Here is a 72,089-nt window from a genome sequence, read left to right on the forward strand (position 1 = left end):
CTCTCAAACGTTATAACGCCATTTGACAACGTTCCTTCACCTATGATCCTGCCTCCTTGATTACCCGCAAAACCCACATAACCACCATTAATGTTATTCACATCATACAGCAATGCGGTCTTCCCTGTCATATGCCTTGACGCTCCACTATCCATTATCCACCTGGATACAAGTTTTGGAAGATCCTGCACATAACAAATCATCATTTAAACAACTTCAAGAAAGATGCTGATTCATGCTTTACGATCCTTCTTTCCATTAGCATATCCAGTTTTCATACTTTTCCAGCTTGGAAAGGCGAATGCCATCAACCAATCTTCAAACTTTGTTGCCCACCTGCTGTAATCTTCTATAGCCATCAGTTTAGGAGGTTTGTTAAACGTTCCAAATGCACTTTCGGACTCCCAAGCTTCTTTCTTTTTCTCTTTTGGTTGATTCTCGTTCGTATTGTTCGATGTCGAATCGTTGTTTCCTGAACTTCCCGTGAATGCGTACATGTCGCTAAATGGATTCAAGAACATATCATCCATCGTGAACGTACCTGCAAAATCAGACAACACTTAGAAAATTTTGATTATTGAAAAATAACAGAACCACAAAAGCGATCCTGTCTATACTGATGACAGAAAAGCGAATCAAGAGATGTTCAAATACGCAGACCAGACAATATCAAATGTATCCTCTCGAGCGGTCCACAATTATGTCAGAAAAGCGATCCAATTGTGTCCGTTCGAGCGGACTGGACTATGATCGTTCGAGCGATTCAGGTGTTGTCCGTTCTAGCGGTTCAGGTGTTGTCCGTTCGAGCGGTTCAGTCAATTTTGTATAAGCGGTTCAGGGGGAGAAATATTGTCAGAAAATACAAAAACATTACAAAAACATGATAAAATTCGAAAATTTGAGTTTTGTGTAAAAAGAGGAAATGATAGTACATCAGTAGACAGTTACGGTATGCTAAAGAATTGTAATGATAAAATAGCGTTAAACAGTCTCACTGATGATATGTCGATAGGTTTTTATACACTTAGTAAACTTTTTCGGGATATAAATCTAAATTCAAACTTACTTATTTCGTGGGGAACACTACTTGGATATATAGGTAACCCCTGAAATCTCGTTTGAAAGGTCTCGTATTCTGATATACTAGGTTTTTAAACTCTATGATGTCTGGGGTATTATTCCGGGACTTCTGCTGAACGGAAGTTCTGACCTAGTCCTTGGATAATACTTTCACCGAATGCTTGAAACATAGCATAAACCCTTAGCATGCAGATGAAACAATAAAATTGATAGTCGCTGCTGTTGTAACTAAAAGATCCTCTAAAGGGGATATACTAAAAAGTCGAAACTGATATCTCTCTGCGCATACGGAAGTATCGACCTGAGATCCCTCAGTCCTCGCATACCTAATTTATGTACAGATATCATTGTAGTATGATCACCTGTAAGACTGAATATTGAGATTCTGGATACGGGAGTATATTCAAGAGGTGGGACACATGAATGAGTTTAAGTCTTAAAACATATAATTCGTATCCTGAATCAGTTGAAATTTGTATGAAAATTTAAGTGGATCAGTATATTGACAATCTAAGTGAATTGTTTAATTCTTAATGTGTAACTAAGCTCAACGGTACTTGTGACTTGTCAAAAACTGATATGATCCTCTGACGCATACTCAAACAAAAATATTGTCTGTAAATATGTTTGTATATATTTCTTTACTGCTTTATATTTTCAGAAAATACAAAAAGATTTTGATTTCTGCTTTATTTTTGATAAACCGATGTCTGAGTTGCTGAGTTTCAAAATCTGAGTAAGCTGATTGTGTTTCTGAAAAATAAAACAAGTTCATTAATTTGATACTTGAATTAAAATCAAAAATTTCAAAAACAGTTTGTGATATCTCCAAGGTCATTAGTTTGGACTTGGAAGATTAACTGTGAGGGAGTTGGATTCTTTAACACTGCCAAATCTATAAAGTTTGTTGATAGGGGGAGTTGATTAGAGAATTTGATTGATAATTTCAAAATGATTGTTACTTATAAATGTCTGAGTGTTGCAGATGTTATACCAGACTACGATCCCGAAAGCCGAGTCTAAGGGGGAGTCTGAAGACGAGCTCAACGCAAACAGAAGCGTACAAAGAGCCAGATATCATTCATGGAAGAGCTTGTAACCGGAAAGCAAGGTGTCGATCCCAAAGCACGGAAGCTTGATGAAAGGGGGAGCCTGACGAAGAAAAGAGTTAACAGAAAGAGGAAGCTGAAGCTGAAAACAGATCCACCGGGATTCTGTTGAGCAAGGGGTGTAGCTGAGGATGTTAAAGCTTCAAGAAGACTCAGAGAGAGAGAGAAAAGACGCTACGAGTTGACTACAGATTGACTACAGCAATATCCAAGGGGGAGTCTGTTAGTGCATTATCTGTCTATCACCTCCGTCAATCTAGTCCGTAGCTGAAAACCGAAGAAAACGAGAGTTACATTGTTATTTTAGTGATAGTTAGTAAAAAAGGCAAGGTGGCATAATTGTAATTAATGAGATTCCTCATTAAATGCCTTGGCCTATAAATCGAACTCTAGGGCTTCTAGTTTAGAACTTTTGAGACTTTTGCCATTTTCACAACTTGGAGAGCTAGAAGCTAGAGAGAGAAAGCTAGAGAGAGAAAGTTAGTTATTCGTGATTCAGGTGCTGTACATTTTCAGATTCGTTAATAGAATCACGTTTATATTACATCACGTGTGTTAGCTCGCGTTCGTGTATGGATTCCGCACGTCACACGTTCGATTACGCAATCGTTTCAGAGTCAAACCGGTCCTAACAAGTGGTATCAGAGCAGGAGCTCGATTGCACTGATCTTTCACACGTTTTCGCACAGGATTTCATCAGAATCAGATCCGATTTCATCTTCTTCTTCATCTTTTTCATATTTCTTGCGGTTTTAACTGTTTTTCATTGAATTGAACAGGTTTTCATGGTCCGTTTCAGCTGATTTTTGGATATGTTGTGCGCCTATACCTGATCTAAAACCCTACCAAGTTTCAGATCGAAACTCCAAACCGTTTAGGAAAAATCGAGATTTTTTCGTTCGAATTCGCGTCAAAGTTGCAGGTGTGGACCGCTTATTTGAACAGATTTGAACCGCTTTTTGGTCAAAGGTTCAGGATCGCTCATAAAATCAATTATGGTCCGCTCATTGTGTAACATGTTGGATCGCTCATAGGATAAAGTCTGGTCCGCTCATAATACTTTTCTGGACCGCTCCATATTAGTTGTTTGGTCCGCTTATTCAAACAGTTGAGAACCGCTTTTGTGAACAACTCATGGATCGCTCATTAGTCATCTTCTTCACGTGAGTTTCTGAAAAAGAAAGGGATTGTCTGCTACATAAAAAATCACTGCAGGTTGTTGTTGTGCTGCCCAAGATTAAACGACATCACCACTACCATTAAAGGCCCAATTCGAGCTTTCCAGTTGCCGTCCCATTACACCATCCATTTAATGATTTGTTAAACATAAGTGGCCAAATTAGTGATCATTGCAGGTTGAGGTTGTTGTCGTTATTTGCATGTGATAGTGTAGCCGGCTATTGTGTGATTTGTACCACCATCCCATTAACCAATCAAAACATAGGTCCAATCAGCAAGTGGTTATGAGTTGGTCACATGAAGATATTGGCCTAAGATTCACGATTAAACAAAAGGCCCAAAGAGATTTTTTATGATATATTAGTTGTCGGCCGTTATAAGTGTGAGGTTCAATCAAAATTGTTTGTGATAATATCTTGTTGCACGTAATCTGATTGAGTGTTGTTTGTATCGAAAAACAAAAGTTGAATACTGAATTAATTGTTGGAATGTGTGTGCCCATGTGCACCGTCCAACATTTATGATTAGCCCATGAGAGGTGCCGCCCATTAAAGAGATCTAATCACGAGCCTTATTACACCGCCCAAGATATAGGCCCAATCCCAACTTTCACCGTCCCACTAACTTGTGATTGGTGAGTTATTGTTGTGCAGCCCTTGAGACCCAATCAACACCCACTTGTATAAAAACGGTCCAATCATTGTTTAGGCCCTATGATATAAATGGATTTGTGATAAAAGTGTGGCAGTCCATGATTTGATTAGTGTAAGGCCCAATCTTTGTGGTGTTAAGTGTTTGTGAGGCTGGTGGTGGTTAAGTGTTTGTAGCCCAAATTGAAAGCTTATCAGTTCAAAAGAGGAGGTCCAGTTCATTTGAACCTTGTCAAGTTATTTGGACTTAAGTTCAACTCGCACAGTTTGATCATTCAAAGGTTCAGCTCGTACAAATTCAAATTTGTTCCAAGTCGTGTGGTTTTGCCGGTTCATAGCTTTTTCGCACGGTTTGAAAATTTGAATCCCAGTTCGCATCAAGTTCCGTTCACCCGGTGTGTCAATTTTCAGTTTGCTCAGTCTGTCAACCTTCAATCTCGCACAGAATATTCACCAGTTAGAGTATTTTGTTTCGATTGTTTGATAGTATTTGAACTGATATTTGTTTGATTTGTATTCGTGATTCAGGTAATTGAAGAGCATCATGGCTGAGATTAAAGATGAAAACAAAGAAAAAGACACTTCTGAAATTCGTGAAGAAAAAATCGAGATTAAAGAGAGAACTCGAGAAGAGATCTTGAGTGAGAAAACTTACAGAGAAAGAAACGTTGTTTACAACAGAATGGATAAGATGCAGGAAGAGTATGAAAATGCTGTTAGCAGTCGAAGATGGGATAAGAAAAGAGAATGTTACTACAACAGAGAAGGAGAACCTGTTGTTCCAAAGAAAGACATAATTTTTGATGATGTTCTTCTTGTTGTCCCGTTGAGAGCCGAATATTACAGAAGGGTGATGAAGGGTGATGCATATGTTAAACAGTATGAAAAAGATATCAGATATGCTATGCGGTCATGTCTAAGAAAAAGGGATGAAGAGAGAATGAAGAAGAGTGTTGAAGAGATCGTGAACAATCTAAAGAAGGTTGTTGAAGAGGTTGAAACAGAAGCTGTTACTGAAGAAGTTGTGAAACAGCAAATTGAAGAAGAAGTGAAGACAGAAGAAAAGAATGAGAAAGATGGTGATAATGGTTATGAAGTCAGTACTAAAGTGGAGCAAGATGATGATGAGATGAAGCAGACAGAAGCTGCTGAAAACATCGAAGTGCCAATCACTGAGGTACATTCTGATTCTGAAGTCTTAAAACAAATTGAACAGTGCAAGAAATGCATGGAACCGTGCAGAGCTTGTACTGAAAAAGATGAGCAATTCAAAACAAGAGAACTTGAATTCACAAAAATCGAAAACATTTTCAAAGAAAAATGCAAAGAGATGTTAGAAAAAGAAAAGGTTTTTAACGAAAATGATGAAAAAATTTCAGAAAAATGTTCAAAGTTAGAAAAAGAAAATGAAGTTTTGAAAGAAGATGTTTTGAAAATGAAAAATGAATGCGAACGAAATGAAATTGCTTGTCAAGAAATGAAAAATGAATATGACTCAATGAAATTATCATATCATGTTATGAAAGAGTCGTATGATAAAGTAAAAAACGAAATGAAATATGCTCAATCTAGAATGAATTATCTTTCTGAAACAACCAAAGAGCTTAAACGAATGTATGCTATAAAACAAGATGTTGTTAATTCTTATATTGAAGATGTTGCTAAGCTAAAGCGACAGATTGCTGATTTAGAACAGGATAACAACAAGTTAAAAAGTTACCATGTGTCGTCATATGTGCTTGAACGAATTTTCAATATAAAACCGGGAGATGGTGAGTCTGAGCAAAACAAGAAAGGCATTGGCTCAGAGTTTCATCAAGTTCCGCCACCGGAAAAGTTTGCATTTTATGATGAGGAAAAGGTCGAAAAAGCTTTCAACATGGTAGATCAATTGCCAGACAACATTGACATAACCTATTCCAAATCTGATGATTCTCATGATTCAGATGTGGTAGGTAAAGTCGTTGAAAGTGTGTTGAAAGAAGAGTCGGTTGATACAGGTAAATCTGAATCACAGGATGAAGATGAAGGAAATCTTCATGATGCATATCTGAAAAACACAAACTCCGAGAAAAATTTGAATGATGATTCAAAGGGATTGGTTTATACCATGATTGGATCGGACAAATTATTCTTAGATGTTGTATTCCCGATTCAGAATGTGATTTCAGAAAAAGTTGACAAAGTTTTCAAAATGGTTGAGATTGAGAAGTCTGAGATTTCAAAGTTTGTCGGTAAGAGTCATAAAGGTTCGTATAACAAACCTGGTTTCAAAAAGAAAAATATGAAGGCTGGGTTGGGTTATAAGAAGAAACAACATTGGAACAAAAATGAGACAACAAATTATCAGGCTAAAATGAGTTTTGTTCAAGGAAACAGTTTGGTTGAAGAAAAAGAACTTAAAATTGGACGACAGTCTAATGCTGAGTTTGAGGCTCAAAAGAAAACGCAACAACCACAGGTCAAAGATGTGTCCATGAGAACATGTTTCAAATGTGATCAAAAAGGACATCTTGCACGCAAGTGTCCAAATCCAAAACCTATGGATGTTGATCAAAAGAAGATTGATGCTGAAAAACAAAAATCTGAGAATGTGAGACAAAGGTCAACCAGATTTGATTCAAAACAAACTTGGAGGTACAACACAAATAAGTTAGCATCGAATCAAAATTGGAAATCAAACCCGAATAGGTTTGATCCAAGACAGACCTGGAATTCTCATACACCCAGATTCAGAACAACACAAAGTTGGAAAACTTCAGTTGATATGACAAAACCCCAACAGTTTTGGAAACCATAAGTTGTTGTTCAAAACCAAAGTGTTCAAAACGATTCACATTTTTACAAACGTGGTACACCGAAAGGTTAAACATGGAGTGTTAAGAAACATGTTGATTCGGTAAAAGATGAAAACGTTGAAGTTAAAATTGAGAAAGTTTTTGTGAAAAATGACAATGAATTTCCAGCATTGAATGAAAATTATTGTGTTGAAATGCCTAAGGTTCAACAGACCTGGGCTAAATTGTTCAAGTAATTCAATTAGTTGAATGTGCAGGTGCTCAAGGAAACTGAAGATTGTGAGATTGAAAGTTGGAGCAGCCTGGCACATGAAGAGGAAGCATAGGCTGCTGGACCCTGTGTTGGTTGAAACAGGGAGTTTATGTGTTTTCTGTACATAAATAAACAATATTTTAAAAACCTAAAAATTTGAAAAATTAAAAACCAAAAATATGTTTTTAGTTTGTTAAACTTGAAAAACCAAAAATATGTTTGTTTTTAATTTTTGTCAAAAATAGAAAATTCCAAAAATATGTGTTGATGGAATACGCCGAAACCCTCACGGCTGAACAAACATGATTACATTCATCAGATTGAAAAACGGTTTTCAAACTGTAAAAATCAATGTGTTGTAAATCATGGGGGTAATTTCTTCTTTTAGTGTAATTCAGTGCATGATTAGCAGAAAATGGATGGCGAGACAAAGCTATCTACATCGGTTATCAAATTTCTTTTAATGGTTTTGCATTTTAGAGGGAGAAATATTGTCAGAAAATACAAAAACATTACAAAAACATGATAAAATTCGAAAATTTGAGTTTTGTGTAAAAAGAGGAAATAATAGTACATCAGTAGACAGTTACGGTATGCTAAAGAATTGTAATGATAAAATAGCGTTAAACAGTCTCACTGATGATATGTCGATAGGTTTTTATACACTTAGTAAACTTTTTCGGGATATAAATCTAAATTCAAACTTACTTATTTCGTGGGGAACACTACTTGGATATATAGGTAACCCCTGAAATCTCGTTTGAAAGGTCTCGTATTCTGATATACTAGGTTTTTATACTCTATGATGTCTGGGGTATTATTCCGGGACTTCTGCTGAACGGAAGTTCTGACCTAGTCCTTGGATAATACTTTCACCGAATGCTTGAAACATAGCATAAACCCTCGGCATGCAGATGAAACAATAAAATTGATAGTCGCTGCTGTTGTAACTAAAAGATCCTCTAAAGGGGACATACTAAAAAGTCGAAACTGATATCTCTCTGCGCATACGGAAGTATCGACCTGAGATCCCTCAGTCCTCGCATACCTAATTTATGTACAGATATCATTGTAGTATGATCACCTGTAAGACTGAATATTGAGATTCTGGATACGGGAGTATATTCAAGAGGTGGGACACATGAATGAGTTTAAGTCTTAAAACATATAATTCGTATCCTGAATCAGTTGAAATTTGTATGAAAATTTAAGTGGATCAGTATATTGACAATCTAAGTGAATTGTTTAATTCTTAATGTGTAACTAAGCTCAACGGTACTTGTGACTTGTCAAAAACTGATATGATCCTCTGACGCATACTCAAACAAAAATATTGTCTGTAAATATGTTTGTATATATTTCTTTACTGCTTTATATTTTCAGAAAATACAAAAAGATTTTGATTTCTGCTTTATTTTTGATAAACCGATGTCTGAGTTGCTGAGTTTCAAAATCTGAGTAAGCTGATTGTGTTTCTGAAAAATAAAACAAGTTCATTAATTTGATACTTGAATTAAAATCAAAAATTTCAAAAACAGTTTGTGATATCTCCAAGGTCATTAGTTTGGACTTGGAAGATTAACTGTGAGGGAGTTGGATTCTTTAACACTGCCAAATCTATAAAGTTTGTTGATAGGGGGAGTTGATTAGAGAATTTGATTGATAATTTCAAAATGATTGTTACTTATAAATGTCTGAGTGTTGCAGATGTTATACCAGACTACGATCCCGAAAGCCGAGTCTAAGGGGGAGTCTGAAGACGAGCTCAACGTAAACAGAAGCGTACAAAGAGCCAGATATCATTCATGGAAGAGCTTGTAACCGGAAAGCAAGGTGTCGATCCCAAAGCACGGAAGCTTGATGAAAGGGGGAGCCTGACGAAGAAAAGAGTTAACATAAAGAGGAAGCTGAAGCTGAAAACAGATCCACCGGGATTCTGTTTGAGCAAGGGGTGTAGCTGAGGATGTTAAAGCTTCAAGAAGACTCAGAGAGAGAGAGAAAAGACGCTACGAGTTGACTACAGATTGACTACAGCAATATCCAAGGGGGAGTCTGTTAGTGCATTATCTGTCTATCGCCTCCGTCAATCTAGTCCGTAGCTGAAAACCGAAGAAAACGAGAGTTACATTGTTATTTTAGTGATAGTTAGTAAAAAAGGCAAGGTGACATAATTGTAATTAATGAGATTCCTCATTAAATGCCTTGGCCTATAAATAGAACTCTAGGGCTTCTAGTTTAGAACTTTTGAGACTTTTGCCATTTTCACAACTTGGAGAGCTAGAAGCTAGAGAGAAAAAGCTAGAGAGAGAAAGTTAGTTATTCGTGATTCAGGTGTTGTACATTTTCAGATTCGTTAATAGAATCACGTTTATATTACATCACGTGTGTTAGCTCGCGTTCGTGTACGGATTCCGCACGTCACACGTTCGATTACGCAATCGTTTCGGAGTCAAACCGGTCCTAACATACCATGTAGGGGACAATACGCGACAGAACATGGAATTTCTGCACGTACTCAGCTATCTTTGGACCTTCCATCTTCAAGTTCCAGAACTCAGTTTCCTTCTTCAGGCTTTCTGCTCTCGAACAGTACTTCTTATGCATTAGTTCTTTCAGTTCATCCCATGTCAAAGCATACGCAGCAGCCTCGCCCAAGGTCTGAACCTGGAGGTTCCACCATGACAGAGTGCCATCTTGGAACAGTCCGGAAACGTACGTGACCTGATGCTCTGGGGCGCATTTGCTCACACGTAAAACGGAATCCGTCTTCTCAATCCATCGTACGAAGGTTACGGCACCCCCAATGCCGTCGAAATTCAGGGGCTTGCAGCCCAAGAACTGCTTGTAGGTGCAGCCTGCGACATAAGCAACATCATTTGCGTAAGGCATTAGCAAAGCACTCGTAGAAATGTCCAAATGTTTTGTAATGTGTCTTAAGTGACTAATCATTACCGTTGGGTGGGTTATTTCCTAAGATGCATCCGTTGCGCTCGGAGCGAAGGGCCTCGTACTGTGCGATGGCCTGTAAGATGCGCTCTTGTATTTCCGCCTCTGTTGTCGGCAGAGGGTTGTTGGTATCGGTGTTTCCTTGAATCGACATTGTCTAGGAGAAAGATCGGATAGGTCAGGTCTCATGAAGGACATAAGCACAAAAGCATCTACTTAACGAATGAGACCCAGGAGGTGTATTACATATATGTATATACACAGTTGTTATAACAATCAATCACATATCGTCACAATTATAGCACAACTTGTAGATAGGAACGTAGCAAGTAAGCATGTAGTATTATAGTTATAGCACAAATATGCAGATCAACAACGTGCTTAGTGAGAACATAGCGACTGAGTTTTCATTATTTACCAACCACAATCACATTGTCTACGAAGTGCATCACATCAAATAGGACACAGGATTACCCTACCCTTGCCCAATAAGTCTGTCAGTGTATCAAAATCACGTGGTCAAAAGTGGTCTTTAAAAAGTATCCGTAATCTCAGCTCATTTGTAGTGTCTTTACCCAGGAGTAATGTAATCCGCATAAATCCAGAAACTAACTATTCTGGTGACTGAGGTGGAGAAGGGAAGAAAAGCAAACTGCTAACATGTGCGAGCTCCTCCTGGAGCTTGTATACACGTCGAAGTAATTAACTGGTCTGCTGCTTGATAGTAAGGAAACGAGCGTCAACACCAATGAAAGGTGCAAGAGCAGCAGGTGAGAGTGCAGAAGGAGACAGTGATGAACGTGGAGGATCAAAGTATACTGGCGTAGACATGGTGGAGGGCGTGGTGTCAGCTCAAGCTCCAAAATTATGCGACTCATATCCTCAAACTGTAGCTGATGTGACAGGAGCAATTCATCTCGTGTGTAGCCTTCATAACATGAGGGATGGTAGGGGTCTGAAATTAGCATAGTATATGGTAGGAACCATCGGGATGGCTCGTCCATCGGTGAAGTATTGGCAGGTGCAAATGATGTAGTCTATGTGGTCGTAGAAAATGCTGCTGTAGCAAGGATCGTCACGCGGGTGCTACCTGGAGTACCTTTCCGGGGTGCGGGTAGGTCTTGAAAGAAAGCGATAGTTATGTTGGGGTAATTGGCGTCAGTCCCATAGGGGAAAAGGAGCAACATCAGCGGGTGCAGGTGCAGTAGCAATTGTCTCCATAGAAGGAAGGTCAACCAGTGCAGGTACTGGGTCAGATACAAAAAGGGGGCAATGTCTTGTAAACCAAAAGAGACATGGTCAGGATCAGGAATCGGCTCAAAATCAATAGGCGCATCATCAGGCTGACCCAAAAGGAACAGAAGCTAGCTCAGGGGCTGGCTCTGGGTTGTGTGGAAGTGTGGGATCTCGAACAGGTGATAGTGCAGCAGTCATAGTGGTGTTGTCATCTGGATCAGTAGCAAAATGCGGTAACCTGACCGTCTGTAAAGCTGAAAATGTCGCAGACTCAAAGGAGTCTGAAATCGAGTGTATACTAGAATCAGAGGATAGCTTGATAACAAGGATCTCAAAAAGTAAAATTAGTAACACCGTTCTCATCTAACTTTCCATCATCATGGGCGTAATTAGGTGGATCATCAACAAGCAAATCAACGTCATCATCAAACAAATCATCAAAGAGGCAGATCCTCGGGAGGAATGACTACGAGAGATATGTCGTCGAGGATCGGAATCATGATAGGCTCTCTATCGGAATGGCCAGTGATGGGGTGGTCATAGACCGAAACAAGAGTGACAAAAAGGATTCTTGTCAGGGCAGCCATCAGCAAGGGTAAACCCTCTCCAAAGTCGGGTAGCGCGAACGGTTGGAAGTCGTCCTCGTCCTTGGTCAGCATGTCAGGGTCACTCTCAGTGTCTGACGTAAACATCTCCGGCGCAGGTGCAATCTCATTATTTGTGGCAGTAGCCGTAGGGTCGTCAACGCCTGACAAGTCGCTTTTCTGAAGAAAGTGACATGTGTGCCGGTACATAATAATCATAGCATGTATATCCACAGTAATCACTAATACTTAGTGTATTGCAAGCAAAGATAATTCGTCATGTATTCATGTATTCACATTATTTTTCATGAAACTTTCTACCCTTCCTAGTCTCCTAGACTAAACTACCCAGTCTCTTAGACTGAACTCCCTAGTCTCTCAGACCAAACTCCCCAGTTTCTTGGACTGAACTCCCTAGTCTCTCAAACCAAACTCCCTAGTCTCTTAGACTGAACTCCCTAGTCTCTCTGACTAAACCTCCCCAGTTTCCCAAACTGAACTACCCAGTCTCTAAGACTGAACCTCCCCAGTCTCTAAGACTGAATTATGAACATAAACTTTAAAATACGTTTTGTGCCTTTTGTTTGTAAAAATGTTTGTTCCCTGGATCTGGACGTTTTGTGTATGCAATGAAAACATGTTATAAAACGTTTTCGTGAGAGCCCTAATGATCGTAGTCTAGACTCGAGAAAGAATCCTAGTTCGCTACGATCGAAGCTCTGATACCAAGCTATCACACCCTAACTTTTGCAGAAGCGTGATTATGGTGTGACTTTCTTAATATCATTGCATTCAATCATAACAACAGTTATATGATAAAACCATTAGTTTGTCATCCATTGAATAAGTTTAAAACATAACAACATTGTTTAAAAACGTAGACTTCAAATTTAAGTTTTACAATCATACCAAAATGTTTATGAGTTCACAAAGGACTCATCGAAAGATATTAAATAGCACCAAAGATTGGGAGACGTGTCTCGTCCAGGAATAAGACACACCGACCAAACCCAAAGACCATGGATGACATCTTTATTTCAAACGCAACATAAAAACTTTCAACACCTGCCAGATCCACTTATTAGTTCCCTGAAATACATGTAGTTTGAAAAACATCATCAAAAGTTGAGCGAGTTCATGTGTTTAGTATGTGTGCACGAATCATTCTGGAAAACCTTTGTATGTATGTATGTACTTGTAAACTGGTATGAAGCAATAAGGAAAACAGATCAATTAATGTGTAGCTAATACATTAATATAAGTGACATGGTATAGGAAGCACTCAAACCTGTATGCGTATTTCATACCGGCCCCTCCGGCGGAACGACATAGTCACCACATGCGGCCAACTCGCAGGCCCATGGGTGGGGCTCGCAACACCCAATAGATCTATCACTCATGTCCCTCGGTTCTATGACGAGGATTAATGGCCTTAAGTTTTATACCCACCTTTCACATGATCAAGCAGTAAACCCTCCTTAGGCTATTCATACCATGTATAAAACGTTTGTAATAATCGTAACATGTATTTCACCCCCGAAGTATAAAACTGAAAACAGTTAAAAGAAAAAGGGGGGCATGAACTCACAGTTTTGCATTCCTTGTATCCGATGTAACTCAAAGCTTCCTCTAGAATGTACGGCTACCTACATGCGTACTACGGTCCGTTAGACGAGCGGGTTGTGCCTTGCCTTAGTATTGATTAGTGCCCTTGAGTTACGTTTTAAAGTGTCTTTGATAGTATTCCAAGTATATAATCATTTGTTAAAATAATAAATATCTTAACTTTAAAATATGTTTAATTTTGGAATAATCGCTAAACAATATTTTGTAAGAATACTTCTCAAGTATTTATATTCGTATTTCCTTCCCAATGATAGGGGTATCTCATACATGTATTTTCGTATTCTTGTATTTGTACAACTTGCCATGTATTGGCGTCGTATTCCGGTGTATTATTCCAAATAAAAATATGCCAATATATTCCCAATATATATTTCCAAAACAATATATTTTCAAGTCTTACTTAGAAAATATATAAACTTATTTTGTCCAAAATACTGTATTTCAAGAAAATATATATTTTTCCCAAAAATCATATATCTTCCAAATGTACTAAGAAAATATATTTTTACTTCCAAAATAATATATTTTCTCCTTGTCGAAAATGTGATACACTTTGTAATAACAATAAAAAAAAATCATATTTTCATTTCTTTCGTATCCAAAATAATAATTACCAAAAATACGTTTAGAACTGTAATTTCCGGAATATTTTGTAAGTTACATTTTATCGTTCGGTTCCTCAATATTTGGTGTGTAACTTGTATAATTATTCCATGAGATTCTTGGTAATAATTTGGATTGTAATTTCTTGGTATTTTGTCAAGTTATATTATTTCATCGCTAGAATAATATAACTACTACACAAAGCATACAAGTACTCACACACATCATGTCTTTAATGTAAATATATATTCTAAATATATATTTATCCATTCTTATTTATAAAAACCAACCTCCAATACTGGTATTTTTGTAACAAAAATTATGGCAAAGTTTATGTAGAAAACCCACGGTTAAAATACACTTATAAATACTTGTTTGAAAATATTTTTCTAAGTGTTTATATTTTTGGAAAATTTTGCCATAGTTTCCCCTAAAAATGGAGGTGTCCATGCTTTTAAAGCATATCATTTTCTTTTTAAAATCACAACAATCAACAATTCCATCAACACTTACCTAGTGCCAAAATTATGTAATTTTCCTAACATCATGAACTTGAACTTTCATAAAAACTTGTAGTAACTTGGTAGTGTGTTTAGTGAGTTTAGTTACCCTTTGAAATATATTTACTTCTTTGAAAAAATTCATTTTTAATGAAGTTGGGTGTTTACAACTTCCAAACACATTTTCTAAAAATGCTTCTTTATGTAATCTTTTTGTTACACAAGTGTTTCTACACTTGTTTAACCATTAAAAATAGTATTTATTTATGTAAGAACCAAGATCCACTAAAACTCATATTTCAAGCTTGGTTCTTTTGGAAAACCATTCCTAAATTTTAGATCTATATGATTGTTAACTCAATTTGATTATTATTTTTTTTCAAGAAAACAATATATCTTTTCAAGTTCATGTCTTTCATGAGGATGATTTATAATTCTCTAACATTTTCATCCTCTCATCTTGCTAGATTATGCTTTCAATCATGATCTAGCAAGATCATATAATGATCTACATCATTTACACAAACAATCATTCATCAAATATCACAACAACGCTAAATAACATGATTCCTTTAAGTTTCTTATAATTTCAAGCTTATGTTAAAGTTTCATCTTCATGTTCATTAACGTTCTTTAGTGTTCTTCATAATAATCAACATGAATCTTCTTTTAACCACTAATATAAGATGAACAATGGAGTGTATGAAGTTCTTACCACTAGCTCAAGGCTAGGGATGATTCAAGAGAAGAAAACAAGTGGATAAAAGCACTAGAGAAAGGTCCTTCAACTTTCAAGAGCACCAAGCTTCCTTGTATAGCTTCTTACACCTTTGTATGCCTTGAGAATGGATGGAATGAAGTAAAAATGATGGTGAGGGTGCTTGGTGTTCTTGGCCGTGAACAAGAGGGAGAGAGGAAGAAGGTTTTGTGTTGTGGAGTTGTGATGAATATGAGAAAGATGAACTAGTGGTTATATATATAATCCTTCCAACAACATTTAACCCATTGTGTAATATGTTTCTATAGTACACTACAAGATCAAGGAAGATATCAAACAAATCAAATACAATCTAGCAAGATCCCGTAAAATTCCACAAATAGGCCATGTGGGCCGTGAGCAAGGTGGGGGGGGGGTCTAGTATAGGTTAAACTAATTAGTTAGATGGTTAGTTTAATTTCAAGCATTAATTACATATCTTGGTTATTAGATATTTTTAGGAGGTGTTATGATGTTCGGGGATCATGAGTAGCTTAGAAACATTAAAACATTGCTTCTAGTGTAATTTTGATGTTCCGGGTAATGTCCGGTTGTTCGGTTTGATACCGGTTCGTTAAAGTGTTAAACTATTCTGTTTAGTGTTTATTAAGTACCCTTTTGTGACACTTTTAATTCCCGACACTTACGAAAGCCTTCAGGACCATTTTGCCATATTTTTGCACATTACCAGCTTGTTAAAAAGCTAAATTTTGCTGAAATATGCAGAATTCTGCACTTTTAATGGGTTTTAGGCACTTTCTGGCACTTAAACTATTACCTAGTGAAGCAGTTTTATGGTCCTTACTTCCTACACACCATACTAGTGTAGTACCTTATCTCTGGCCCATACTGGGTCTCAAAACATTGTTTGTCTATGTACTAAACATCGTCAGCATTTTATGAGTTACCCGCTAACTGTGCTAACCATGCTTTGTGCATCGTCTATGTCACTAAGGTTTGTATGTAAAAATGATGTGATAGTATGAAATGTGATGCACATGTAAGTATGATACAGTAATCAGAAAGCAATTAATTGTAATTCAGCACAGTTATTAAGCACTAATCATCATTTAATAATTGTACGGATGCATGCAAATTTGACAGTTGTCACAAAACATACCTGTTTTACAAAAACATAAGTGGATTACGAAACATGCATGAGCTACAGACTACTGACGGGGTTGGTCCTAGTTACAATGGGACTGGGTGTCCTGCATACAAATAAGGGGACCGCGGTTTGTCTTGCTTACAAACAACAGGACAATGTGTCCTGCATATAACCCACGGATCCTGCATGCAACTTTAAGGTCTCAACTTAAGGACTAGATTGTCCTACATACAACTCACAGGCTCATGCGAGGATGTTGTCAATGTCATACTTGGACATTGACGGTCAGACAAGTTTTACAAACACAAAGTTTTACATATACAAAGTTTTACAAACATAAAACTTTACAAATACAAAGTTTTACAAACATAAAAGTTTACAAATACAAAGTTTTACCAACATAAAACGTTACAAAAACAAAGTTTTCATATAACATGCTAAAGAAAATGATTTTTATTTCGTTTTCTCAACAATACTTTAAACCGGTTATCAAAAAGATTTATTTCAAATCTTTTTCAAACAAACTATGAACTCGCCAACTTTATGTTGATTTTTTGCATGCTTCTTTCTCAGTTACATTTTCAAATTATGGCACAGTTGGAATATGAGAACCATAGAGATTCGAGTACTTAGTGGGCGTTCACTTCCTACTTCCTAGAAGTCTTAGCATCAAATACTTCTACTGTGAAACGAAGATACCAGCCAGTCACACCAACTCTGATTTCAGCGGGTGTGACACTGAACCTACACGCTGTCAAATTCACCCGTTACTCACTCACGACCCAAGGGTAAAAAGGTCATTTCGCCTACTTTTTACATCATTTTCCCCAATCTTTCACTCATCTAAACCCTATCCCCTCCCCTACCCCACCCCCAATGGCCGGAGAACATAACACCATCGCCGCAGCCGGTGGAAGACCCGCCGTCAACGTTCAGATCAACCACCGCCACATGCCGGACTTCCTCCAAAGCATGAATCTGAAACACGTGAAATTAGGTTATCATTATCGAATCTATCATGTACGATCCCTATGTTTAATCCCTGTTATGATAATAATATTAATCGAAGCCTCTCAAGCAAACCCTAACGACCTCCTCAGTTATGGATCCACTTCCAAACGTAAATTCCTCTTATTGTTCTTCAATTCCATCTCAATTACCTCATTCATCTTCTTCAGATCCCCTTCTGTAACCTCATCCCCATCATGATGGATAAACAAAACAAAGGTGAAGCCAAGAAAAAAGGATCTGCTAGCCGAGGATCAGGTTCAAACCCAAGGGGATGCGTCTCGGAAACGAGGCGCGGCGGTTCTAGCGGTCCGAGTGCACTGTTTTAAACCCACACGGATATTAAATACACTCTCAAACTCAACTTTTTTTTTACCCCCAAGCTTTAAAACCGACTTTTTACAACACCCAACCCCAACCTAATTTTTCTCCACAATTATTTTCACTCCCATAGGGTCCAACAATGGTCTCACCCGACGTGTACAAATATTCCAAGGAATCACAAAACTCATTCGACTCGTTTGCATTTTGGAGCCCACCAATACAATCACCAAGAGAGAATGTCGAGAGCTCGCTTTCGATCTATGATGACAATGAAGACCAAGATGTAGAGGTTTTCCCCGAAACACAACCTTTGGATTAAGATATTGGCGAAGACGAAGAAGAATATGAGGTGGAAGATGAAGACAAAGATGTTAGTGAAGCAAGTGAGCCGAAAGTAAATGAAGGAAAGATGGAGCGTTTATTTGGACGAAAAAACAGGAAGAGGCCTTCGCAAGGCATGTATTTATTGTTCTTTAAACAAACAAAAAGGCAACTAACCAAAATGGAAGGTTTTTAGAGAAAAGTTCTCGAGCATTATAACTCAACGGTCGGCAGAACTACATGAAACATTCATCAAGTACGTTCAAAATGGATCCATATGTTGAGAAAGTTGAACTACTTCAACGACCTTTGGCGTCAAGCGGTATAATTTTTATTTTTTTACTTTATAAAATATTTTCTATAACATTATTTTTGTTTTTTATGTATTTAGTTTATAGGGTAAATTACACTTTTCGTCCTTTATGATTGTATCGATGAAAGGAAAAGTAGTTTTGTCTACCTGGCACGTAAAAATATGAATGAAAAAGTAAATTATGCAATAACGAAATATAAAATGAAAGATGTTTCAAATAGTTGTACTCTAGCAAGATGTTTGCTTGAAGATACATGGACATTGTATTGCTGCATGTTAAGGCATATTATATTACAAAGACGCAACCTACGAGTTCTTCTTTTTTGGCCCCATTTGGTAGTAAATTGTGTAGCTTGTTATACATTGACATTGAAAATTGTGTAGCTTGTTAAAACAATAGTATAGGGTAGCTAATAAGCATAGGTTATGAAAAGAGATTATGGGGAGATGGGTAGGTTGTGAAGAGAGTATGAATGGAAAGTTGAAATATGGTACATAAGCTTTGTCATTTAAAGCATTCATTGGAGCAGTTAATTCTACTCAGCAGTTAACTCAACCCACTACACCCATGCCCTAAGTAATTGGTAAATTGGTAATATATAAAGAAGTTATTTGTTTACCCCACTTCCTAAATTTTAGGATAAAGAAGTTATTTTTTTTTACCCCGATTACCGACTTCCTAAATTTTAGGATAAAATATGTTAGATAGTTAATTATGGCAGAGCATGTGGTCTAAGTGTGTTAATATCTTTTAATTATTCTGAACTTGTGTTTATTGTGTCGCATGCTTCTATGTTTTTCTAAAATATAAAGATATCAATCTTTTTTAAAACTGTTACTTTTATTTTTTAGATTTTTATTTAAACTATTTTACTTTATTTTGATGGAAGTTTTTTTTTCAGGTGCGTAAACCTAATATTTAGTGGGCTAGACAAATGCACTTGGGCTACTATAAGCGAATGGGCTGGATAATGTGATGGACTAGATTTGTCCCTGTAAAGGGATTGGTCTACCAGACCACTAAGCCAGGTATGATTAAGCTTTCATCTGTTATTTATTTATAATTTGATTTGTATTTTGTTTACAAGTCGAAAAATATGCATTGAACAAAAAACAGTTTTCAAAATTCAACCGGAATTTTGTTTTCTGATTAGAGGCTTGTGGTGAAGTATTATTTAACAAAGTAAGATTTTCCATAAACATGTTTACGGATAGGATTATTTTAGATGGTTATTGAGCTTTCCGGAAGTATCAATTTTTTTATAAACAGATTCAAATAAGTATTAAGATACTTACCAACAACTTGTTAACATAATTAATGCTCTAAGAAGGATAAAATAAAAACAAATTAAAAGGAATGGTACCTTAAAACGTAATAAATTGTACTTAATAAATGTCTAGATATCTTGTGATCAACTTTTTTTTGGGAAGCCATGCCTTCATGCTCTTGAAACTTCCTGTCCATGCTGCTATTGTAGGCACAAAGCTATAGAAAGTGGTTTTTAAACATATCAATAGATCTCCTTGAACTTTATTTTGAATAAAACAATAATAACAAATCTGCAAGAGAGCATTAAGTTATTATAAATTAAACACTTAATTCCTTCCCGTTTCATATACGCTAAAATACGCAATAGCATTGAGTTTCAAGAGTGAAATAAGTTCAACATTAAAACAAAAAATTGAAGATATGTTCAACATTAAAGAAGAAACATAAAGAGTGAAATAAGTTCAACATTAAAAAAAACAATACATGCACCATTCTCGAAACAACTGCCATCAAAATATACTAGATATCATCCTCTTCCCAATCAAGAACAACTCATTTTCCACTGCGCAGACAAGCAAACTTGCTTCTTTTAAACACAGGTACATTATCATCCTCTTCCCAGGCATCGTCAGAACTAACTATCTCAATCACCTCGTCCCATTTCCAGTTCCTTAGTGCTTTAGACCTCTTGTTGCTTCTTTAAACCTTGCGAACCTATGAAAAAACATGTCATTAGTTTTAGGGCCGGGTCAATGCTTTTGAAAGCCTAAGATGAACTCTTAATGTGAGGCCCTTCAAGAATAATTTGTTTAAACCAATAGTATCAACCACATGCTGGTTCATTTTGTATCATCGCTTTCTGCTCCTCATCTACCAAAGTGCTAAGAGTCACTTCCTGAAATAAGAAATCAATCCAAACAGTTGATCATACAAATATGGAGATTAATAAATTTACACTAAAAGTATCAAATAAAAACAAGATAACATAACATTCTGATCCACTTTTTATCAACGTATGCTGCTCCTCATCAACCAAAGTGTTTAACTTGGTTTCCTAAAATAACAAATCAATTAAAAGTGGTGATCATATAGATTTCGAGAGTAGCAAATTGGTAAACAAATAAAGTTACTAACCTTTATTAATGCTTGTGATATAATTGCTAATGGAATTTGTTTTTCATTGCTGGAACACCCTTGGTTGATGAAATTATTGAAACCTTTACTTTGCTCTATGTTTTGTTGACTGCTGGATAGAATTTGGTTTCGAAATTAATAATTGAAATTTTTGAATGCATGTACAATATATAACAAAAGTTCTTCTCAACTGGCCCAAGTTTGTAGGAGCTGGTGTGGAGATCATGGGCTCTAAAAAGCAGGATATAACCTCTAGAGAAGTGGAGATCATGGGCACAAAATGTGGAGCAAATCACCAAGTCAGAAAACTGCAAATAACTGCCACTTCAGCAGTTATTTTAGGGAGTTTGAAGGGCTGAGATTTAGTCTCAGCAAGATCCAATGGTCAAGGTTGATTTGAAAGTTGGTTACACTTAATGGGAAATATATATATATATATATATATATATATATATATATATATATATATATATATATATATATATATATATATATATATATATATATAAGGTTCATTGGGGAACACTAAAAAAGTGGGGAACAGCGGGGAACCGGCTCAAACGAACTCCGATTGGACTCATTCTATTGGCGTTGGAACCGGCCCGTTGAACCCTAACTAACATCTCTTAATCCTAAACCCTAAATCCTAACTCCTAAACTCTAAACCCTAAAGCTAAAAAATAAGGCTAAAAACTAAGCTAAACCGTAAAAGCTAAACTATAAACCCTAAAAGCTAAACCCTAAAGGCTAAACCTAAAGCTAAACCCTATAGCTAAACCCTAAAGCTAAACCCTAAAGCTAAACTCTAAACCCTAAAGCTAAACCCTAAGGCTAAACCCTAAAAGCCAAACTCTAATATATTTAGGGTTTAGGGGTTATGATTTAGGGTTTAGGGTTAAGAGATCCTAGTTAGGGTTCGACGAGACGGTTCCAACGCCGCTCGAATGAGTCCAATCGGAGTTCGTTTGAGTCGGTTCCCCACTGTTCCCCATTTTTTTAGTGTTCTCCATTTTTTTAGTGTTCTCACACACTATATATATATATATATATATACATATATATATATACTAGCTTTCTACCTGTGCGATGCGGCGGCGGAGGCGATTTACAATAGGATACTCGTTTACCATTAGTTTATCAGTCGTTTCGTGATATATTGTAGAGGTGATCACGGTGATCACGGTTCAGTTTCAAATCGTAAAACCGCCAAAACCAATCTTCGGTTTGATTTCGCGGTCATTTTCTTTCTCAAACATTTGGCTTGTCGATTTAATAATCTTCAAAACGTAGCGACTGACCAGACTGTTGATGCTTTTAACTATGATTGAAATCTTCAAAACGTAGCCACTGGTTTAATTTTCGTGATATGTTGGCACTTGTTTTACTGTTAATTTATCGATCTTTAATGATATACTTTTATTAATTTTTTTAGTTGTTAGTTTATTAATCTTTTCATCAAATCAAACATAATGCTTTAACCATAAATCATTAATCGATACAAATACGAAGTGCAATATGCTAAACATCATAAATTCGTTAACAAAATTACAACGATAAACATTACTCGATAAAAAATAAACGTTATAAATTTGTAACAATAATTATAACGATTTGTTGATTTGTTTCTGAGGATCTCTCATGATAATGTTTTTTTATAACTTTTAATTGGAGGCAGCCTACCAATAACCTGTATCTTGTATGCCTTGAAAAGATGCAACCTCTCTTTAGCATTCTCCAACTTTTTGAAATAGCCATTTTTTGACTCGTCACCTTCATATAAAAATTACAAAAACCATCAGTCAAGTCAATATTGTGGTCATTCAAACAGAAACGGGCCGGTTAAGTCAGAATCATAACCAAGTAAAATAACAATAGATGGTTAAAAGAAAGTTAACTTGATAATTTGAAAAAAAAAAGTAATCATGTCAGTTATCTTTGAACCATAAATACCCCTTTATTCGATAAATATAGACGCGTTAAAAGTTAAAACAATACTTTTTGCTACAAACTCGCTAGATTTTAAGAATAATTTCAAATTATTCACTTAAAGTTTGAACTATTCCCAAAATTTAATGAAATTTAGTGATGGTTTTTTTAACATATGATGTTTTACACATTCAAACTCCTACTGTAAGATGTAAACTTTCCCATGTATAAACAAAGCATTGAAGACCTATAATGTTTTTACCTGAACACCATGGAGTCCACTGGCTGGCTTGTATAAAACCACCATGTTCCCACACTTGATTATCCAACTATTAATGCCTGAAACTGAAACAAAGTTTAAAACAGTTACCGATTGGTGTCAAACTGACAACGATATATTATAAATATATAATAAGAAAACATTACATCAGAACTGAACAATCTTTATCTACTGTTGAGTGTTTGAAACTTCACACGAATATATAATACCAAGATAGTTCAGAGTGTTGTAGGAGATGTCAGGTTCCAATATCAAAAAGCATGGGAAAAGTTGTAGAGTTCCAATGCTTGACCATGTATTACAACTGTTAAAACAACTCTGCAGTGAAAAGGACAAACAGTAAAAGGTAAAGGAAACAGTTAAAGGGCTAGTATATGACACTTGACAGGTTTAGTAGTTGACAATTGTAAAAGCAAAATGAATGGTTAGATTACAACTGAAACCGGTTAGAGCAAAAGAAACATCAAAACCAACTGAAACTCCCCTAAACATCAAAACCATCTGATACATACAACCTCCTAAAGTGGTTTATTACAAATTAAGTTATATTATTATATAACATAAATTCATATAATAACAAATTAATATTCATATAAATCTTCAAACAGCAATCAAAAGCGAGTCAAATAAACATTCAGAACTCGCCTTGTAGCTGCTGCAAATTTTTACTTTTTGGCAAAAAGATAACATGTGGACGTCTAGCTGCAAAATCATTGCAAGGAGATCTACCTACAAAAAAAAAGGCAACAAAACCCATCAAATGAATATTGAATTTATTCAACTAACTGGCATCATGTACATTGCATATTAGCACATATAATAACAGGGTCACAAAAGCACCAAAGTTAAACCCAATCACTGGCTAATCAACTGAACAACAAGAACACGTCTTCTTGATTGAACAAAATACTTGACTTCTTAATTGATTGAATACAGAATTAACTGAACAAATACATCCGACCCTATGCATGACTTATATAATAAAGAAAACGTAACAACCACGAACCTATTTTGAGTCCAACTAAATTTCTAAACAATCGTTATCTACACAAAAAATAATATTAATTAAACTAATAATATTACTAAACTGACCCTCTACTTTAATAGATCTCCTCCAGCCACCCCTAAAGATAAACCAAACCACCCTTTTAAACTAATATTGCTTGACATTCAATACCAAAGTCGGCCACCTTTTAAAATATATCACAGATAAGTAAAGCACGAAAGTTAAATGTGCATACACCTCTCCGTCCTACAACTATTTATAAATTAGATATAAGCGTATAACAATGTAATATAACATTTTTAATATTTAACTCAAAAAAGGAATTAAACGTACCTTTAGATCCGATGAAAGTCTGTAACTTCTTTTTTGTAGCCTGATTTCTTCAACTGGAAGTTCATCCATTTTAGAAGAACCTTTTCCGGAGCCAAATCCATGAGCTCTTCCGCTTCCTGTAATTTAACACTGTATCGACATGTAAATAAAATTATATATATACATAAAAGCCTGTAAGAAACCAAACAAGCCTTTGAACCTTGCTATCTTCAACCATTGTTGCCAACTCAGGAGTTTTCTTTATATCAACAGTTGCTAGAAGTTGTATCTGACAAAAGCCAAACTGTTAGTTAACAAATAACAATAAATATAAATACACATCTTTAAACAATTTACAAAAAATAATACCATAAATTACCTTAACAATATGAGAGATCAACCCGAGTAATAGGTGGGGCTGTAAACAGGAACCATAAGTAACAAAAAAAATAGTACATACTTAAGTTTAGATAATTGGTCACAACGTTTTGGGTCAACCCAACTTGGCCCGTTACCCAACCCGTCAGACTCATTTGAAGTTGTAATTTGTGATGACATGTCCTAAACTTACTCTTCCTTCAACCAAATCCTGTGTGCCAATGTTAACTACGGTGCAGCCTATAGCTTTTGCAGAATTGAGGCAAAGAGTGTGATTCTCGTTTCTTTCCCATGGATTAAGAACCTTTTTAGTGTTAATAGCATGTTCATCTATCGTACCAGGGACAGCCACGTTAATCAACTTACTACAAAACAGTACATACAAAAATTAGTTAACATAAATATCTTTAAATAAATGAAAAGTACATCAAGTTATTAATACCATAAAAGAGCTCCATCTTTAACAAGATCAAATAAAGCATTGGTAGCAGGGTCTAAAGGAAGAAATTGCTTCAAAAATTTATCTTCTCCAAGATAGTTGTTAATATGAGAAACATATGAAGCGTTTTTCTGTTTCGTTAATGCTGTGGCGAAGGAGAGTTGTCCCCGATTTCACAAACCATGAAGTCATTCTGAAGGTTTTTGAAGTTCCCATTTTCGCACTTTCTTGAGATAACTTTAAGGTCCCTGATTTCACAAACGATGAAGTCATTGGTAACAGCGAAAGTAGATAACCTTTCCATTAACGCCACCACTCCCACCTTTTTATGAACCCAACTGTTCCAGCAATAACCACCCTTCCTAGTTAGATTAGCCCTTGATCCCTTAACTACACGAAAAGTAACTGTATCAAAATCTATTTATAAAGATAGACCAAACATAGTCTAGTATTTAGATTTTAGGCTACAAAGATAACTTTAATGTATGCTATACAAAATTTAACCCAAATAATCCTCAATTAAACCTAATATAAACAACAAATTCTTGATAAATCAACTTACTCACCACAAAATCTATCACAACAGTGAACACCAACTTGATAAATAAAGAAATTGAACAATGGTTTTGTAAAATTAACAACCAACTTAACTGTCAGTAAGCAAATTAATAAATATAAATTGATTCGTTACCTAGCTGCTACTAAGAACGGTCGCTTCTGTGTCGGTGGCAGCTGCTGCTCATCTTCACTCTCACGACTAAATACACAAAGTAAAACCTAAATTTACATAGATGTAATTATATACATTTTAATTTAAAAATAAGACAACTGTGGGGTTTATGTTACTTTTCCTCCATGTTTTAGTGTAATAAATAACCCTAACTTGATCCAATAAACCCTAAAGAAAACGAATTAAATTCATTTCAAAATCAAAATCATGATTCAAGAACATCATACAGAGAGAAGATGTACCTAGTGTCATCGGAGGGAGGAGTCGCAGTTGATGATGAGGAAGAACAGGGAAGACGACCTGAAATAAAATAGAATAAACAAATGGTTACAGGCGCTGATAGCCAAAATCCGTTAGTCTCCATTGCCAAAGAGAGAATTAGAGTGTGGAATGATATCGATTAGCAAATACACATCATATGCTAGGGTAGATGTAGATACTTACGGTTTCTCGGTGGAGAAGATGGTTACGAGGGTTTGTGTTTTAGTCTCTGGGAAGAAGAAAGAATAGGAACAGATCTGGATAATAAAATCGGTGGAGAAGATGGTTGTGAGGGTTTGTGTTTTAGGGTTTGCCTGGGAAGAAGAAAGTACAGATCGATCTGGCGTATAATAAAAGTTTCTTGGGATGGGGATGCCATGGGGATGAGTAAAGGTATTCAAAAATTGAATCCAGATCTGGCCGCCCAAAACAAGTTTTCAACACTTTGTGCTTAAATGCTTGTACAATGGGCTTCAAATGGTTGTATAATGGCAAATGACCATTCTTGCCCTTCCTATATGCTTATTAAAGTAGTATATATATATATATATATATATATATATATACGGAGCCGCTAAAATAGAAACCACCTCCAGTTGTAAGAACCGCGAGAACCACTCTCAACCAATCAGGAAAAGGGGTAATTTGGTCATTTACTCTAAAATGTCTAATCTATTCTCTCTCTCTCTCTCTCTATTTAATGTGACTGACATTTCCCATTTACTCTATCCTCTCTCATCTCACATTTACTCTTTCCTCTCTCATCTCCATTCAAGATCTGGTTTAAATGTTTGTCTTTATAACTTGCTCATAACTCCCTTTCTTCACATGAAGAAACTCTCTCATCTTTTCTCTTTCTTCACATGAAGAAATAACCATTTTTTCATCTGATCTCAGTGACGATTGTTGTTTTCAGTACAAACAAGACATACCCACACCCCCTTTTTTCTCCGTTCTGTCGACAACCACCAGCAACAACCACCCCTCACCTCCCCTCTTCATATGTACGGCGCCGGTTATCCGGCAATACACCCCCCTTTGATGACGTTCCTAACAGTGGGTACCAAAAAGAGAGGCGGAGAGAGAGACCGAGCATAGAGAGAGTCGGAGAGCCGATGTCGCCGGCGACTTCACCGACGACCAATGTCGTTCACGGCGGCGGAGGCGGCAGGTTCTCGACAAAAGTCGGCTACAGGCGGGGGTTGCGGTGGTGGTGGGTTTTGATGGCGACGGCGGTGAGGGTTTGAGCAATGACGTGCCCTATGTTGGGGTTTTGTGTGCTTGTTGAGTCGCCGGTAACCCCCAAATCAAGACTCGATTATGCTTTTTTCTTCATGGGTATCTCAAAGAAATGGGTACTATTCTTGATCTTTGGGTCTCTTTTTGGAAGATTTGAAAAGTTTAGATTTTTTTTGAGCAAATGACGTGCCCTGTGTTTGGGTTTTTGCTTGTCATTTATTTTGAAAAGTTTAGATTTTTTTGTGAGGTTTTGTTGCATGAAGTGGTTTGATACTGTTATTGATCTTTGGGTCTCTTTTTTGGGAAGATTTGAACAGTGAAGTGAACTGTGCTGGTTCGTTGTCACAACAGTAATTTTGAATGTTTTGGATAGTGATTTTTGAATCACAACAGTGATTTTTGGATAGTGATTTTTGGTGATTTGTGAATTTTTTGAATGTTTGAACAGGTTACCTTTTGCTGGGTTTTATTTGAACAGATATCGAAATCAAGGCATGGTTACCTTTTTAATTATGTGGGTTTTGATATGGTCGATTTGGGCGGCGATCATGAAAAAAAAAACGTAAATTTAGATGACGATGGCGCGGCAAGGATGGCGAAGGGTAGGTTTTTTGAACCTGCAACCCCACTTTTGCAGCCTTTTTGATTATCGGATAATCTGAGCCAAACCCTTTTTTTTTGAGATACACTTTGTTTTGATGTTGTTGCCCCCCCCCCTAGTTGATGATGATAACAATATATCTGAGACACCTCCCGAGTTTGCGATTTCTGGGTGCGTTCGTTTTTGCATAAAAAATTTTTGTAAAAAAAATTAAACCGTAAACCTTTTAACGTAAACCGTAAACTTTTTAACGTAAAAACGTGAATCGTAAAAAGTTTTACCTAAAACGTAAACGTAAAACGTTTTACGTAAAACTTAAATCGTAAAATGTTTTACGTAAAACGTAAAACATAAAAAGTTTTAACGTAAAACGTAAAAAGTAAAAAGTTTTACGTAAAACGTAAAAAGTAAAAAGTTTTAACATAAAACGTAAAAAGTTTTACGTAAAACGTAAAAAGTTTTACGTAAAACGTAAAAAGTTTTACGTAAAACGTAAAAGATAAAAATTTTAACGTAAAACGTAAGAAGTTTAACGTAAAACTTAAAATGTAAAAAGTCTAAAAAGGTTAACGTAAAACGTAAAAAGTGTAAAAACGGCGCGTAAAACCAGGAATAAAAAACCGCACGTAAAAACACGGTCGCAAAAACAGCTTGAAAAAAACAGGGCGTAAAAAAACGGCGTGTAAAACGGGCCGTATAAAAGGCGCGTAAAACAGGACATAAAAAACGGGACGCTAAAACGGCGCGTTAAAACGGGACGTAAAAAATGGGGCGCAAAAACGGCTTGTAAAAAACGTGACGTAAAAAACGGCGCGGCAAAAAAAACGGCGCCTAAAACCGGGCCTAAAAAACGACACTTAAAAACTACGGTCGCAAAACGGTGTGAAAAAACGGAGCGTAAAACAGGTCGTAAAAAAACGCGCGTAAAAAAAGGGTGGTAAAAAAACGCGCGTAAAATTTTTTTATAAAAAAATCTGATTTCAAAATATTTGTTTAATAAAGAAATCTGATTTAGGAAAAAATAATTAATGTAATAGTTCAAAATTGTAATAAAAAACAATAAACTTAATAAGACAAAAAAACAAAATTACTTAAATACCATTTTAGATTAAAATATTAATAACATAATAAGACAAAAAGAATTTAGTATTACTTTTAACTACTTTTAATCTCATCCATCCATTTTAAGATCTAATGGTCAGAAAGTGGTTCTCGCGTTTCTTACAACTGGAGGTGGTTTTCATTTTAACGATCCCCTATATATATATGTATATATATATATAGGGGAGGGTTCATTTGAGAAGAATTTTTTATTGAGAAGAAAAAGAATAAAACGGTACAGTTGTAAAACATTAAATAGTTTTTTTCTCATCTCATTTATTATTATGTTTGACTAATTAATTAGTCATTAAGACTACAATCCTCCACACTAAATATTTTTGCCTACACACATCAAAAGTTATCCTACACATTTCGAAATTTATCCTACACATATTGAAATTTATCCTACACAACTCGTAATTTATCCTACACGCCTCGTATTTATCCTACACTATAAATGAATTTTTATTTTTATTTTTTGTAAAAAATATATATCTTAAAAATAAGTTACAAATTTAATATAGTTAGTTATTAAAGATGAAACTACCAATTAATGATGTATGTAAATTTACTAATATACCCTTATAGTTACATTAAGTACAAATATTAAATGAAGTCTAATGAAGCATTCCTATTGGTTGAAGTTTCTTCTTTTTTCTTCTTACAAAAAATTTCTTCTCATTTGAACCCTCCCCTATATATATATATATATATAGTCGAGGTTCAATGAGAAGAAAAAATTTGTAAGAATAAAAAGAATAAGTTTTAAACCAATAGAAATGCTTCATTTTAGTTTATTTAATATGTGTATTTAATGTTATTAATAAGGGCATATAGGTAAATTTCTAATTGTAATTAATTAGCTAACTTATTAAACTTGTAACTCCCATTTTAAATATACCCTTTCAAGATAAAACAATTTAGGGTGAAGGAAAATTTTCGACATGTGTAGGATAAATTTTAGTATGTGTAGGATAAATTCTTAAATGTGTATGATAAATTTAAATATCCGTAGGGTAAATTTTGTTAAGTGTAAGATATATGTAGGATAAATTTTGAAATGTGTATGATAAAATGTTTTTTGTTTTATTGATGAGAGATAACATAATTAATAGGAGAAGTTATAAACTATTTAATGTTTTACCATTATGCCCTTTCTTCTTTTTCTTCTCATATTAAATTTCTTCTCAAATGAACATTCCCCTATATATATATATATATATATATAGGGAAAAGATAAATTGAAAACCCACTCCAATTGACTAAACCCTGAAAACCCAATAACAACCATTGATTAAACAAGATGAATGGTTGTGATCCATTTGCAGTAAAAGTAATCACACTTTTACTAAAATAATAACTATAAGTACAGAAAAGGGTATTTTCGGTATGAGGACAAAATTTAATTCTTTTGAAAAAGTGTAATTAATGATGACTATCCTTGTTATCAGTTCCCTATACTCTAATAAAGTCAACAAGATCTCAGAGATCATACTCGCACTCTTTTCCAAATTATCATATTGTTACTCTCTTCTAAAAAACACCATACCCCCTCTCTCTCTCTCTCTCAAAAATTAAAAGACTCATATCTCTAACATCCTCTCCAAGAACAACAAAAAGTTACACCAAGTGAGGAAATCTACCGTAATAAAATATATAAACTGAAGAAAAGCTTCTAGTTCTTCCACTTAATCGGCTTGTTACACTAAAAGGTAAGTGTCTCTTCCATTTACGAATATACTCATGTACTTGTTACACTGTTAGTGTTTGTTTCTTAAAAACCCATGAAAAAAAAAGTTTGATTTCTGTAGTGGCGTTTCTTTATGTGTTTGTTTCTTTAAAAACCATGAAAAAAATGTTAGATTTGGGTAGAAAAAAAAGTGTTTTGTGAAATTTTTATGGCTTTTGTTTAGCATTAATTGAGGGTTTTGTTATAACACGGATTAATATCAAAAAAGGGTTTTCAAATCTAGCTTATAAGTGCAAAAGGGTCGTTTTGATGATTTGAAAAAGGGATTTTATCATACTACTAAAAATGGGGTTTCTATGGATTGTTTGGTTGTTGTTGTTAAAGTTCAACACATGTTTTTTTAAGTGTTACAAAAAAGCTCAAGTGAATTGAGTTTTTTTTTTTTTTTTTTTTTTTTTTTTTTTTTAGGATTATGATTATAGATGGTGATTTGGGTATTAATTATTGCTGTTCGTTCTATTGGTTTTATACGGTTTTATTCAGTTGATTGGAATTTTTTCCTTTAATCAGTTAAGTTAGGGTTTTTACTTTCTTTCGAATAATCTCAAAATAGTTAGTTTTGAATAATGTGAACAAGTTCTTGGAAACAGTATCGGATTCTCTTGCATTCAGTATCAATGACAAGAAATCTTTTGACCCTCTTTGTTCCTCTTTACTTTCTTTTGAATAATCTCACTTCTTAATTGCTTGGATACAACAGTTTTTTAGGTGAATACATGATAAAAAATTGTTCTATTGGGAAGAAAAGATTACATTTATGTTGACAATTAATTTAAAATTGTTCTATTGGGAAGAAAAGATCACATTTATGTTGACAATTAAGTTAGAACCCCTTTTTCACAAACAGAAGCGGGTTTCTAAAAAAATAGAAAATAAAATAAAAAAGAAACTAATTGGTATGTAACATTAAATTGTTAGATGGTTTGTTACATTTATGTTTGACAATTTATTTTGTAACAGTGTTGGAAGGCAGTGAATCGGACACACCAGCAAAGGATTTGAAAGAAAAGAAAAAAATATTTTTGTAACTTAAGTATTTTGTTTTTTAGGGAATAAGTGTGTTGTATGCGTTGTTAGGTTATATAATAATGTTGCACCTTAACATTTGTGGGAGCAAAATTTTGTAACTTAAGTATTTTATTCATAAAGTTGTTTTACGATACTTTTTTTTTTAATTTATCGGTGTTTAGGCCACCGGTGTTGTATATAACAAATAAATGTAAAAGCATTAGGTGAAAAACTGGATATACACGTTGAATAAGGTTACATTATGTTACTTTATATGTACCATCTTATTAAGGTTACATTCTACAAATGAGCAATAAATATTACATTATATGTAACATTTTACAAAAAAAAAAAAAATGTAACCAATAAGGAAAAATGTTACTTTATATGTATCATCTTATTAAGGTTACATTCTATAAAATGAGCAATAAGTATTACATTATATGTAACATTTTACAAAAAAAAAAAGTACAAAAAATAACGTTACATTTTCTGTTTAATTTCAAAAAATGTAAACACCCAGTATACAAGAAAAAATGCTTGTTTTTTACCATTTAATGCATGTTATATGTTACACATTTTTAGAATGAAATAGTTGCATGTTATATGTTACATATTTTTAAGAGAATAAAAGAGTTGCATGTTATATGTTACACATTTTTTAGAATGAAATGAAATAGTTGTTTGTTATATGTTACATATTTTTAAGAGAATAAAAAAGTTGCATGTTATATGTTCAACAAAAAAAAACTGTGCAAAAAAGATTAGTAGATATGGCTAGATATATTAACTTAATATAAAAAAACACTTAAACATAGAGAACAAAATAATTAAAACATGGTATGGCTAGCCTAAAAAACACATAATAAAAGAACACACAACACTATTGTCGTACATGTGCCAAAATACAAAATACATACGTATAAATAGATGTATGAAATTGCAATACATGTTGTTTTAGATAAGATAAGCTTGTTTTAATGGAGCATGGGATAAGTATGTTATTATAACCTTATAAAGAAGCAACAAACTTATGCATATCAAGGTTGTACAATTGGCTTTGGGAGATTTTCAAAAAAAAATTTGGAATTTTCCTTTTTAACCCTAAGGTTTTAATCTTTCACAATTTAAGTTTAAAGTTTTAATCTTTGTTTCATTTTTAACCTTAAAGTTTTAATCTTTGACAATTTAAGTTTACAGTTTTAATCTTTGTTAATTTAACCCCTTTGATTAATTTTATTTTTCACTTCTAATTCAAAAGTTTTCATCTTATACAATTTAACCCCTTTGATTAATTTGATTTTTCACTTCTAATTCAAAAGTTTCCATCTTTTGCGATTTAACCACTTTGATTTCTTTTACTTATTTGTTGTAATCTTGCCTTTGAGAGTTTTCCAAAGAAAAAATGGTTATGCATATGGTTGTCGTAACCTTGGCTTTGAGGGTTTTTTTAAAAAAAAATGATTTTTTAACTTTTCACTCAAATGTATTTCATATGGTTATGCATATGATTGTCGTAACCTTCGCTTTGAGGGTTTTTTAAAAAAATGATGTTTTTACTTTTCACTCAAATGTATTTCATAAATTACCTTTAACGCAAAACTATTTGTTTTTTACTTTTAACATAAAACTTTTTATCTTTTGCAATCTATCCTCACAACTTTTTTTACTTTCAACTTTGGTCCTTTATAATTTTTATTTTCCGCAAATTTTTTCGCTTTATGCTTCGTTCAAAAATTTTGTGACTAAACACATCGAAACGTGCGTCTTTGGTTTAACGTTTTTTTGTTTCGTTCTAAATTTTGCGAGTTAACACGACGCAACGTACATGTGTGGGTGAACGTTTTTACATCGTCTATTTTTTCCCGTTTGAAAGGTTCAACATAACATGCGCGTCCTAAATCGACTTAGTTATAACTAAAGAATCCCCGCCGCATTGCGGCGGGTCGTAATTCTAGTTGGTATTTAAAAAGAAACGTTGGAATCTCTCACTTACAATGATGCCTTTGCTTTGGGTGAATTATTTTTCTATATACTAATTTTCTTAATTAATATACAACGTTGTCATGAAAAAAAAAAGATATTCAAGCAACCAACAACAAAAGCACATGATCAAACACACATAGAGCAAAAATGTACAAAAATCTCAGTGAAAAAAAAAATGTAACATGGATACAACAAAAATGTACAAAAATCTGAGGCAAAAATAAAATGTAACATGGTAAAAACAAAACCAAAAAATCCATAACATATAAAATTCTCAGATTCAACACATCAAAAGTCTACATAAATCTCAGATTCAACACATGAATTAGAAGATAAAGATATAAAGAGAGAGAGAGAGAGAGGGAAAAGTCATAAATAACACATTTTTACACATTTCATACCTTAAATGCCTGATTCAACTAAAAACACTTACAAAAAATGTGTAATTTTAGATAAAAAAAAAAGCATAAAGAGAATTTAAAAAAAGTAACAAGATTCATATCTGATTCATCGTCATCTTCGTATCTCATTCATCATCATCATCTTCATATTCATATTCATATTCATGTGAGATTTTCTTCAAGCTGCTGAATCTGGATCTTGTGAAGAGAGAAAGAGAGAGAGAGAGAGAGAGAGAGAGAGAGAGAGAGAGAAAGACATCGTGGATCTGGATCTTCAACTCTAATTCTTTGTTGCAGAAATTATTTTCCAAAAAAAATGTGGAAGGTGTGTTGAAGAAGAGAGATCTGGTTAATAGAGAAAGAAAGAATGGTGTATTGAAGAAGAAATATATTCAAATAAAAGCTTGGATCATATGTTTAAAGAAATAAGGACAAAATGCATTAAATGGATATGGATAGATGCAAAAGAGACTTTTGCAGTAAGCCAATGGTTCCAAACGCAAAAATAAGAGAGAGAAAGTGAATTGAAAGTGATGTCTGCCATGTCTTGTCTAATACACTTCACACTTCTCTCCTAACAAAAAGTATGTCAGCCAGGGAAATTACATATATGCCCTCAACACCCTTTTCAATACTTGAGACGTGGCACACTGGTGTCCATCTAATGGGTTTTCAGAGTTTAGTCAACTGGAGTGGGTTTTCTCCTTATAATTAGCCTATATATATATATATATATATATATATATATACATACATATATATATATATAGGGTAGGGTTCCAGCGTGAACAACCTCTCAAGAGTGAACTGCGTGAACAAATATGGACCTTTGATTTCCTTTTTAGTTGTTAAGGGTAGGATTGTAATTATATAAAAAATTAGATTTAAATCATTATTTTAATAATTGAATTAAGTTACATCTTTCCTAATTTAAATTCATTATCCACATTATGTTTATTTATTAATAAGATAATTATCAAAACAAACAACAAATCACCATATTTCAATTTTAATTTTTATTTCAGATTTCATCACCAGAATACAAATTTTGATTTTTAAGATCCATGTAACCTTCATATTTCAACGGTATACACATGTGTACTTGGATATAAATAGAAGATTACACATGTGTACTCAGCATCGTATATATGTGTACATTAATTCACAGGTGTACATCAACATGTAATACAAAAAAAAAAAAATTCTGAGATATCACAAAAACAGATGATATACACATGTGTACATCGCATTAAAAAAGAGGGCAAAATCAGAATACACATGTGTACATCGCATTTAAACAAATAATTATTTTAATAATTGAATTAAGTTACATCTTTCCTAATCCTTGATTTGATTTGTGAGAGATTTATGCAATCAATTTAAGAAGATAATAGATTACTTGATTTATGAGAGATTTATGCAATCAATTTAAGATTGAAATTACACATATACCCTTTTTGTATTTAATTAAATGGAAAAAATTAACCAAATAATTACCATCATGCCACTCACTTTAATCTCAAGATCATAAAAATCAAGGGCCCAGATAAGTTCACGGAGTTCACTCTTAAGATTTTGTTCACGTTTGAACCTAATCCTATATATATATATATATAGAGTTGGGTTCAATGCAGAACTCATATTTTATACAGAACTCTTAAGAACTCTCTACAGCCCTTGATCTATTAATCAATGATTAAAAATAAATCAGTGTATAATTGTAATTAAAAGGAAATTAAAGAGGTAATTTTAAATGATGCAAGGGTATAATAGTAAGGGTATAATAGTAACAGAACATTCTTTGAATTTGGTAAAAACAACATATATCCCGATTTTTCCTCTCAATACTATATCCAAACTTTGTATATCTACGTACTACTTTTCCTCCTCAATCCTATACAAAAACTTTATATAGCACTATTATTTGTTTTTTATGAATATTATATTAACACAAATTAAAATATGTAACATCAGTTTCACATTTGTGGACTTACATATATGAACAGAGCCGGCCCGTAAGCTTATCAATCTAGGCTAAGGCCTAGGGCCACCAAAAAACAAGGGCCTCTAATTTTATTTCCTTTCATATATTAGACTTGTTTTTTGTCATTTAAACAACGTTTCTAGGCCCAAGATTTAGGATTTGCATAGGAGTCTTCATTGTCCACTCACACAACACATCAACCCTCGTTACTTGCGGCGTCTTTTGAGTAACAAATGTGAAACTGATTGCGGATTGAGCGAAATTTAGGGCCAAGATTAGGAAAAATCATTGCTATGATTATTCAATGTCTCAAATCTCAATCTCAATTCCTTTGTACCAATTCAATAGGGCCCTGACTTTGTAGTTCGCTTAGGGTCTCCAAAAACGTTGGAACGGCTCTGTATATGAAACTCTACAAATTATAAGCTACATATATGTAAATGTTTAAATGTATCTAAAATTTTGAATTAACATATATCTAAATAAGACAAATACATGTATGTATGTAAATAAAATAATTGCATATGTGTAACTGTTATATACATAAATTAAATAGAAGACTTGTACATATGTCTATAACTATATATGTTTAAAAGAGAAGGGCATTACATATAAGTAATTGAATTATATATCATAAGTTACATATGTGTAAAACAAAAATTACATACATGTAAAATAGTCAACTATGTATATGTAAATAATAATAAATCAATCAAGCGTATGCAGATCCGAATCAATAAAACAAACATTCTGTACATTTCGTTTAAATAAATATCCTTTTTTTTAATTTTGAACATTACAATTCATTTTTGAAAAATGGAAATGAAATGAAAATTAATCCGTACACTTGCATTTTGGATCCATAGAGAAAGAATTTAGTTACCTTCTGTAATCTTTGTTTTAGTTGGATCATAGTGAATCAATAGGTAAGTTCATAAACTCCATTATCCATTTTTTTTATAAATCGTAATTAATTGGTGAGGAGAGCAAAATATGGAGAAAAATTAGGAAATGGCTTTTTGAATTTTCCCAATTTACTTTAATGCCCCTCGTAAATAAATAATGAAAAAATAACATGAAATGAGTGGAAGTAAAGAGTTCTACAGGTTCTATAATATTTTTTGGTTCTAAAATGATCTTGATCCTATATATATATATATATATATATATATATATATATATATATATATATATATATATATATATATATATATATATATATATATATATATATATATATATATATATATATATATATATATATATATATATATATAGGGTTGAGTTCATTTCAGAACTCTAAATAACTACAGAACTCCTAATAAACAATCATTTTATATATAAGTTTTTGTATTTATGATCTTTTTATCGTCTATTATATGTATTTCTTTGATTACATTCATGTTAAAAGTAGTTTACATATGTTTAATTGGCAAAATTATATATATGTGTCATAACTAATTACATATGTGTAAAAAAAACTAGTTTACATATGTGTAATTATAAAGTTACATATAAAAATTGATAAAATTACTCTTAAGATGTATGTAATCGTAAAAATACACATAATAAATGATAAAAATATCCTAAACATAAAAATATATAAATAAAAAGATTGTTTATTAGGAGTTTTGTGAGTTCTGTAAATATTTATGGTTCTGAAATGGTCCTGGCCCTATATATATATATATATATATATAGTGGAGGGTTCAAGTGAGAAGAATTTTTTGTAAGAAGAAAAAAAAAGAAGTTTCAACCAATAAGAATGTTTTATTTTACTTCATTTAATATTTGCATTTATTGTTAATATAAGGGTATATTGGTAAACTTACATAAATCATTAATTTGTATTTTTCCCCTTTAATAACTAACTAAGTTAAATTTGTAACTCCTTTTCAAAATATATATACTTTTTCCAAGTAAAAAAAAAACAACTTAATTTAAAGTGTAGAGTAAATTACTAGTTGTGTAGGATAAATTACGAGTTGTGTAGGATATATTTCGAGGTGTGTAGAATAAATTTTGACTGTATAGGATAAAATTCTATAATGTGTAGGGTATATGTAGGAAAATTTTGATACGTGTAGGTTTTGTAGATTATATGTAGGATAATTAATAATTAGTTGACTAATTAATTAAAGAGGGAAAATTATGATATGTGTATTAAATGAAATAGTATTTCAGTAATATGACTTTTTTTATTTTTCTTTTCACATTAAATTTCTTCTCAAATGAACCTTACAGTGGCAGAACTAGAACATCAACTTAGGGGTATCCAAAAAAAAAAAAATTTATCGTGCAATCATACAATATTAAAAAAACGACAATAAATAAATAAAGTAAAACAATTACGTAATAGATTTGTCCTCTTCTTTTTTTCATAGCTTGAAATCGTTCTATCACATCCTCTTCTTTTACTTCACGTAAAAAATCCTTTTCGACCGCACAAATCATAACATTGTTAAAAAATTCTTGGCCCATTCGATTGCGTAAATCCGTCTTGACAAGCTTCAATTTCGAAAAACATCTTTCAACGGTTGCGGTTTCTCTTTGTTCGTTCACGTCTATTCGATATCCAACAGTGATTAAACATGCCGATCAATTGCCCAAATCAATAATCATTCAATTTTGGGCTATTATTTACTTATTTGGGCTCAGCAAATGTGTTATTATTTACTTATTTGGGCTTACCTAATGTATTATTATTTACTTATTTGGGCTTACCAACATCTTATTATTTTGTAAAAAAAAAAATTTGAGGGGCGTCCTCGTACTTGTTCAGGGGTGTCCTATGTATAAAAATCGAAAAAAAAAATTAACACTACTAGTAAAAACTTGAGTTGTAGCCTGGGCTACGCCCCACATAACTAAAGGTCCGCCCCTGGAACCTTCCCCTATATATATATATATATATATATATATATATATATATAGGGGAAGGTTCATTTGAGAAGAAAATTTAATTGAGAAGAAAAAGAACAAAGGGTAATTTTGTAAAACATTAAATAGTTTTTTCACTTATCTCATTTATTATCATTTTTGACTAATTAATTAGTCATAAAGACTATTATCCTCCACACTAACATTTTTTTTTTGCCTACACACATCAAAAGTTATCCTACATATTTCGAAATTCATCCTACACGTTGAAATTTATCATACACAACTCGTAATTTATCCTACACAACTCGTAATTTATCCTACACTTTAAATTATTTATTTTATTTTCTTGAAAAAAATATATATTTTGAAGATAAGTTACAAATTTTTTAATGTAGTTAGCTATTAAAGGGGAAGACTACAAATTAATGACCTATGTTGATTTACCAATTTACCCTTATAGTAACATAAAATACTTGTATTAAATAAAGTAAAATAAAGCATTCTTATTGGATGAAATTTCTTCTTTTTTCTTCTTACAAAAAATTTCTTCTCATTTGAACTCTTCACTATATATATATATATATATATATATATATATATATATATATATATATATGGGAAGTTTCAAATGAAAACCACTAGTTAACGCGAAAACTCGAAAACTAATTAAAAAAAGCCAAAAAAACATGCAAAAAAATTTTTTTTTAAAAATTTTTTTTTTTCAATCAAATTTTCGCAGGTTTTTTTATTAAAAAAAAAAAAAATTTCAAAAAAAAAAAAAAAAAAAATTTTTTGTGTAGTGCACATGTGTAATACTGCACATGTGTCTGTGTACTACACATGTGTATTATTACACATGTGCACTACACAAATTTTTTTTTTTTTTTTTTTTTTTTGAAAAAAAGTTTTTTTTATATATAAAAACTAGCGATTTTTATTAAAAAAATTGAAAAAAAAAAAAAAATTTTTTTTGTGTGTTTTTTAGGCTTTTTTTAGTTAGTTTTCGAGTTTTCGCGTTAAAAGTGGTTTTCATTTGAACCATCCCCTATATATATATATATATATATATATATATATATATATATATATATAATTGTACTAAAAATTATATAAATTATATTTGAGATTAATAACGTTAAAATCAGTATGAGAAATTTTGTTCGTGTAACTATTTATCTTTTATATCTGGACACTTTCAAGCCCATTTTATTAGAAGTTTGCAAAACTTCCATAGCAGTTCATGTTATCAGCACACAAGGATATTTCCTATGCTTAAAAAAAACTGTTTTTACAATAGCTGACGTATATTCATTAATATAAATACAAAGAAAAAGTGAAAATAATATTAACAGTGAATATTAATAGACCTCCATCTACTGAGCCATCACGTCCATTTCCATGATGAATTATGTCATCGGAGAATATTTGAAGGATACACAAGACCAGTGTTGATGCTGAAACCAGAAGAGATATCCCCTATACCTGAATGTTGGTTTATTGGTTCATCGTAAAGGTCAGTTTCTTGGTTCTCCACGTTTAACAAGTTTGCATTCTCTTCATCATCACCATGTTGACTCGCCCATGGATGTTGAGTAAACTTGCGTAATCCTTCAAGTTTAGTCGCCACTTCTTTCATTGTTGGTCGCTCATCGCCCGTGAGATTAAGGCATCTTTTCACAAGCTCTCCAATTTGTTGTAGCTGCTCTAGTGTACCTTCCCTTACAACTCTAGGTTCAAGAATCTGAAACAAACGGTCCCCTTTTAGTGACATAATGAAATAAGTTGCTAAATTTCGTTCATCTTCAATTCGGTCCATACACAACGGCTTCTTTCCAGTCAACAACTCAGCAAGCACAACTCCAAAGCTATAAACATCACTCTTTTCAGTTAACTGACTCGTGTGAAAGTACTCAGGATCTAAGTACCCTAATGTCCCTTGGACGAGCGTGGAAACTTGTGTTTGATCAATGGGTACGAAGCCCCAAAATCCGCGATCTTTGTGGTGTAATTATCGTCTAATAAAATGTTTGCGGATTTCACATCTCTATGGAAAATAGGGGTCGATGTAGCTGAATGAAGATATGAAAGTGCACCAGCAGCTTCGGCCGCTACTCTTAACCGATTCTCCCACGATAACCAAGTCATGGTTCCTATTCCATGAATATGATTATAAAGAGTTCCGTTAGATACATACTCATATACCAATAATGGAACCTCTGTCTCTAAACAACAACCCAAAAGCTTCACCACGTTCCGATGGTTAACTTTTGTTAAGATGATCACTTCATTGATGAATAATTCAATTTGGGTTTCATCCATAACTCGTGACTTCTTGATTGCTACGACTCGTTGATCTGTTAGAATGCCTTTGTATACAGTACCATAACCACCACGACCCAAGATCCGGACTTCGGCGTAATTGTTGGTGGCTTTCTCTAACTCTAGTGCTGTGAAGACCTTTGTTGAATCGACATTGCCTTCATTGGTTGTGATACGTTGTTTGAGTAGAAAACCACCATTTTGTTGAAAAAACTTCTTTCGGAGCTTAACGAGGTTCTTCTTCTTGATGACAAAATAGAGCCACCTTATTCCTACTAAAATGGCAAAGAAACCAAACCCCATTCCTGCATTTTGACACATATATGACAGCCGAATTAGCAACCACGATGATGCCGAATGATTCAGTGTCATATCAGTGGTAATCTTTATGTGATATCCCGGGCCAATTCAAATTTAAGGCCCATCTAATATACTTTTTTAGCGAATAACCTTCTCTTTTATTTCCAACTAAAAACAGCAAGCTAGCAAAACTAAATACTTAATAGTTTAAGGTATTAAATACATATTATAAATATACTAGATTATAACCCCGTGTATTACACGGGTTAAATAAATAAATTTTATATACTAAATAATAAAACAATATATCTTTAAAAACCTCATTTATTGCACGAGTTGATCAAATATAATTTTATATATTAAATAATAAAAAAATTATATCTATAAGATCCATATTGTACGGGTTGAATAAATATAATTTTATGTACCAAATAAAAAAGTTATATCTTTAAAACCACGTGTATCACACAGGTTAAATAAATGTAATATTGTTTACCAAATAATAAAATAATACATCTTTAAAAATATGTGTACTACACGGTTTGAATAAATGTAATTTTCTGTAGTAAATAATAAAAATTATATATCCTTAAAAAACCCCGTGTATTGTGCGAATTGAATAAATCTAATTTTATATAACAAATAATAAAAAAGTTATATCTTAGAAAACCTCATGTATTACATGGGTCGAGTAAATGTAATTTGTACAGTGAAAATAAAAATATTTAATACATTAATACAAAGTTTGGTTTTCGTGATAAAAATAGACTATTTTGTTGTTGCAAAATTTGTTAACGAAGTCTCAATAAATTTAACCTTTTATTTAAAATTCCGTAAATGTATAAATGATAAATAATATTAATTAATGTTATTTTAAGTTTCGAAAATCTATTTGATACCAAACTAAACAAAACGTTCAAATATATAGTTAAGGTTAAATTAGGTAACTAAATTTGAATTCGAAGTAAATAGATAAATAAAAAAGTAATAATTAATTCAAATAAATAATATTATAAATGAGAATGAGATTAAACTAAATAATATTATCCATAAGATATTAAATTAAACAATATTTAGTGGGAGGATTATCTGTAATTAATTAGAAGAGATTAAATTAAAATAATAATTATATATAAGAGATGGCCTAATATGATGACACGTGTCCCTAAAGTGGTTTCTGTAGATCCCAAAACGTATCCGGATCACAGTGGTTGGTTGTTTTAGTCCAAAACACCTATTGATTAAGTGCTTGAACTATGAAAAGTCAAGAAAGATCAAGAATGAAGATGAAGCTAATGGATTGATGAATACAACTAGTGTTGTATTGAATCCAAACAATAAGATATAACAATAACAACCTTGGATATCAGATTAGAGCACACAGTATAGAGATTTGATGTAAACAACACTTGATTCACCAAAGAGCCAAAAGCTTGGCTAGGTTACAATGCTTGGGGTATTTATAGAAGACTCCTGACTTGCCAGCAAATGTATAAATTTGCTGGAATCTTAACTACACCAAGTCAGGATTACAGCTATCAAAATATTACAATATTAGCCCCTAGACTTTACAAAGTCTAATAAACTTAACCAAAACAATCCATAACCATCTAAAGCAAGTACCAACGGTCTCATATGACCTAACAATATTCCCCCTAGACCGTTGCGTACTTGATCGTTCTTCATTCTTGTTTAGCGTTTTAGACCCTAATCGACTCAAGTACCTACGGTCTCAAAATGGTCTAACAATATTCCCCCTAGACCGTTGCGTACTTGAGCGTCTTCATTCCTTGACTCTGGTGACAGGATTTGTTGCGTCTTTTCCCATGATGTGCTGTGATGGAGTTTGCTTGTTATCAACTTCACTTGCATCCTTCAATGTGACATTGTATGTGGATGACATTGGAGATTTAATTTCTCGGAATTCTGATTCTGATGAAAGAAGCTTGTCTTTTGAAGCAAGCGATTGATGATAACTTCTTTCTTCTCTCGAGCTTTGTCACACTCTTTCTTTTCTTCAATTTTTGAATAACATCTCCATCATCTCAGTCTTTCTTTCTCTCACCTTTCTCACAGCTCACGTGTATCCCTTCACGGGTAAAGTTGGCATCTCAAGATCAGCTTGTAGCACCGAATCACCCCGCCTTTTCTTTCGCTTGTATCTGCTTTATGCAACCTGTTGGGGATTTCAATATCTTGTTCTTCGTTTTAGTGTGAGAAACTTCAAATAAAACATTTGCAGAATATATCTTCAATCAAGTTTTGGTGTTGTTTGAGAGGTTGTGGTGGTTGGATCAGCTGTTGAAGCACAACTTCCTTCCTTTGTTTTCTCGTGCTTTTTTTTTTTTTTTTGCTTCTTTCTTTTTCTGTTCTTTTTCTTTTCTTTTCTCCATTTTGTCTACCACATCAAGCATTTCTCTCTTCAATCTCCAGGCACGTTCTACTGCTCGTTGAAATAACGCTGCCTCTTCAAGGTTAGCATTGCCTGCTCCAACATTAATACGGCTAGCGTTCAACATGGTGAGATCTGAGAGCCCGAACTTAAACACATCCATCGGATCCAGAATGCGAATATCAACATTTTCATTCGACCTGATCACAGCTTCACCGGTTTTGCTATCGTAAAACCATTTCTTGAAATCCTTTAGAGCGACAGAGATTTCTTCTGGAAGCTTAATTCTAGTGACAACTTTAGCTGGGTTGATTACCCACGTCACTTTTCCTTTGCCTGTAACAGGATCGATGGTGGTTTTTGATACTCTTCGTCTAGGGCGCTGCGGAGTGTGATTTTGAAAACCTTTGTTACATTCTTTGGCGATTATTCGTTCAAAATCATTCCCAATTCCTCTGTCTTCATGGTTTAGTAGATCTAGACGCCCAAGTTCTCGTAGATCCCATCTTGGAAGAGAGAAAAGATCAAATCCAGTTTCAAAGTACTGAATTACTCCACCGCGTCTCTTTACCACGAACATTCCTCTAGATTTATGCTTTGATTGTGCTTTAGCGTTTTATCCCATTCTAGATTCTTCACCATACTGATGATCTTGATCTTAACTGGAAGTGAATCTTGTACACGAAATTTCTTCAAAAATATAAGAGAGTTTCGGTTTCAAGGTTGAAGAAAATGGTTGTTATGTGAAAAATTTGAAATGAAACCGTTTATGGGGTTTTGTACGGAAATTGGATAGCCAGCGAAATAATAATTTCGCTAGCATCTTAATTTCGCCGCCCCTGAGATATTTTGAGACAATTTTTAATTTCGCTCGTTGATTTCAAACTTTCTCGAAAAACGTGCCCATTTTTGATTAAAACATTGTTTATTTCGAAATATTCACAATAATGGTAAAATTTGGGCCATTTTGACTCCGAACTTCAAGTTTCTTGCTTTGGGAGGTTCCACTTAATACAAATTTCCTTGAAATATCCGACGCTCACCGAACTTACCTGCAGAAGATCATATTGCCAACACTTGCCAAATTCTTAATATATTATTATTATTTTACTAACCAGGGCACAAGAAAAACTGCCAGTATGTTTGTCCACTTAAATCCATGCATCCTTCTTTCAACATGCCTTCGGAGAGCGCTTTTATCATGTTTTCGGTAATATTGACAAGTCTTCGATGGCCCCCACACAAGCTATTGAGAATAGAATCATTACGCCCTCGTGAGTCCCACATCAGGACATACCCCCGCGATCAAGGTATGCACAAAGATTCTTCATAACAGGTGAGAATATTGGCTTCATTCTCTTCAACGATAGAACGGAGATCAGGTCTGTACTTTCGTACAACAGAGATCCCAAGAGCCATCGAGGGTTAAGATAGATAGTTCGGTGAACAGGTCAGTACCACCGTACAGCAGAGTTACCAAACTGATCTATCAAAGTATTTGGCCAAAGATGGCACTTATTATGGATTTTGGCCAAAAATGGCGCTTATTAGAAAGGGTTAGGCCCTTTTTTTTTAAGGCACTTATTATTTAAAAGAATATCATAGCGTTTAGGTCAGCATGTATCTGGATGCAGCAGAAGAACAACTATGATATCCTCCGAATGAAATACCAATATAAAGACCCGAAATCTCAGACTTTGGCAATCTGTCAACGCAAGATTTAAGACCATTAAGCCATATGCCGCAACGTGTTACCCACTGAGATGCGTAATGCCTGAGAAAAGCCAGAATTCTTGTGTAGACATTATGTTTTGCTCCCTAACAGCAGTTTACTCATCGGTGTTGCTGAATCTACCGACATGTCGTTGCTTGGTACCCCGATTTCTTTTTGTTTTCTGTGATAGCAAGAAATGACAGAGTGTTAGCAATTTTCTATCACTTCCTCACGCAGGAGTCAGATATAAGCAATCGTTTGGATTTTCTGAAAATATCCCCCCTAAAATCTTTATTTTCGTGAGTCCCTTTTCCCGAAAATAAAATTTTAATAAGAAAATCTTTTTGGTGAGCAACGCTTTCCGATACTTGTTTTACTTTCAACAAACGTTTTTTTTTTTTTTTTTTTTTTTTTTTTTTTTTTTTTTAAATCAGATTCATTTCCAGTCAAGGAAATTGACCATTTCCAACCAGGTTACCACTGATTGAAACGAGTTTTGTCAAAAGCTTTCGTGAAAATATCGGCTCGCTGTTGTGTTGTATTCATTGGCACCACTTGAATGTACCCCTTCTCGTATGCATCTCGAATTGCGTGAATTCGAATTTCAATATTCTTTGTTCTGGAGTGATGGGTGGGATTCTTCACAATTCCCAGACATGCCTTATTGTCGATGAATATTGGAGTCTTAATGATGTTGATTCCATAATCCAATGACTGATTTTGTATCCACGGAACTGGTGAACAACAACTGTAGGCCGTGGTGTGCTCTGATTTTGTATCCAAAGCAGTGACTCCGATTCTGAAGCCTTTGAGATCAAACAGGTCAGGTTATCATTTGTCTTGATTTTTTTTATGTTGAGCACGTGTGTGTTGTTTTGTCTTGGAGCAGTAAGCATGATCATTTCTGTGTTACACTCATGAGATTGTAGCACAATTCTGGAACATAGTTGACATTTTCCAACGTGAGGGTTTCAGACACCACATCTCCTATTCCAACGATCTTTCCTCCCTTCTCGTGTCCAGCGAAAGACACGAAATTACCATCAATAAAACGAAAATTCTTCAGAAGCTCCTTCAAGCCTGTCATGTTTCTTGAACATCCGCTTTCGACATGCCAAATGTATTCCATGAGCATTCGAAGCCATTTCTGGAGTTTATTCTGAAATACAAGAATATACACAAATTAGATTGATTTGGGAACCCGGACTTGCTTCATTTTGAATCTATCGTGGTTTTGAGCCACGATGTCCTCTTTTTGTTTCCAAAAATATGTTGTTGAATTAACTAGATTTTTAACAGATTTCTTAAGATAATCAAGCTGATATGTCAAATTTTTGACAAAATCATATTCTGGTTTAGGAAAATTCTTGGTTTTACAATGTTTCGCTGTATGTCCTAAATGACCACAGCGAAAACATCGTTTGCGTCTGGGTCTTTTGGTGTTGGAAGATGATGTATGTGATGAGTGTCTTGAGCTTTCTCCTTTCTTCACTTTCTTGTCAACTCGACTTTCATCTTCTGAACATTCTTCTTCATTGTCGGAATCTGATGAACTTTCTGATGTTTGATATTCACTTGAATTTTGTTCTTCACTTGCTTCGTAACTTGAATCACTGCAGCTTGGATCTTCACTTGAACTTTCTGAATTTTGATCGTCATTTGTTTCGTCACTTGAATCTTTGGAGCTCTCACCTTTTGTTGTTTGATCTTCACTTGAAGTTTCTGATTTTTGCTCTTCATTAGAAGTTGATGTTTCTTCTTCCTTTTCTGAGGCAGAAAAGCTTGTTTCTTCTTCCTTTTCTAAGGCAGAAAAGCTTGTTTCTTTTTCCTTTTCTGAGGCAGAAAAGCTTGAATCTTCTTTGCTGCTTTCTTCAGTGACTTCCATTTCTGAATCTGTCATACCTATTTGAGATGGAATAAATTCTGGTATTTCCTCGGTGAGGAATTTTCCAAAACTGTTCCTTTTCAATTCTGGCACAAATATAGGAGATTCACACACATTTTTATCATCACAAAATGCAGAATTTAAATCATGACATTCAAACATAGTATGTTCACGATCACGAGTCTTAAATGTAGGCACATGGCCCTTACTGTCATCTAAAGAGTTAAATTTAGGCACATGGCCATTACATTCATCCCGAATATTGTTTCTCTTATCACAGTTCCAGGCGAACCAGTTAATAGTGGAATAACTGTCGCCTGAATAGCCTATTCCTATTTTTGAACCGCCGCAGTCTCCATCCTCATCGCACACATCTTCTTTACAGACAATTGGATCTGCATTACTTTTAGAAATCTTAGCGGTTGTTTCGTTTTCACCAGAGTCGATTTGCTCTACAGAGGCCTTTTCATCAATAAGATCGTTTTCGGGATGAGGAGTTGGCATAGGCACATAGTTTTTGCTATGTGGTGGAAAGAAGAGTTTTCTTTCATTTCCTTGCCTATCCTTATACCCGATCCCGTCTTTCATATACGTTGGTCGTTGGCAATTTTTGATGTCAGTAAAGGCCTTTTGACTGACATTCCATTTGTCTATGATAATTTGCAATTTATTCTTTTCGTTCAAAGCTTTTTCTAGTCTATCTGTGAGATCGTTAATGATGAAATCTTTTCTAAACACAAATTCTTTTAGAGTCTGCATTTCAGTTAAAGTTGAATTCAACTTTCTCTGATATGCGGCCTCGTTCTGTTTAAGCTCTTTGTTAAATTTTAAAGCTTTGTCTTTTTGTCTCTCAAATTCTAGATTTAGAGACTTGTAATGTGCCACGACATCAACGCATGCTGGTGTGCATAACTTTACTTTAAAGCTATGTGGAATACTATTTACCAAGTCTTTGTCAGCTTTTTCTTTTGAAGATTCTGTTTTCATTGCTGCGACTGAGACTTTCTTTTTGTCTTTCTTCTGGTCAGATGACTCCTTAGGAACATGCTCCTTAGCTTCTTCAGAATTCTTTTCTTTCTCAGGCTCCGGGGAGGTGAGAATGCTTTTCAGACCCTTGTCAGCAATGTTGTCACCTTTTGGAATTCCAGCTATTGGTTTCTCAAACTGATTTGATGAGGACCCGCTTGAGATCTTTGCCATAAGAGCTTTGTTGACTTGTTCCTTGGCTTCAGCATTCTCTTCAGCTTGAGTGTCACCGAGCACAACTGTCTTTTCACTGGACCGTGGAGCCTTTGATGCGCTTGCGGAAGCGTTGAAGTAAGTCGTGTCCGAAGCTTGTTGACTAACACCTTCAGATGCAAGAAGTGCCACGTTCTTCAATCCTGCAGAAGTCTGAGCAGGCTTCGGGGTGTAACCAGTCGTATTCATTTCCCGTTTGTTAACATCCATTTCAAAATCCTTCAAAGTGTTGATCAAATCGGTTAGAGTGACAGGATTTGGATTGTTGAGGAAATCCCTTTTGATCATCATGCACTTCAGGCTCCATTCCTTTGTAAGTGAGTCCAAAAGCTTCTTTATGGCAGCACAGTTAGTGATATGATTTCATGCCTTCTTCATCTTGGTCATCATATTTCGAAAGCGACTGATATGATCGGAAAGGCTTTCTCCACGAATTCCACAAAACAGGTCGTATTGCTTCTGCACCATGATTCTTTTGCTCTCAATCAGCTCTTCGTTTCCCTCGTAATATTCGATCAAAGCAAGCCAGAGTTCATTTGCAGTTCTGTATTTTTCAAACATGTTACAATCATCAGTTGACAGAGCCATGGTTAAGGCGGCATGTGCATGGCGGTCACGTTGGATTAGGGCCTTGTCTTCATCAGTGAAGGTTGTAGAGTCATTGTTAGTGACTATCGCATCTCCTCGAACCACCGTTGGAATGTGGGTTCCAGCGGTGACCGAGAGCCACAGATTGTAGTATGTGTACTCGAAGAACGATTGAATGCGAGTTTTCCAAGTGCTAAAGTCTTCCGCCCCTTTCAACTTTGGCGGGCGAGTGGTGGTTCCAGTTTCAAGTTCCGCTTCAGCAATTGGACTCGGTAGATTCAGCGACATCTTTCCTTGTTTTAGATAAACGTGAGCTGAAACAGACCTTAAATTCGCTGACAGGAGCTTTAATTTCGCCAATGAACGATGTTGATTGAGGACCTTCGCTAGCTAGTCCGCTATCTTCGCTGGGAAGTTATGTAAGCCTGCACGAGCGATCACTTATCTTCGCTTACAAATCAAAACACAAACAGGGGTTAGGTTAATTTCACCGGTGACCGTGATAAGAACGCTGTGGTTCGCTATCACGGCTCTCGAAGTCGCCTTAGATAATTTCGCTCAGGGAACAAATGACACTATTTCGCTGATGATCAACAATTTCGCTCGAACAATGGTCGGCGAAATTGATGATTATGCGATAAAACACTCAAGGATCTGAATTAATTCGCTATATTCAACGCTGAGTTCGCTGTCTTCAACAGATAAATTCGCCATATTCAAAAATTGTTCGCTGGCTTCAAGTTAAATTCGCTGGACAGAGGGTTTAACACGAACTAAAACCCTCTAATCACTCAAAAACAGCCCAAAAACCATGTTTTGATGCACCAAAATGTCCAAAATAACTCCCTAATCAAGTATTAACAACAACCTATCGATTAAACACACCAAATCAATCCATTTTAAGTCCAATAATTTGAAAAACCTTGAAACTTTGAAAAACCTTCAAAACAATGAAAAATCTCAACAAGAACACAACAACCAAGAGCACAAAGGCTCTGATACCAAATTGTAGATCCCAAAACGTATCCGGATCACAGTGGTTGGTTGTTTTAGTCCAAAACACCTATTGATTAAGTGCTTGAACTATGAAAAGTCAAGAAAGAAGAATGAAGATGAAGCTAATGGATTGATGAATACAACTAGTGTTGTATTGAATCCAAACAATAAGATATAACAATAACAACCTTGGATATCAGATTAGAGCACACAATATAGAGATTTGATGTAAACAACACTTGATTCACCAAAGAGCCAAAAGCTTGGCTAGGTTACAATGCTTGGGGTATTTATAGAAGACTCCTGACTTGCCAGCAAATGTATAAATTTGCTGGAATCTTAACTACACCAAGTCAGGATTACAACTATCAAAATATTACAATATTAGCCCCTAGACTTTACAAAGTCTAATGAACTTAACCAAAACAATCCATAACCATCTAAAGCAAGTACCAACGGTCTCATATGACCTAACAATATTCCCCCTAGACCGTTGCGTACTTGATCGTTCTTCATTCTTGTTTAGCGTTTTAGACCCTAATCGACTCAAGTACCTACGGTCTCAAAATGGTCTAACAGTTTCTTTTATTATATAGTTAGATTAGATTAGATTAGATCAGATGACAAATAATATATAAATACATCAAATACCTATTATACAAAATTAAATACTTTATAGTTTACGATATTAAAGAAATTATTTTTTAATTTATATATATTATAAAAATATATATAACAAATAATAGGATAGGGAATGGTTCAAATGAAAACCCCTTTTATCGTGAAAACTCGAAAACTAACTAAAAAAGCCTAAAAAACACACAATTTTTTTTCATTTTTTCATTTTTTTCAATTTTTTTAGTTAAAAATCGCAGGTTTTTTTATATAAAAAATTTTTTTAAAAAAAAAAATAATTTTGTTGTATTGCACATGTGTAATAATTCACATGTGTAGTACCATATTACACATGTGCACTACAAATTTTTTTTTTTTTTTTTTGAAAAAAAATGTTTTTTTTTATATAATTTAAATAACGAAAATTGGTATGCAAAAATAATAATAATAATAATAATAAAAATTGTTATGCTTTTTAGTCTTTTTTAGTTAGTTTTCGAGTTTTGACGATAATTAGTGTTTTTCATTTTAACCTTCCCTTAATAGGATATAATCACAAAACAAATAGACTAAAAAAATTAAGGACACAATAATTGGAGGCCTAAATATATCAATGCCTCAGTTTGCACACATCCTCATTAACCTTCACAAAACGGAATACGAAAGTCCCCTACCTTCACCGAGAATAGATTTCTCCATCGTTGACATTCTATCTATATTTTTTAAATGTTATTTTATTTTCACCTCTTCTTTATGATAGATTTGGTCTTCTTTAGGCCGTCGGCAAATTTCCTCTTACTTTCTTATAAGTGAATTAAATAAAATTTACACCTTTTTTCTAACTTGTATGTTTTTAAGCTTGGAACTGTCATAATATAGAAACAACCTTTCTACTTTATAAGTTTTTGACTTCCCTTTCTCAAGGTCTCTTTTTTAGTTTTTGTGATAGATGCTGGTTCCTTAACTTACGTTTTACTATAAGCCCATAATTACCAAGTTTTTTTTTTTTTTTTTTAATTTATTTTTTTTTTAAATCACATGCATGTACGATTACACAGTTAAATGAAACAATGAAATGAACTTACCTAGAGACAACTTTATAACAGGAAACTCTGACTTTTTCTTGGCACAACCTCGCCCGTTTTTCAGGCCATCTCCAACGTACCCATCTTCGCAACTACACGTATAACTTCCAGGCGTATTCGTACAAACACCGTTACAAAGATTATTAGGATCCGCACATTCGTTAATGTCTGAAAGGTAAGTAATTTTCAGTTATTCTAGTTGATTGATAGTTTAAGGTTGAAACCTGAATTCGATCATCAAAATAACAATACTAACCATGGCAACCTGGCTCTAGATATGGTTGACCTTCATATCCATTATTGCAAATGCATCTATATCCTGGAACTCCAGTATCCGAATCAACACACCAGCTATTCGCTTGACAAGCCAACACACCAGCATTCCTAGCCTCGCGACAGCTCAAGTTTCCAACCACCCAATCAACCAATATAGGAACACTAGCCATAGTCCGGTTCCTGAAATTGGGGTCCATAAAATCCGACACCCCATTAAACGTAAACCGTTCTTGCTCACCAAAAAACGAGTAAGTACAAGGATCAAAAGACCAGATGGTAGTGTGGTTGGTATCAGTCATACTAGCAACAGAAGTGTAGTAAAACTTGAGTGCCTTTGGGATTGATGTTTGACAGCACCCGACACCTGAACACGACCCATTTACCACCTCCTCGGGTTTTGAACACAGTGCTATGCAGCCACTGGTGAAGTTCGGTAGGCCTACATATAAGGCGAAATCATCACACCCGATTAAAGTGAACTGATTTTTTTGTGAAAATGAAAAGGGTGATGCCCGGTCAAGTCTTGCGCCAGCCGGTTTGTCTTCGGTGATGTTTCCGAATGGATCGTAACATCGGCTTGCAACCTTGTTGGCCACTCGGAAAGTGTAATCGGTGAATTCCAGGATAATGAGACCTCCACTTTGGGTTCTGGGAGGATTAACACTAGTGTTGCATGTGATTTCGAACCATTCGCTTAGAAAGCAACCTGGACCGATGCCAAACGGATAGGGAATAGTTACGTTTCCGCACTGGCTTTGGCACCCGGGTTTGGTCACGTTGGCGGTTTTTGTTATGGTGATTACATCGCCTGTGGTGGTAGATTGAGATGTGGACTGTGTGATTGCTAACATAATCAAGAACAGAAATAATTCGGTGTTTCTTGTGAAGTTCATGATGGTTGACTTGAATCGAGGATGATGTTTTGCAGTGGAAATTGATTTGAAGAGAATGAGTTTTCGTTTGTTGTTTATATATTGGTTGTTTTCGGTTTTTAACTTCAAATGATGTTGTCATTTTCGCAAGTTGTTGCATATCTCATTGACCTTACCTAATCCAATCTTAGTTTATTAATGTTTACATGTTTGTTTCCGTTTACATCCGATCATCGACTTTGTACATCTAGAGTAACTTTGTGAAAAGAATATTGGATATATATATATATATATATATATATATATATATGAATGTTAATTACGTACTTCATTCTTAGTTTAAAGATATTTATTGAAGAACAAGTTTAAAAACTGGTTTATAAATCACACCAGATTGGGTTCAAAAATAGTTCAACCAGAACCGAGTTGTATTTGGCAGTTCAACTGAGTTGATAAGTTAACTCTATAATTCCATAAATTACCCACATACATACAGATTTATAAACACCAGCTATTATATACACCAGCAATATATGATACATATTGACTCACTAAGACTATATAGTATACACACACATCATACTACGGTCAACAACAACAAAAATCAAAATACAAATCGCAAATTGGAGTATAAACCATGAACGATAAATCTAGAATAAAATTGGTAGATGAAGATGGAAGTCTGGAACGAAGATAGAGTGAGGGAAGTAGGTTTTGAGTTTTGATCGATAGAGATGGAATATAGAAAGTCGCTACTCGTTAGGTTAAAACCATGGGAGTAAACATGGAGATATGCCGAAAAAGAGTAAATATCCATACCCAAAATCTAATCTGCACAGTGTCGGTATAGCGGTTCAAATCGGTATATCGGATTTTACTGGTGATACAAAGTCGTGTCGTTTCCCCTATTTACTGGGGTATTTCATACCACATTTACATCTAACACCGGTAGTACGGTAATACTCATATAACTGGCCGGTATTTATCGGTTTTTAAAACATTGAAGAACAACATGAATCATACTATCTCTCTATATCAGAATGTAAGTCAACATATCTCAATAAAATGCAATGCATCTATCTCACTATATATAGCTGATAGAGAGGCCATAAGATGTAACCGACTCTATAACTAACTCTCATAACAAACTAGTCTAATAACTAACTTAATGGACTATTGCCACACACTAATATTTGTAGCTCCTTATAATGATCTTTATAAAACCTGTTCCTTGTTGTTTAATGCATAAACAAGTGCATAATCCAAGTTTATACACAACCGCAACAAGAACTCGATCAATAACACAAAGAATATCACTTCAAAGTTTGCTTGTGTTGATTTTAGCAGAGTAATAGTACATGAAAACACAATATGCGCTCCAACTCTCTGAATGTGCTCTCTACTAAAATGAAACGACACTGTTGGTATTTATACTGCCTACCGTAGGTCTTACATCGACAGTCCTAAAACCATATAGACAGTCCCAATGTTGATCGATAGTGTTACTATCGATCATCTTCATCAATCAACACTCAATTAACATAGAATCAATAGATACTATCGATTGACATACATTATCAAAAGACATTATCAAAAGACTGTCGATACACTTATCACATCGATTGACATACATTATCAAAAGACTGTCGATACACTTATCACATCGACACACACTGTTGATGGATGTCATATACTTCGCAGAATGTTGTTCAAGTGATGATAGGAGGATATCATCACTTGATCAACTTACATAATGTTGTACTTAAACAAAACAAGTGTTTATAGATCAATTACATATTTAACAAAATGAATACAAGCTACAAACATAAAATGTTCAACAAACTCCCCCTTGGCTGTAGCTTGTCGTCTTCGATCTTCACATCTCTCAATCATTCTTGATAAGCGTTCGACCAATAACTTCCAGAATTTATTCCATAGTAATAGCAAATACGAACAACCATCTGAAACTTCATTGCTTGCCGAGTCTGGTCATCTTCATGATATATCTCACTATGGAACAATCTAATGATATCTTTCTCAGACATATTCACTATCCATATACTATCAAAAATACTAAAGTTCGGTGTATCATCACAAAGGATGATCACCGCTCCAGTCGTCTCCCAATCACAACACCACAAATACATATTATCCAAGAAGTCTTGTGGCATTTTCATTAATGGTATTTTTGTAACACCCCCAAAATTTCACCTGCGGAAACCCCGCGAGGCGTGTTACGCATCAGAGTCGAGCCACCAATCACATTGAACCAATGATAAATATTTAAATAAGTCATGACATTATTTTACCAAAATAAGTTGTCAACATAATATTAATTCTCAAAAATTGTGTAGCGGAAGCATGCAATAAGTTGTTTAACAATTGTTTCATAATAACGCTTAAAACCAATGTATCAAATGTGATTTAATCCAAGAGCCTCGATCCATGACCACTCCAACACTCCCAGATAGCAAGCTTACCAATTCCAAGATACCTAACGACCTGCGAGCATGTAACACATGTATCAGACAAAGCTGGCGAGTTCACAGTTTTAGAAAACGTTTGTTACCCGTTGTGTGTAAAACAGTTCAATAACCAATGCAAGTAATATTGTTAATATCTCATTTCCAAACACGGACGGCTCCTGAAATACATGACTGCCCTTCCCACGTACTCCTATCTAGTACTGGGCCAGACTGGGTCATTAGTTCACCTCCGTCCTCTACAGGCACGGGGTGAGGGTGCCAAACCTAAGTAGCGCTACTAACTAATACCCGATGAGGGACTTACAAATGATGATAGGTGAGAATATTAACCAATATACTCGTTTTTACCCAAAGACTCATTCCCCCCATGGAATACCCACTGACTGTCCCCAACCACTGGGACGCATGCTCGAATGTAGTGAACTCACCTTTGATTTGCTCGGATTGTTAATTTATTTTACCGGTTCCCAGTTGGTCAACCAAGTCCTAATACGATTACCATTAAGAATCAGTTTAGCATTCACGTCTAACCACGTATTCGTCACAAGTTGTACTCATGAAATGTATACACATAATATCATGTAACAAGTAATAGCTGTTCATGTAACACATTTAACCATAGCATACATCATAACCACTATGTGTACTAACCACTTGGATCACATATACGCACAAAGTATACTTTCATCACATATAAGATGCATCATTTAAATGTGTTCCCTTACTAGATGCTACACGTATAGGGTTAAGCTTCACATTCCACGTTCAAATACGTCTTATTTCGATCGTACAAATATATGAGTTCATGTACCACTCGTGGCCCGCAGACCCGACGTGCAAGGCTCAGGCCTAACCCGTCCCGATCCACCATCCAAACGTTTACTGAATCAACTCCTAGCCCACACAACCGATATTAAGGTTCGGCCCAAAGTAGTGCTTCTATGGTATGCAATCTAGTACATGTCAACAGTGTGTGTGACCCAAATATTGTATTAATGTTAATGATATGGTCCAACTGAATTTACCCAGCTGTCATATTATATGTTTTCATAAAGTGACCAGTCCATGTGCACTGTGTGTGAACATGTGTATGCCTGGAAAGTATGTGATTTACTAAACAAATAAATATTGCACATGATATTTCACACATGGGCCGCCCTGTTCATATTTCAGTTATCGAGTCTTGTGCAAGCCATGTGACCTCAACTTTATAGAGCCTTTGAAACCGATTAATATACATTTGAAAGCTCACAACTGTTACATCTATTCTGATGACACAGCACACTAATAGAAATAAGTCAACAATTGATTTGTTTATACAAGTAGCCTAGTTTAAAGCATCAAGTCTAAGGTTAATTGATCTAGCCATGTGTGTATGTATCCAATCAGTTAGGTGTGCGGTCCAATCCTCACCACCGACCCAGTTATGTTTGAATTTTATCTATTATTGTTTCTTAGTCTTCATCACTGAATCCCGTATTCAATTTAAATCTGGACATCAACAGCCTCATGTCATCGCATTATCTGTATCACTTAGGCGATTGAAATAATGGATCCTAACAGCAATCGACAAGCATGTTCTCGGCCAACGTTATAACAATCAAAATAAGCATACTCTCGGCTAACCATCAAGAACAGTTTATAAGCATGCTGAATCAATTAACTCAAGTAATTCATAATAAGTCACGACTAATCACAGTCAAACATAACTATAAATCAAGCGTGTTCACTGATGCATGCAATCATGTAATTGAGAACTTAAACACACATGAATTCACTAACCAGAAATCTCGAATGATCAGATGTTAATGCGAAGAGGGGGGGGGGGTTTCTCCTGCCGACGTGAACAATAGAGGGTGTAGGGTTTGTGTTTGATATATTGTAATGATAGGGCATAGAGGAGTATTACGCTCGTTCAGTTATAAAGCCAATCATGGCAAGTGGGCCGATCCATATCAACACACATTAAGCATTACAACTATTGGGCCTAATATGGTCGAGAATCATTCAAGCCTTGTTAGTCTCGGTTCATGCTTATTCGGACATGATGGGCCATCAGTGCAGCCCAATGGTCGACAGCCCAAGAGTATTAACGATATTAAATCTTTTAGTTCAGTTACTCGATGCATAGAATGTTTTGACGATATCTCAAGGTTAAACAACTACACTCAAGAAAACATGTTCATAATACGTCACACATTCCACTATTACATTTCAGGCACGAGCGTTTATTAATTAAATTAACGTAACGAATACGAACAAGGAATAACGAAAAGTAGAATCACGTGACCACAAAATACTGACCTTAAGGATTGGGTTGTCACATCATCCCCAACTTAAAAGGAATTTCGTCCCGAAATTTGACACGTAAGCACGAAAGAATGAAGTGAGAATTCAATGTTGTTGCGGATTTTGCCCAGGTGTTACATCATCCCCAACTTGAAGAGGAATTTCGTCCCGAAATTCACCAGTGATAACCATGGTTGGTTCAACCTCTTGAACCATTGAGGATATTAAAGTTTCAACAGATCCTTACATTCCTATGTAAACTCCAGTCCACGTATTGAGGTTTAACAAATCCACACAATTGTCGTACAACTTATGCTAGCGAACCTTGACTCCTTAGTCCGTGTTTTCGATAGGTTCCCTGATAAATACAACTGTTCCGATGACTTCAGATTCCGACGAGGGTATCATAAGGGTTTCATCGGACAGTGCAGTCTTACATCCATGGCATACATACCATTACGACAGTTATCCCACTCCATCAATTAGTCCGAGTTGGTGAGCCATGTCACCGTTTCATTCTAGTAATTCGAATGTTCCCACGCGTCGAAAACTAAGATTACCATGTTTAATATAGCGTACCGCACCCTCCTAGGGTGATACTTTCGATTATGACACGTTCGTCCACAACAAACTCCCAGAGTTTCTTAAGCTTATCAGTTTTCCTAGCAGTTACGCGTTGCCATCAAACAATTTCCGATCTAAACAATCTTCAAGAGTTTTGAGCTCAAGTCCTGGACCTGTGATTAGGTCACCACCCACCCTAATTCAACAAGGAGATTAGCGTTACTGTCCAAGCGATGCCTCAAACAAGGCTATATGCATACTAATACGGTAACAGCTGTTGTAGAGCTCACCCAAAGATAAGCGTCCTTCCAGTGCTACTACAGTTAACCATACACATGCTGACAGCATGTCCTCGTGTGCAAGGACGGTTCGTTTACTCTGATCGTTTGCCCCACGGTGATACGAAATGTCCATGCCTAGACGTAAGCCGAGGATATCGTGTATTGCCTGTCATAAATCAGGTATAGCTCCAATATCAGAAGTACAGAAGTTGGCACCTCGTGCATGAGGCCGCCTCTCTCAGAAGAACATCCACAGCTTGTGAAGACTCACTAGTTTTCTTGATTGTAGGAGAGTGTGCTGGTTTCGTGAGGCAATATACGATCACCAGGTGATATCGGTTCCGTTCTGAGTTTTAAGTAAACCAATGACAATTTTATGGTGTTCGTTCTCGTTTCCATATGGGTGTTTCTAGTTACTGTCAAACAAGTAGGTTTCTGGTGTTCCACCTTGACTTTCGCACATGTCCAACATCGTTCACATGTAGTGCTATGGGGCCTTCCTGCCCGGTCATTCATACGAGGCTTAAAACCCTAATATCTCCTATCAAGTCCAGACTACTAGAACATCGGAGTCGGTGTGCTTTGCTCAGTATGAGTTCCATACAGTTGCTGTATAGTGGGATACACATTTGTTCCATGAGATAGCGAATATCGTCCGCCTCGCCAAAAGTTGCTTCTCCATGGCTTGCATGAACCCAGCTTGTGAATTCTCTTCCATCAGGTCTTCACTTCGAACAAGGTGAGTCTGGTCAGGTGTGTTAGAGTGGATAGCGAACTGCAAGGTCATGCACGTTCAGGTCTCACGGTCGTAATCATCCAAGAGTTCCATCCAGCGTTCTCATCAACTGATAAAGCTTCTTTCGTAGCCAGGGTACACGGGAGGCCCTTGTGCTCGATCTAAGTAACGCGTTCGGTACCGCCCAAGTAATGCCTCCAAGTGAATCTAAAGGCCACGATTTCTACCACCGGTTGTGTGTGTCGTGCTGTTCTTCTTTGTAACTCCATTACGTAAGTCGTCACTCTCTTGTGTTGCGTCGGCGTGTAACTGGGACTCCGATTCAAACATGATGACATACCACTGTATTACCCACACCCTCGGGTAAAACGATGCTCAGCGCTTTGCAGAGTTAAAATTCGAAAGTTGGAAAGGCGTCCTCCTGTTCTGTCGTTTGCAATCACATCACTCGGCTGTACTAGAGAGGTCTAAGTTTTGTGACCTCCGGAATCCTTGCGATTAATCTGCGGTAACATCAAACGGAACCAGGTAATCGTTGTAGCCTCGGGGAATTCTTCAGTGTCGATCAGTTTCCAACCAAAACGAGTCTTAGCGAGATCCACGTGCATTCCTGCTTCGTTGATTATATGACCCACCAAAGACACCTCTCGAATCCAGAAGTTACATTTATCGAGACTTCGTGCGGTATGGCTCCTCCCTCAGGGGCTCTTCTATTAAAATGCAAGAATGTCTGTGATGTTCTTTTCTCTTGGGAAAGATTCGGAACGTCATCGGATAACATGGTTGGTTCACATGATACGTAAAGTTGCGGGTGTGTTGACCACCCCAAAGGTCATGGGATACAAAGTCGCATGGCTGAATTGCGTCGGATGTGTCGCTTTAATAATCTTTTCCCCCTGGACTACTGACATGATGCTAACCTTCTCACCACCCTGGTGCTTCAATGCATAAGGTGACGCTAAATTTCTTCTCACAGGGTGCGCCTGAGCGATTTATCTAGTTAATGAACCATCACTGACTACTGCATCGTAACCACCAAGGATAGTAGGAGTGAGACCGGTGTCGAATGCCTGTCTCCCGTAAGGTCGAGTTGGCGTCCCAACTAACATGTGCGGTCGCAGTTGACTTGCCATCAGCCGGTTCCATAACATGTTTGGTTTTGCGAATCATCAGGGTTGAACAAAATTAGGGCGAAGCGATTTGCTACCCATCCGAACCACCATGTTGTTATTGTCCTATCGTTGCCCACATCAATCCTAACTTCCTTTCCGTGAGTACCACTGCCGGTGCAATTGTTACAATCACGCGGATTCCTCCCGTATTGTCATCGCTCTCTTGGTTGTGGTCGTTTTGAATTATCAACGTCCAATACATGCCGAAGGCACCTTCATTTCCATACTGTAGGCTATTATTATAAGTACCTGGGTGTCACGAATACTGTTACTCTAATGTTGGTGCTTGAAGCCGAACGCTACGTTCTTTCACCCCAATGTCCCTCTCTTCATACTTCGTGCCGAGTTCCAAGGTACTACTCGTTGTGTTGGAATTTACACATCCCACACTAAGATCTGTTGTCATTGCTAAAGTCCAGATTGATTTGTAACAGTTGACTCCCACGAGTCGCTGACCAGAGTTAAGTTTTAGATTGAAGTCAGTTCGCTGGTGTCCGTTGCTGGTAATCGGGGTCGTCCAAATACTGAAGTCGGTAGGATACTACACTCATCCTTTTGTCTATCATTTCAGCAAGTGATTCGAATTATTCCCAGTGTGTTTCAAGAGTATTGCAAATGTGATCGCACTTCGAGGTTTAGGGCGTTAGTGTGTTGGGTCCAAACAAATGAAGATAAGTGAGGAAGGTAATAACCATTCATTCGACGCTACCACATCCAACTCAGGGACGTTCGCACAAGCACCTAACATTCTACACAGTTTGCTAGGTGTTCTGATGAGTGTTCAGGCAATGTTTGTTAACATCGAGGTTCGTAAAAGTTTGATGAGAAGTGAAAAGTTCGTGTTTCAAAAATTTTGTGTTCATGTAAGAGTCACTCACTGCTATGCCTCCTATAGGCTGTTGTGTGTCACATTAATCAAATAATAGAAGTGAAAAGCCGTGTACAGAATATGGGGGTAAAGATGCTTGGTACATTCCGTACCAGCTTGATAGGCTGCTAAAGCCTCAGCCACGCGGGTGTTGATTAGGTCGGTCAACTCAGCCTGAGTCATGGTGATGTTGCCACGTCCGTGTCCTCGTCCACTCATGTTTCTATAGTTGGGAATAAACCGATTTAGAGGTCGAAACGAGATGAGAATCAAGTATCATACTGATATTTACGTACTACCAAGTTCACACATAGTAGGGCAGAACCCTCCTCACGCTCGATAAGTCTCACTGGGACTTGCATGCACCCCGCGTTATTATTAAGTGTGCACCCATAATAATAAGGCAATTTGCATGCTTATCTCAGTGCTTCTTAGCTCGCGTTCAAAGTTTCCCCCGTTCAAACAACACAACAGATGATATCACAGGTCTATGGCTCGCATGAGTCGATGTGTGGGGTCACGCTATCAAGTCACTATGGTGCTAATTGTTTCAGTTCATATACGTTGTGAGTGTGTGACTGTTAAATGTATAAATGAGAGGGAAACGAACCTTGCAATCTGGAGCTGAGTGTCATGATCGATTTTCGAAGTTGTTCGGTTATAGTCTGGTTTTATAAAACGTTTTAAAACCTAGTTCACTATAACCAGTGGCTCTGATACCAACTGTAACACCCCCAAAATTTCACCTGCGGAAACCCCGCGAGGCGTGTTACGCATCAGAGTCGAGCCACCAATCACATTGAACCAATGATAAATATTTAAATAAGTCATGACATTATTTTACCAAAATAAGTTGTCAACATAATATTAATTCTCAAAAATTGTGTAGCGGAAGCATGCAATAAGTTGTTTAACAATTGTTTCATAATAACGCTTAAAACCAATGTATCAAATGTGATTTAATCCAAGAGCCTCGATCCATGACCACTCCAACACTCCCAGATAGCAAGCTTACCAATTCCAAGATACCTAACGACCTGCGAGCATGTAACACATGTATCAGACAAAGCTGGCGAGTTCACAGTTTTAGAAAACGTTTGTTACCCGTTGTGTGTAAAACAGTTCAATAACCAATGCAAGTAATATTGTTAATATCTCATTTCCAAACACGGACGGCTCCTGAAATACATGACTGCCCCTTCCCACGTACTCCTATCTAGTACTGGGCCAGACTGGGTCATTAGTTCACCTCCGTCCTCTACAGGCACGGGGTGAGGGTGCCAAACCTAAGTAGCGCTACTAACTAATACCCGATGAGGGACTTACAAATGATGATAGGTGAGAATATTAACCAATATACTCGTTTTTACCCAAAGACTCATTCCCCCCATGGAATACCCACTGACTGTCCCCAACCACTGGGACGCATGCTCGAATGTAGTGAACTCACCTTTGATTTGCTCGGATTGTTAATTTATTTTACCGGTTCCCAGTTGGTCAACCAAGTCCTAATACGATTACCATTAAGAATCAGTTTAGCATTCACGTCTAACCACGTATTCGTCACAAGTTGTACTCATGAAATGTATACACATAATATCATGTAACAAGTAATAGCTGTTCATGTAACACATTTAACCATAGCATACATCATAACCACTATGTGTACTAACCACTTGGATCACATATACGCACAAAGTATACTTTCATCACATATAAGATGCATCATTTAAATGTGTTCCCTTACTAGATGCTACACGTATAGGGTTAAGCTTCACATTCCACGTTCAAATACGTCTTATTTCGATCGTACAAATATATGAGTTCATGTACCACTCGTGGCCCGCAGACCCGACGTGCAAGGCTCAGGCCTAACCCGTCCCGATCCACCATCCAAACGTTTACTGAATCAACTCCTAGCCCACACAACCGATATTAAGGTTCGGCCCAAAGTAGTGCTTCTATGGTATGCAATCTAGTACATGTCAACAGTGTGTGTGACCCAAATATTGTATTAATGTTAATGATATGGTCCAACTGAATTTACCCAGCTGTCATATTATATGTTTTCATAAAGTGACCAGTCCATGTGCACTGTGTGTGAACATGTGTATGCCTGGAAAGTATGTGATTTACTAAACAAATAAATATTGCACATGATATTTCACACATGGGCCGCCCTGTTCATATTTCAGTTATCGAGTCTTGTGCAAGCCATGTGACCTCAACTTTATAGAGCCTTTGAAACCGATTAATATACATTTGAAAGCTCACAACTGTTACATCTATTCTGATGACACAGCACACTAATAGAAATAAGTCAACAATTGATTTGTTTATACAAGTAGCCTAGTTTAAAGCATCAAGTCTAAGGTTAATTGATCTAGCCATGTGTGTATGTATCCAATCAGTTAGGTGTGCGGTCCAATCCTCACCACCGACCCAGTTATGTTTGAATTTTATCTATTATTGTTTCTTAGTCTTCATCACTGAATCCCGTATTCAATTTAAATCTGGACATCAACAGCCTCATGTCATCGCATTATCTGTATCACTTAGGCGATTGAAATAATGGATCCTAACAGCAATCGACAAGCATGTTCTCGGCCAACGTTATAACAATCAAAATAAGCATACTCTCGGCTAACCATCAAGAACAGTTTATAAGCATGCTGAATCAATTAACTCAAGTAATTCATAATAAGTCACGACTAATCACAGTCAAACATAACTATAAATCAAGCGTGTTCACTGATGCATGCAATCATGTAATTGAGAACTTAAACACACATGAATTCACTAACCAGAAATCTCGAATGATCAGATGTTAATGCGAAGAGGGGGGGGGGGTTTCTCCTGCCGACGTGAACAATAGAGGGTGTAGGGTTTGTGTTTGATATATTGTAATGATAGGGCATAGAGGAGTATTACGCTCGTTCAGTTATAAAGCCAATCATGGCAAGTGGGCCGATCCATATCAACACACATTAAGCATTACAACTATTGGGCCTAATATGGTCGAGAATCATTCAAGCCTTGTTAGTCTCGGTTCATGCTTGTTCGGACATGATGGGCCATCAGTGCAGCCCAATGGTCGACAGCCCAAGAGTATTAACGATATTAAATCTTTTAGTTCAGTTACTCGATGCATAGAATGTTTTGACGATATCTCAAGGTTAAACAACTACACTCAAGAAAACATGTTCATAATACGTCACACATTCCACTATTACATTTCAGGCACGAGCGTTTATTAATTAAATTAACGTAACGAATACGAACAAGGAATAACGAAAAGTAGAATCACGTGACCACAAAATACTGACCTTAAGGATTGGGTTGTCACAATTTTCCTTATCACCTGAGGTTCTTGATACTTGAGTTTATAACGGCCGGTGTTCGTTTCTAGATCAAGTGTATAGCGAATCTGAATTCATTCTTGAAACTACGGCCGATATAACTCATTTTTCCATGCATTCCTTTTTCCTCACCTTATTCTTCTTTCAATCAAATCTAGAAGTGTATTGTTTCTACGGTTGTTCATCTTGATGCGAGCGAGGGCAAAGACGTCATAATGAGCAAGGTCAGAATCCTCAAAACAGTGTAAAAAAACTGAATTTCGAACTCTTTTTTTACAACCACCCATCTCAACTCTTTGATGTAGATTGAGCTAATGATGTTACGCTTTGATCTAACATTTTCTAACTGCATAAAAGCGACCTGTGTCACACCCCGACCACGTAAAACAACATAACATGGCGGAAACATCGGGGAGTGTTGTAACAGAATTATTGTTTCACAACCATAGTAATTAAAGTTATGTTTTATTTATCAAACAAGAGAGTTACATTGTCTTAAACAAAGAGAAACAAAAGTACATAACATTATTTAAACTAATCTTGCTTCTTTTATGTCACTAAGGCCCGAGTCCACCCTAGTGTATCCTGAATCAAACCTATGCACCATTTCCTGAAACACATGTGAAAATAGGTACGTCAGCATAAAAATGCTTGTGAGATACATAGGTTTTATGAAAATAGGATTCATGACTTAGGTTTAAAGAAATGTTTAATGAAAAAATTTGTCATGAATCTTGTTAAGTGTTTTCTTTTATAAATCATATGAAAATGTGATAAGAAATCAGATTGTATAAAAGAAAGGTGTATGGTTAATTAAATAACCAAGTAAAATGAATTGTATAAAACAAACTGTTTTCTAAAACAATGTCTTGTGAAAATATGTTATTTGTGTAAAATGTTATATGTCTAAATTGAAATAATTTAAACAACGCTATGATATGTAATATTATACAAGCACTTATATATGGGAAGTACCAGCGGCGTATCCACCATGCTTGTATCTTATTACACACGCCTCGTTACTTAAATCACTTACCCAAACAAACCACCAATGTAAAATGTTTATGTTTAAACCAATTGTCAAAATGTAAACCATGTAATGTATAATCAATGTCAAAATGTTCATGTGTCAAATGTAAATCATGTAATGTGTATCCAAAATATCATGTATGGCATATGAAATGTATCAACTAAACCATAGGTAAAATGCACAAAACAAGGTATTGAAGTAAAACGTAGTTTAAATCAAAGTTATGTTTTGTGGAAATGCAAGCTATACTGATACAAACATCTATGCGGTATTGTGAAAATGCATACATTCAAGCCTTGAGACTGTGGCGATAAACCCTTAAACAAATTAAAGGTTTATCTGAGTTATGTGTATGGAATTCGGTCATTCCTTCCATCCAAACATACCTAGGATGTCAGGAACGGGAGTTATCAATTCCTATGGTACCACTACCTACTAACGAACGACATGGCCAATGTTAATGAACGTATTTTTGTCCCATTTAAACAAACCAAATGTCATACCAAAATGTAAGCATGTGATGAAAATAAGTGTACTAAGTATGCAACAAATGAACATACATAGCATGTGATGTGATCTAAAATAATGCACTAAGTATGCACTAAATTGACATACATAGCGTGAAATGTAATGTAAAACAATGTACTAAGTATGAACTAAATGGACATACATAACATAAAATGTAATTTAAAACGAAGTACTAAGTATGCAACAAATGGACATACATAGCAAAAAACACAATGAAATCATGTACTATAAGTGTACTAATGAACATAGCAAGCATATGATATGAAAACAAGGAAAGCACGAAAGTAACAAGAAGGCACATGTGTTTCACCCCAAAATGTTTGAAAAACATTAAAAGAGGGGACTATGTACTCACTTGATATTGCTCAATAGTCTTTAGATAACCACCAAGCAAAGCAATAAAGATCACGGAATCAAACGGCACCTAATATAGGTAACTACGTTAATAAATGGACCTAATCGGAGGATCGGGTAGAATGAGGTTTCGTAAACCAAACGTGTGTACGAACTCATGTAATATGGTTTAACAAAGCATACATTCTAAAACGGAACCTAACCTAAGTGTTTACGACCCACTACGACTCGTTTAGGTAGCTTACGCTACTTTAACGCGTCGTTCGCGTAAAATGCGTTCGGACCGCTTAACTAGTCCTATGACAAGTAAAATATGCCTTAACATGTCTAATATTGTTGTCTAATCAGTTTAGATATCAAAAATTACGTTACATATGCTTCATATGAATTTTGGCGCAAAAAGGGCATTTTGGTAATTTACCTAAGGCATACAAATTACCTATCATACAACTAACTAAATGTAGTGACCATAAGGTATACCCTTGGAAGGTTATTCCCTATACAACTATGGTCACCTAATGTGTTTGGTCGGATCCTAATGATCGACCAAATGGGTCGGGTTCGAAAGTATAAGCGATTGATTAGATCGCTTACCTTACGACCCTATATAAGCACTAAACCCAAAGTGACGAGCTAAACATGTTTAACGAGGTTTGAAAACAAGTTTGGTATCAAAACAAAGGGTCTTGATACCTAAAAGTAGTTTGGTTACAAAATACGCAAGAATACGCATTTTGGCCGAAACTACGACTCGTCACTATGCCTAGATAACGTGGTAATCTGTAGGTATAGTCATAAGAGACTAAAACCATCGTGATTACGCTCACGTTATGAAGTTCAAATGAACTTCATGTTGACCATAAACTGGTCAATGCAGAAAGTCAAACGCAGTTTGACTTTCATGCCTAAAATGCGTAAATGAACGAAGGAATACTTACAAGAGGTCCAAGAATGGAGGTTTTGATCTAATAATTCCCAGGTATGAAGGTTTTATCCTTCAACTCAGGGAAAAATCTAATCAAATGTGGGTTACAACAATGAATGGGTGGGGTATTTATAGTTTTTGCACAACCGTTAAGATCCTTCATCGTAAAACGAGCTTCGATCACAACCGTACATGTGCACCCATGGTTTTGCAAAACCATGGGCACCTTAAAATGGCCCCTAGAATGATAAAATACCATGTGCAAGAGCTCAAAACAGCTGGAACAGTTGGCAACAACTTGAAAATTGAATTTTGCAGATCTGATGGGCTTAGGCGCCCCGCGTAAGACCCAAAGAAGGTCTACGCGGCCCGCCTGGGCTGCATAGATCAGCAAACAGCTTTCATTTATGCAGTTTCAGTCCCTGTAGTGTTTTAAGCTCAATTCCAACACATCTAAGGTCCGTTAAGCCAACTTTAAGGCCCTAAAATGATTCTTAAACATAACGGACATGAAACATGCTCAAAAATATGCTGGATGTCGGTTCGTTTGGTCGTACGATCGCGATATTTGCCTAATTACGACGAAATACGCACGAACGCGAAAAACGATCCAAATTACGCGACGAATGGATTTTTCTCATGCGAATCACTAAAATAAAAATTTTAATGATTACATAAATTTTTGAATGTCCGGATGTACTCAGAACGTAAGATATGCGCGAAAATGCAAACTTATGCACTTTTTGACGCTTTTAGTCCCTGAATGAGCATAAAGTTTATTTTAGCACACCGAACCCCTCAAAGCCTATTTCTAAGCTATGTGAAGGATATTTAGGGTATGTTTAACTTATGATCATGTTCCGGAATGTTCGTTACAGTACCAAACGACATACTTTCGCAGTTTGTCGAATTTAGTCCCTGTAAGCGAATAAACTTGATTTTGTCATACCAAAGCCTTCAAAACTTATTTCTAAGTTATGTAAAGGTTATTTAAGGTATGTTGAGTATATTTTGATGTTCCAGAGTATTTGTCGCGTTAAACTGATTACGTTTATGTACCAGTTTGCATATAGCTCTCTAGAAAGCGATATAGAGTTTGAAATTGAACAAAAATCAAAACATGAAAAAAGTCAAACATAAACAAACAAACATTGGGATCAAATAACATTATTTATTGATAATTGAACTGTTTCAATGATTACAGACACAGGTGTCACAGTCTCCCCTACTTGCAGAAATTTTGTCCTGAAATTTGTTTAGAGGAAACTCGTGAGAATAGATGTGGATATTTCGCCTTCATTTGATCTTCACGTTCCCAAGTAAATTCTGGTCCACGTTTAGATTCCCAGCGAACTTTGACCAATGGAATACGCTTGCGTTTGAGCCACTTGACTTCACGATCCATGATTTCCACAGGTTTCACGACAAAGTGCATCGTGTTATCAACACGAATTTCGTCAAGTGGTATGTGGAGGTTCTCATCAGCTAAACCCATCTTGAGATTGGACACGTGAAAGGTTGGATGAACGTTTCCAAGTTCAGGAGGTAACTCAAGTCTGTAGGCTACCTTACCGATTCTTTCGATGATCTTGAATGGTCCAACGTATCTAGGTGCAAGTTTTCCTGTCTTTCCAAATCTGATCACACCTTTCCTAGGTGAGACCTTAAGTAATACACGATCACCAACTTGAAATTCCAAGGGCTTGCGTCGTCGGTCCGCGTAACTCTTTTGACGGCTTCGAGCTGTCTGAAGGTTATCACGAACTTTCATAACCTTATCTGTTGTCTCTAGCATGAGGTCAGGTCCAGTAAGCTGGGCCTCACTGATCTCATTCCAGCAGACTGGTGAACGACATTTTTAACCATAGAGAGCCTCGAAAGGAGCCATGCTGATGCTGGAGTGATAACTGTTGTTGTAGGAGAATTCAATCAATGGAAGATACGAATCCCAACTACCACCGAAATCGACCACACAAGCTCTAAGCATATCCTCCAAAGTCTGGATTGTTCTTTCAGTTTGGCCATCTGATTGTGGATGATAAGTTGTGCTCAAATTAAGTTGGGTCCCCATAGCAGATTGCATGGTTCTCCAAAAACGAGATGAGAATCGAGCATCTCTGTCAGAAATAATGTTCAAGGGAACACCATGTCTAGATACATTTTCATCCACATAAATTTTGGCAAGCTTGTCAGCAGATAGATCCTCACGGATTGGCAAGAAATGCGCTGATTTTGTAAGACGATCAACAACTACCCAGATGGCATCATGACCTTTCTTAGTGCACGGAAGTTTGGTAATAAGATCCATAGCAATGTTTTCCCATTTCCAAACTGGAATCTCTGGTTGCTCCAATAAACCAGAAGGATGCTGGTGTTCAGCCTTAACCTTAAGACAAGTAAGGCATTTTGAAACGTATAAGGCAATGTCTTTCTTCATACCAGGCCACCAATACTGAGTACGAAGATCCTTATACATTTTTTCTGAGCCAGGATGAATAGAATAACGAGACTTATGAGCTTCATCCATAAGCAAGGTGCGAAGATCGTCTTGACTTGGGACCCACAAACGGTCCATGAAATAATATGATCCATTGTCCTTTTGTTCGAGATCAGGCTTAATGTGATAGGGTAATTCCTTACCCATCAAACCTTGTGAAACACAAGTATGTTGAGCCTGAGAAATGCGGGTTTGGAAATCAGATCGAGCTTGAATATCAGATTGAACACGAACACAATGAAGCTTGACACGTTCTTTACGACTCAATGCATCAGCCATGACATTCGCCTTACTAGGATGGTAGCGAATTTCGCAATCATAGTCGTTTAGAAGTTCAACCCAACGCCATTCCCTCATGTTGAGTTCTTTCTGATTGAAGATATGCTGAAGACTCTTGTGGTCAGTGAAAACCACACATTTTGTACCATACAAATAGTGTCTCCAGATCTTGAGAGCGAACACAACTGCACCTAACTCAAGATTATGAGTGGTGTAGTTCTTCTCATGTACCTTCAACTGCCTCGATGCATATGCTATGACTTTGTTCTTTTGCATGAGAACACAGTCAAGACCCAAGTTTGATGCATCACAGTATACGGCAAAATCATCATTGCCCTCAGGCAAAGATAGAATAGGCGCATCACAAAGCTTTTGCTTCAAGGTCTGAAACGCTTCTTCTTGTTTGGTTCCCCAGTCAAAGGGTTTGTTCTTCTGAGTTAGAGCAGTTAGGGGAACTACAATCTTCGAGAAGTTTTCGATGAAGCGGCGGTAATATCCCGCGAGACCAAGAAAAGAACGAACTTCAGTAGGAGTAGTAGGCATATCCCAATCCTTAATCGCACTGATCTTGGAGGGATCTACATGAATACCTTGTTCGTTGATGATATGTCCAAAAAAATAAACTTCCTTAAGCCAAAATTCACACTTGGAGAACTTGGCAAAAAGTTGCTCTTTCTTTAGGAGTTCCAGAGTAAGACGAAGATGCTGCTCATGATCAGCTTGCGTCTTAGAATATATCAAGATGTCATCAATGAAAACGATGATGAACTTATCTAAATAAGGCTTGCAGACCCTATTCATCAAGTCCATGAAAATAGCAGGAGCATTAGTCAAACCGAATGGCATAACTGTGAACTCATAATGCCCATATCGAGTGTGGAAAGCAGTCTTGGGAATATCTTCTTCATGTACATGAAGTTGATGATACCCAGAACGCAGATCAATCTTCGAGAAACAAGTAGCGCCATGTAACTGATCAAAGAGATCATCAATGCAAGGTAGGGGATATCGATTCTTGATGGTAAGCTTGTTAAGCTTACGGTAATCGATGCACATCCTGAAAGATCCATCCTTCTTTTTAACAAAATGAACGGGAGCACCCCAAGGTGAAAAGCTAGGACGAATAAAACCTTTGTCTAAAAGCTCCTGAAGCTGCTTAGATAGCTCTTACATCTCAGACGGTGCAAGATGATATGGAGATCTGGGCAATAGGATTCGCACCAGGTACAAGATCAATACGGAACTCGACTTGGCGCGCTGGGGTAAACCAGGTAACTCTTTGGGAAACAACTCAGGATAATCCCGAACAATAGGGATATCTTGAATAGACTTACCTTTGCCTTTATCTATTATAAC

General features: G+C 35.6%; 1 protein-coding gene across 1 annotated transcript; it reads right to left on the bottom strand.

Moving 5' to 3' along the window:
• Nucleotides 1-40,446: 40,446 nt before the first annotated feature.
• LOC110916874 (wall-associated receptor kinase 2) lies at nucleotides 40,447-53,401 on the bottom strand. The gene is given in 4 exon segments (XM_022161527.2): nucleotides 40,447-41,061; nucleotides 41,064-41,708; nucleotides 52,218-52,385; nucleotides 52,474-53,401. Coding segments are annotated over 4 exon segments (2,292 nt in total). The 5' UTR covers nucleotides 53,387-53,401; the 3' UTR covers nucleotides 40,447-40,495.
• Between the last annotated feature and the right edge of the window lie 18,688 nt (nucleotides 53,402-72,089).

Source organism: Helianthus annuus, chromosome 16 (assembly GCF_002127325.2).
Source record: "Helianthus annuus cultivar XRQ/B chromosome 16, HanXRQr2.0-SUNRISE, whole genome shotgun sequence".
Classification (NCBI taxonomy): Eukaryota; Viridiplantae; Streptophyta; class Magnoliopsida; order Asterales; family Asteraceae; genus Helianthus; species Helianthus annuus.